The sequence below is a fragment of the Dromiciops gliroides genome, chromosome 6, assembly GCF_019393635.1.
Source record: "Dromiciops gliroides isolate mDroGli1 chromosome 6, mDroGli1.pri, whole genome shotgun sequence".
Taxonomy (NCBI): domain Eukaryota; kingdom Metazoa; phylum Chordata; class Mammalia; order Microbiotheria; family Microbiotheriidae; genus Dromiciops; species Dromiciops gliroides.
The window spans coordinates 98,360,366-98,432,454 of record NC_057866.1 but is presented as its reverse complement, the minus strand read 5'-3'; positions in this window follow the sequence as shown (position 1 = coordinate 98,432,454).

Sequence of the window (72,089 nt, the reverse complement as noted above, 5' to 3'; positions counted from 1 at the left end):
CCTTTACATTATAAAAATTATTGATGACCCCCCTTCCCCACCAAAGAACTTTTATTTATGTGGGTTATATTTATTAATATTACAATTTAGAAATTCATCTTAGCATTATTATGAAAATAATTTTGGCATTGAAGACCTCCCAAAAGGGTCTTAGGGATTCCCAGAACACCCTTTGGGAATCACTGCTCAGAAATCCCACCTGCCTGTTCTTTCAGTACTCTGGGATGTAGAGTATTCAGGAAGTTCTTGCCATTTTTTCCAGTTTCTGAAGGATAAAATGATACTTATGTCAAGTCAAGAACTTATCAGGTATTCTGAATTTAATAGAAAGGGGTCTGGCAGGTGTCTAGATAGAATACTGAGCCTGGAGTAAGGAAGACCTGACACAAAACTCAGCCTTAGACACTTACTGTGTGACCTTAGGCAAGTCACTTAACCTTTCAGTTTCCTGGATTGTAAAATGAGGATAATAATAACTTCTATCTCAGGGTTGTTTTGAGGATCAAATGAAATAATATTTGTAAAAACATTTAGCACAGTGTCTGGCACATAATAGGTGCTTAATAAGTGCTTGTTTCCTTCACCTCTTAGATAGTTAAATTAACGCATAACTACTCTGCCATGTATTTGTACCAGATATGCCATTTATTTTCCCAAACTCTAAATATGTAACTCCTACCCAAGTCATCTGTATCATACTCCCATGACAATATCATTTCCCTTTTGATTTCTGTTGATCCTCATTCAAATGATGTCAGATTCCTGGATTTACTTACATGGGTCTATCTTAACATATGATGGATTTCCCACCCCCTTTTTCTTTTTAAAATCTCTACCTTTTGACTAGGCAGCTAGGTGGTGGAGTGCATAGAGTGCCAGGCCTGGAATTAGAAAGACCTGAGTTCAAACCCAACCTCAGACACTTCCTAGCTGTGTGACCCTGGGCAAGTCACCTAACCCTGTTTGCCCCAGCTTCCTCATCTATAAAATGAGCTGGGGAAGGACATTTCAATGGAAAACAATTCCAGTATCTTTGCCAAGAAAACCCTAATTGGAACCACAAAGAGACAGACATGATTAAACAACAACAAACAACCTTTTAATCAGGTCATACCCTTCCAGAGGTGTAGTTTGGTTATGAGTCCCATACTACCATGTCTCAGTGATACCTGTGAACACAGATTTGACTCATTGCATGCTCTATTTCTTATCTGCTCTTTGTCCATTCATATATTGACTTGAGAGGTCATGGGTTGTCTTCCCGACTCTTTTTTTGCATACTTACTGTCTGTCCTGAGTCACTGATCTTCCCTTTCATTATTTTTCCTATGTCCTATCTGCCACTGTACAGAATCTATTTTCAATTTAAAGTCTCTTGCTCACATTAGGAAGACTCTTATGTTTGTATCTATATATTATACTTTTACTGGTGCTCATTAAGTGCTCTCCACCCCTAGCCAAGAACTGGACCATTAAGCTTTGGTCCAGAAATCCAAATCCCATTCTTGAACACTAGTCTTCTTAGTCAACTGTTTACTTATTAAATCCACTTTTCTAGACATGCTACCTTCAAGTTGCATTAATGATTAAAACACTATCCTTATAACTTCCCAGGTTTTCTTTGTTATGACTTTATTTTTTTTTAAACTTCTTCTTCTTCTTCTTTGGTGAGGCAATTGGGGTTAAGTGACTTGCTCAGGGTCACACAGCTAGTAAGTGTTAAGTGTCTGAGGCCAGATTTGAACTCAGGTCCTCCTGACTCCAGGGCCGGTACTCTATCCACTGCACCACCTACCTGCCCCTTTGTCATGACTTTGTAAATCATAGCAAATTTTCCAAGTTTCCCTTGGTGGTATTGTCAGGAATCCGGGATTCTGAAATGCATCAAGGGAAGAGTGGATATAGCTATGCCTCAGAGGATAGGAAGGAGAACCTGGTGCCTGTAAGAGTTCTGGTCATCTATTTGTTTTATGTATGAATTTAAACAAGTCCTTTGCCACCTTTGAGCCTCAGTTTAATCAGGGAGGGAATTGGAACAGATCTCCCAGATCCCCGCAAATTATAAATCCCATGATTAGTTAATGTCGTCAGGGGATGGGCAATTAACTTTTTTCTACTTGGCTCCATGGGACAGAATTTGATCCAATATAGGTAGATTCTTCAAGATTGATGCTTCAGATGTGTGTTGGACCAGATGACCTCTTCAAATTTCAAGATTCTTTAACTCCACATTCCTTTCAGTTACAGAGAAATGGATTTCGTCTCCATATGGAGAAAGTAATTTTTTAAGAATCAGAACTATTGTATAATGGTATGGGATACCTTAGGAGGCAGTGAGTTCTCCATCAATGGAGGTATTGAAATATAGGTTGAACTTGTTGAAAACATTGTAGAATATATTCTCCTATAAGGTGGATAGTTGGGTTATATCGGGAGGCAGTATGATGTCAGGCACGGGCCAATGGCCTTGGAGCCAGAAGGCTCTTTTGTTGTATGACCTTGGGCAAGTCATAGGTTTATAGATTTAGATCTGAAAGGTGTCTTAGAGTCATCAAGTCTAGTCCTCTTATTTCACAGAGGGAGAAACTGAGCACCAGAAAAGTTGGCTGATTTGTTCAAACTCACCCAGGCAATAAGTGGCAGAGCTTGGCTTAGAACTCAGGTCCTCTGACTCCATGTTCAGGATTCTTTATGTTATATTATACTCCCTCCCTATGCCTGGAATACTGTCCCTTCTCGTCTCCACCTCTGACTTTCCTGAAATCCTTCAAACCCCAGCTAAAATTCTACCTTCAATAGAAACCTTTCCCAGTTCTCCTTAATACTGGTGTTTTCCCTCTGATAATTATTTTACTTGTCCATAGTTGTTTGCCTATTGTCTCTTAGACTGTGTTAATTACACTGTGAGCTCCTCAAGGGCAGGGACTATCTTTTCCCTTTTTTGTATGTCCAATGCTTAGGACAATGCCTGGCACAGATTCCTCTTGGCTAGTGCTGCAGAAAGTTACATAGTAATAGCTCTGATGACCTATTTCAGACTAAAATGTGAATGGCTGATAATGGAAGAGAGCATTTCTAGGCACATCAAATGACTGTAGGTAGCTGGGGGGGGGGCAGTACTATGGTATAGAATAAAGTGACCATACAATAGATTCTGGTGAATTTTGTGTCTATAGCCAAGGCAAACGGAAAAAGGGGCTTTTGAGCAATCCTGGTTTTATGTTAGAGCTCACCAGTTCAGGAAAGATGAGTTGTGTGGCAATGGGCAGCACTGTAGCAGAGGGATTTAGGTCGGTGAGGCAGACCCCAGGGCCAAAACTGCCTCCCAAAGGCAAAACAGAGACCAATGTAAGGGCATGAAGTTGTGAGTCTGTCTCCCAGTAAATGGTCAGGGAAAGAGGGAAAATGGAGGGGGCTGTTTGTGGGGTGGTCTGTTGGTGGTAGGGAAGTAAATAGTGCTTGGGGGTGGAGCGCAGTTACTTAAGAACAATGGCCAGATTTAGAACTAGAAGGGACCTTGGAAAATGATTAATCTCCCCTCCTCAGTTTACAGATGTGGAATCAGGACTGGAGTGGGAAAGGGTTGCCTTATTTTACACAACAGGTTTTTTGGGACTAGAATCCAGGCCTCCAGAGGGCCAGGAACACCCCTAGAGATCTCTGTCTGGAAAGAACTGCCGTTATCTACCACCTAAATCCAGCACAATCGGCTTGTTTTACAGAAGAGGAAACAGGTTGGGATTGTTAGGAACATACAGTGATGCAGGAACAGAACTAGAATTTGAACTCAGGTCTTCTGACTTTACATTAGCGACAATTCCAGGGTTCTGCCTCTAAAGAGGTGGTATAGTGGATAGAGTACAGATTTAAAATGCTTCATATCCCTTTACTGACATTTACCTGTACTGTGTGGTCCAGGGCAAGTCATTTAACCTCTCTGAGGCTGTTTCCTCATCTGCAAAACAGGGATCACAGTGGTAGTCCCTACCTCACACTGGTGTGTTGTGAAGCTCAAATGAGTATGCAAATGATTTATAAATTTTAAGCTTTATGTGTCAGAATTATTATTTCCTCTATACCAAGCGGGGCCCGTGGCTGGTCCTGGAGTGGATACTGTGATCTTGTCTACTCACTTCCTCCTGGGTCTCTTTTCTATCTTGCAGTGCTCACCGACTCCATGTAACTGATGCCTGCCTCCCAACTGGGTTAGGGAACTATAGACGGGGCTGGAGGCGGAATACACCCTCTGGCAGACTCCCTCTGGCAGACGCCCTCTGGCAGCCTAGACTAGGGGCTGTTGTCTGTCCCACCTCTTCACCTCTCCGCTTATCCCAGGTTCGTGTCTTCGAGTCTGTGTATCTGTCTCCCTGCGTATGCATCTCGGTCCGGGGCCAGGAAGGGGGAGGTGGGGAGCGAGAGAGTGGAAGAAGGCCCCAGAGAGAGATGTAATTCCACTGTCAGAAATTATAACTTCCTCACGCTTCAAGTGCCAGGCGCTGCGGTAAAGGTTGTCAGAAGCGCTCAGCAGAAGACGCCAACAAGAGGAAGGAGCTAATGGGATTAGAGAGATATCATTTAATACTGTCAGCGGCCCAAGCCTGCGGGGGCTTCCCGGGATGGGGACATCGCCTCCCTCCAGACAGTCGTAGGGCCCTTGACTCCCAACCTCACAGACCCCTGTTCCCCGTCCTCCTCCTCCTCCCTGGCCCTACAGCTCCCTTCTCTTCTTCCACGGCCTTACGGGGCCCTCTCCCACTATTAGCCCCCAGCTCCCTGACAAGTCCCAAGGCTCCGCAGCCCCTACCTCGCGGTCCGCATTGTTCAAAACTCCCGCACTACTAATGAAGCCCCAAGTGCCACTGAACCTTTCTACGGCCAGGTCCGCGGTCCGACAGATCCCATCTCCCTAATAATACTAATGTCGGTTACAGAGCGGTTGGTGGTTCCAAAGCGTCCTACCTTCATAGCAAGCCCCTCTCCCTAGTTCTCCAATCCCCTACAGCATACCTGTTCCATCCTCCCGCAGTGCAGTATCCGTCCTACAGGCTGGGCTAGAACGCAGCCTTTTCCTGGCCCCCAGATAGTCTCCTCAAACCTGTCCCATCTCTGGTTTCTATCCAGGGCAGGCAAACGGGGGCAGGGGACGGGGAAAGAGGAAAGGGGAGAGAAGGCATGGGGCAGGAGGGAAGTGGGATGGAGCTCCGACTCCTAAAAGGCCCTGGAGTCTGGACCATCTTAGGAGCGGGCCAAGGAGAGTTTGAGAGAGATTGGCAGGGAATTGAGGGAACTTGGGAAGCTCTGGTGATAGGCTTGAGGCAGGAGACTGGGAGAGGGCTGAGGGAGGTGTGTGGGGATAACCAGGCAGTAAAGGGGGGAGGGATGCACACCAAAGGCCATTGCGTAGTATGTTGGAAGAAGCTGTATCCGCTGGTGGGCACCACGGAGAGGTTCGAGGTCCCATCAAAAGTGCCTGGGGCCAGGCGGCTCCTGAGACTGGGGTAAGGACCGAGGGCTCCTGGCTGGTGCCACCTAGTTTTTGTACAGTTTTGGGTTCTGAGGGGAGGGCCTGGACCTTGACCTGGACCTGGCATGATACAAAGTAGGGTTATGGTGAAGAGGAGAGGTGGTATGGTGAAGAGGAGAGAGGACAACCAGACCCTCTGTGGCCACACAGTCTGAAAGTGGGCAGAAGAATGGACAAAGATGAGAAGGCAGGTGGCGATCCCCCTCTCTTGCCCCAACATCGAGGCCGTAGTCACTGTCAGGAAAACGAGGAAAAAGGGACGGAAGAGTGGATTAAGAAGAAAAGACGCAGGGGAAGAAATAGATACACAGAGAGAAAGTGAAAAGAAGAAAAAGAAGGCGGAGGAAAGAAAAGAAAGATTTGTTGAAGATAAAGAATAAAGAGGAAAAATGAGGAGAAAGAGTACACAATGAAGAAAAAGGTTCACGAAGAAAAGAAGGGAGGAATGACAAAAGGAAGGAGGGAAGAAAGGAGGGAAGAAAGAAATGAGGAAGAAATGAAAGAAGGAAGGAAAGCAGAGAGGGAGGAAGGAAGAGGCATCACGGTTTCCTTAAAGTTTATTGATTGGTTTAAAGTGTTCAGCAAAGTGCTTGTTGGAACGTTTTGGACCCACACGCGTCCACTTCTCCCCCCTCCCCCAATCCCTTATACGTTAATTTATAAATTTAAAACTTTTTTGTAACAATTGGAAATATACATAATAAATGATTGATGTCTTTTAAAAAACAAACCCGCCGCCACAGCGGCTTCCCTCCCTCTCCTCCAATTGTGCACTCGGTTTCCCGGCCCTTTTTGTTTTCCCTGGGCCCGGTACTTCTCTGCTTAAAAAACGTCCCTGGTTTGAGCACATTCTTCCCCACAGCCCGAATTTTGGAGAGCGACTAGAGCCGGGCAGCCCAGTCAAGGGCGCGCCAGAGGCCCTGCCAGGCCGTGTGGGAGCTGTGGCTGCAAATGGGGAGCAGCCCGGCTTTACCCTGAGTTAAATGGGCATATCATTGTCCAAGTTCCGGACAAGCGGTCTCTGGGGCTGGGCCCTGGGAGAGGATTCGCAGCAGCACAGCCGGGCAATCGAAGGCAGATGCACCCCATAGGCTCTTCTGACTCCCTATGTTACCCTGTCCCAACCTCCCCACTAGGGACTCGGGGACGCTGCCCTGTCTTGACCCTGCCAGGAAGGACGCATCGATACTGTTCTGACCCCTCCAGGAGGGGCGTGTGGACACTCACCTTTCCTGACTCCGTCAGGATAGGCGTGAGGACACTGCTCTGTCCTGACTCCTCCTGGAGGAGCTCGAAGACACCGTCTTGTTCTGACCCCGCTAGGTGGGGCACTTGGGGACACTGTCCTGTCCTGACCCCGCTAGGTGGGGCGCGGACACAACCAAGTCCCTGCTGAACCAAGAATGCACACAGTCCTGCTTCCCGCACGCAGCCAGAAGGGGCGCTCTGACGCCGCCGTGTTAGGTCCTGGGAAAGAGTGTGTGTGTGTGTGTGTGTGTGTGTGTGTGTGTGTGTGTGTGTGTGTGTGTGTGTGTGTGTGCTGGGGTCCGGGAAATGTTTAGAGTGCCTTCCTGGGTTGCGTGTGACTCCAGCCTAGGGAGGACCCGGAGAGATGAGAGCCCCTCAGTTCTATTCCTGTGCCGCCCTCAAGCAGGCTCCCCTGCTCTCCGCTGGAGAGGAAAGCAGAGCACGAAAGCGGCCTTCGTGAACACCTGGCGAGGTTATCACATCTCTGCCAATTGTGCAATTGGAGTTTTGCATCTTCGTTACTGGGACTCTGATTCCAGCGGCACTAAGCCTTTCTTGGGCTCCTCCGCTCTCTTCTCACCTCTACCTGAGGCTGTTCTCGAGTGGAGCGCGGGTGGGGGTGGGACGGGACTCAGACAGCCCTTTCTCCCCTTTCTCCTCTCCTTGGTTGGGCACATCCTCCAGGTGGGAGAAGAATGCGGAGCCTCCTTTCAGGGGCAGGCGGGGGTTGTGGGCTGAGGGAGCTCCGACAAAAGGGACAGGTGTGCTTGGGCCCCACACCTGAGCCTCCAGTGCTGTCGGGTCAGCGAAAGTCTGTGTGTGACAAAGGGTTATGAATGGGGAAGGGGGGCAGAGCGTAAGGGGTCGAGGGTCGGGGGGCCATGAGGCGGCTGCGGCCCAGCTGCCCTGGCCTGAGTGCAGGAGGAGGCGGCAGCGGCGGCCTGAGGCAGAATTCATAGGTGCGGGGTGTAGAAGGCGGGCGCCCCATAGGTCTGTGAGCCCAGCACAAAGGGCGAGAGGACCGCGGGGCTGGGCAAGAAGGGCAACTGTGCTGCGCACACGAGCCCTCCGGGGCCATGGCCCGGGTAAGCCGTGGGACCGTGCATGGCTAGGGGAGTGCCCATGGGTGGGGATGGGCTGAGCGGGCTTAGTCCTCCGGCCAGGCCCGCCCCTGGCCCGCCCAAGCCGGGCCCGGGCCCCGCCCCGCCCCCCGTGGGGGCACTCGTGTCAGCGCCCGGGTTCTGTTTTTTCCACTTGGTCCGGCGGTTCTGGAACCAGATCTTCACCTGCGTCTCAGTGAGGCTGAGCGACAGCGCCAGGTTGAGGCGCTCGCACACTGACAGGTAGCGCGTAGACTTGAACTTGTTCTCCAGCGCCACGAGCTGCTCGTAGGTGAAGGCTGTGCGCGCCCTGCGCGGCTTCCCCGACTTGGAATCGGAGCCGGTGCGTTTGCGTTTGGGTTTGGCAGCCGTGGCTGCGGACGCTGCCGCCTGCGGCCCAGACTGAGTGCCAGACGTAGGCTGCGCGGCCGGTGGCGCAGGCGGGCCAGGTGTGGCCCCAGGAGGCCCAGGCTCGGCATCCTCTTCCTCCTCTTCCTCCGCGTGCCTGGAAGCGCCTACCTCGGCTTCTGTGCCTCCGCTCGTACACCCTCCTCCGATGCCACCACCGCCGCCGCCGCCGCTGCTGCTGCTGCTAAGGGTCTCCTCGCCTCCCAGCAACTCATCGGGCAACTCCTCGCTGCCTGGGCTGGGGCTGGGACTGGGACTGGGACTAGGGCTGGGTCGCCCGCTGCTGCTGTAGCTGTTCACTTCACTCCCCTCCGTCTTGTAGACGTCCGCGTCTGCAGGGTGCAAGGTGGAGACCGAGAGACACACAGATAGGGAGAGAGAGGAAACAGAAATGTGGAAGCAGGGCCACGGAGAAGCGAGGGGTGCAGAAAAGGGAGGAAAGGAAATAAAGAGGGAAACAGAGGCACACGCCCAAAGGGAGACAAGAGAACAACAGAGAAAGAGACAGGGACCGAGGAAGAGACAGAGGGTTGGGGACAAACGCGCAGAGAATTGGAGGGGGGAATAGAAGAGTAAAGGATGGTGGTGAAAACAGATACAGAGAAAGAGGGAAAGCGAAACAAGGAGGGAAGGAGACATAGGAGGAGACGGGAACAGAGGACGGTCCAGAGGCAGAGGATTTGAAGCGGGGGTGGGAGGGTGGAGGAGTGGGGACGAGAAACAAAGAGAAGAGGACAGTTAGATTTCAAGTGCATCCTTCCGGCGGCACTGCTCTCCTAGTCAACATTTTCCTCTTATCCTCAAACTTCCCTCCAGGGCATTCAGAAAGATGTCCCTGACCCCGGCTACGCTGAAACCCTTAACAAGGAAAGGATTTAAAAAGTTTCTCAAGTTAGGGTAAAGGAACAAGTCTCCATTTTGAAGGAGCTTCCACAGAGGAAATTATTCGTCTGAAGGTCTCCCTTCTTCCTCGCTGTGTCCTCAGGTTGATAGCTGAGAAGATGTGTAGGCTGTGTGTGTGAAGGGTAGGGGATAAGGGGAGGGGGGCGCGGCACCATACATTTGTCTAGGACTTTGTCTAGAACATTTGTCTAGAACTCGTGCGGCCTTCCCATTCCTAGAACTCTGGCTAGTCTTCTGCTTCCCGAAGAGGTGGAGGGGTGGGGGTGGGGGTTGGAGAGGTCTAAGCCGAGAGGGGAGAGAGGACTGGCGCCGCATCCTGCCCCCAAACACCCGCCCCTCAATCCCAGCAGAGACCAGACTCGTGGGAAATTTCCTGAGGCTCTCAGCTCTAACTTTGGAGACCCTAGGTGATCTCTGACCTGGCGGGCCCAGCTTGGGGGCCCAGCGAAATATATTGCCCCACGCTCCTAGGGACCACATTTAGTTTAGCAGCTTCTTGGACCCCACTTTGCACATCCTTCCCCCGCAAGTGAACTCTCCCAGTGACCCCGAGGTCTTGGGAAAATCCCAATTCAATTCAACAATTTTATTAAGCATTTACTATATTCAAAGACACCACAACCGCACTAAGTGCTGGGGATGCAAGGCTTAAAAATGATAAGGTACCTGCTTTAAAGAACTAACGTTTTGCCGGGTCGGGGCGGAGGTGGGGTGTGAGAGCCACCTTCGGAACTGCACCTGCTCCCCTTTGGTTGGCAAATTGTCGGGGCAAAGCGGCATTAGACAGTTACATTGAATGATACAGTTTCATCCCAAGCATCCTACAAAAGCAATGCAATGGCTAATGTCCCCCACTGTCCCACATATAAACCTTCCTTCCTTCCCCTATTTCTTCCTCCTGTGTTTTTTCTTCTTTCTCTTCCTTTTCTTCCATTTTACTTATTTTCTTTTCTTCTCTCACTCTATATTCATTGCTTCTGTTCTCATCTTCCTTCCTTCCTCTCCTTTCCTTTCTCCTTCCTTCTGCCCATTCTCCCTGCTTTTTTCTTTTCTCCCCTTTTCTTCCCCTCTCTTTATCCTTCTCCCCTCTTTCTTCCTTTTTTCTTCTTTTCCACTTTCTTCTTCCCTTCTCTTCTCCCTTTACTATTTCTTCTCTTGTCCTCCCCTTCACTCTTCTTCCTTCCTTTCCCCCTTCCCCTCTCTCCCTTTTCCTTCATTTCTCCCTCCTCTTCCTCCTTTCTTCCCATCTTTCCTTCCTATTCCCTCTTTTTTCCTTCCTCCTTCCCTTTCCCCTTCCTCCTTCCCTTCTTTCCTTGCCCCTTCCTTCCCTCTCTTCCTCCCTAGTTTTCTTCCTTCCTTCCACCTTCTCTCCCTACCTTCCTCCTTTCCCTCCCTCCCTCCCTCCCTCCCTCCTTCCTTCCTTCCTTCCTTCCTTCCTTCCTTCCTTCCTTCCTTCCTTCCTTCCTTCCTTCCTTCCTTCCTTCTCTCCTCCCTCCCTCTCTTCGTCGATGGGGTTATTATTTTACGTATGTAGGAACCCTCTCTTCGGAGCTCCTTCCTCCACTAAAGGAAATAGTCAAGAGAGGCTGGCTGTTTCTATTTTAAATGAAAGTCAAGTACAAAAGAGGAGGGAAACTAAAAGTCCTGGGTTCCCTGTAAAGACGAAGACTGGCCATAATTTCATTGGAACCAGGAGTGGCAAAGCGGGGATCAGTAAAGTTATCTTCTCTTTGGAAGCCCCTGTACTTGCCTTATACCCCTCGTTGTCAACCTCCCCACCCCCTTTTCATTTCCATCTTATTTGTTTTCTGCTTCCAACTGAGAAGTATTACATTGGAGTAAATACTCGTATTGATTAGCAGGGCAGATACAAACTTAATTAAACTCATTTTGTGTAATGTACAAACTAGTTAACGGTCATTTAATTTATTTCGGCTTATATTATACTCCAATTAACGGGGCTCGGGTACCGAACAAGGCAATTATCCGATACTTAGAAGCGAGCTGCCTTTCCCAGCTCAGCCTGGGCAGGCGCGTCCGGGCCTGTCGGCAAAGCTCGGGCGCTGCTCCTGGATCCCACAATCCCACTGTAGCCTGGCGGGGCTGGGGCAGCTCTCCATCACTTGCAGCTCAGTGGGGGCAAACAAACATTCGCAGATCAACGACTGACTCCCTCACTAGTCCTTTTCTTCTCTTTTTGCATTCCTTTCTCTTCTTGGGGCCATTCCCCCGGGACTCCAAGGTCCTTGGTTCTGATGACGTTCAGGGTTCCATCTCCTAGTCCTTCCTTAGACCTCCCGTAGCGTGGACAGGGTTTGCATACCCGATGTATTGGCCGCTTTGGCCATCTTGCGACACGGGTTCCTCAGCCTTAGGAAAGCGACTGGGACGCATAGAGAAGGTCGCAGATTCCAACTCATTCAGCGGTTCCACCAGTTGTCTCTCCCCGCTGGGAAGGCTTTTTGGAAAGGGAGAACTGGGGGAAGTTGGCTTCGGGGCAGGCGGCCAAATCACGGCTTTGAACTCTTAGGGTAGAACTCTTCCAAGCCCGTGGCACAGCTACTGTGGAGGCGAGACAGTTTAGATCTCAGACTCCCAGACTAGGAGGTCCCCTATTTTATGTTCTCTCCAAGTGCAAAGGTCCTCACTGAAGCCTGCCGGGCTCTGGTACCACCCAGGCTTTACTTGGGGACATGCGGCTTTCTCGCCTTGGTGCAAGTCTATCTAGCGGTGGCCCTACCGTGACCCTTCATGTTTTATAGCACAACAGTGGGGAGGCCAGCTTCCAGGACAGAGGTCTGTATCCTCAAGGAATTAACTTAATTACAGAGTGTCCTGGCTGGACTACACCTTAGAGACCTTTTAAACCGACCTCTTCTTTTTTTGCAGAGGGGAAACCAAGGCCGAGAAAGGGAAGAGACTTGCCCAAGGTCACAATGTGTGAGAGGCAAAGCCGGGACTAGACCCTCTCGGCTTTGATTTTACTCAAGGATTTAAAAACTCGAATTGGGTTGCCCCAACTACCCTGCCTCTCCTGCAGAGTAGTTAGACACCGGCCGGTGTCCTAGACCAAAGTCCGAACAAATCCCCCTGGGGGCGTGGGTTAACAAATACGCTCTGATTTTATTTGGGGAAGAGGGGAATGGATAAAAAGGATTCAGCCAAGTGCATTCGTTCTCCCTCACCTCCATTTCCCACCTCCTCACTCCACTACTCTTCTAACCGAGTAAAGGTTGGAGAGGGAGTGAACAAGGAGTCTTTCGAACCCTGATTAACTTGGTCTTTGGGTCAGACTGCAGCAGCTTCTGAAAATTTGTTTCCGACTAGACACTACGAACTTGGTTTTCATTAGGTCTGGGTCCTGGATTCCTTCAGAGATTCACGATTGTGAGGAAGGGTGTAGGCTTCGGCCCCCTCTGGATTGCCCAGAACGCCTCTTGGACAGCTGGTCCCGGGCAGGTTAAGCACTGGGCCAAGTGCTTCTAGGAGGCGGTGCGTGGTCTTCATATCCCGAGGGGGAAAGCGTGCCAACTTGCTCTGGAAAGCCTCACCTTAGGTAGCGCGTTTGTCTCCCTCCTCACCATTGACCAAAAGTATTCACCTCGGTCCTGCTGCCCAGCCGAATTTGCCGCCACAACCAAAAGTCCTGTCCTGTGCGGGCAGTGGCACCGAGAGAGCTTGCCCTAGGCTCTCGGTCCCAACCGCAGTGCCTTGGAGGTGACTCTCCGAACTCTCCGACTTGCTCTTCCACCCTCACGGAACCTGCGCAAGCCCTGCCTCCAACACTTTTCATTCCCAGAAGTCTTTGGTTCTCCACCCCAAGTGGACTGAGCTTTGGAACCGGTGCGGACCCTGAGGATCCACTGATCCTGGAAATGACTCTCAGATCCAAAGAGGTGGTGATGATGAGGGCACCCACCCAAACCTCAAACCAGCGGCACCAACAGGAGCACTCTTCATCACGGGCCCCGCAGCCTAGATCCCTCTGTGTGGCCAGCCGAGCTCTGGACGCTCCCCACCGACTTGCTCTTCCTTCCTATCCTACCGAGCTCTCTTCCACGGAAACTGTCGTCCTCCCTCACTCGCCCATTCCCCTAACTTCCTCCCTGAGCCTGTAACCACCGGCTTCATCTATCTCTGCAGTATGGGGTGGTGGAAAAAAATAACAACACACACAAACACACACACACGCACAACAACAAACTATGGATCTGTGGTCGGTGGGCTTGGACTTGAGTCTTGGTTCCCACATTTTCTAGCTCTTTCGGCTTTGGGCATTTCAGTCTCAATTTTCCGATCTGTAAAAAGGGGACAACGAAGCTTTGCACTACCTCCCTCATCAGGTTGTTGTGGGGAAAGCGCTTTACCATTAAAGCGCTATAGAAACCAGAGGTTTTCATGGTTTTGTTTTTTTTTTAAATAATTTTTTCTCCTACATTTGACATAGGCCCAACCCAAGTTCCCCTGACCGTTCTCCCCCGTGGGGCTCGGGTGGAGCTGGCATATTTTGGACTCGGGGGGGAAAGGGGGCAAAACGAAAAAGAAAAAAAAAAGCAATCTGGCGCTCGGGTCGAATGCAATTCCCGATCAATAGAGGCCCCTAATAAGTGTAATAGGTTTTAATCGAGTAATTATCCGAATTTTGACCCTATAATTTAGATGTTAGCAGAGAGTTTGCAAGGTGTTTGAAAGAGATATGCACGATTCGATAATGGGATATCGACCGGCCCAGCCGGGCCGGCGCTCCGGGCGCTCCCCCATTATCCGGCCTCTTTACGCTGCTAAGCACATTTTACCTTAAATGTAATCGAAGGAATTTAATTGTTTTTCCAGAGATAACCAGCATTTTGTGACAATTAGTCTGATTTGCCCTTAAAAAAGAGAGAGGGGGTGGGGAGAAGGGGACAGGAAAGAGAGGAGAGAGAATTCGAGGGGAACGAGAAAATGGAATATGTCCGGGGAGGGTTCAGGGTACGGATCCCAGACCAGGATCTGGAGCAGAGATATTATTATTATTATTATTATTACTATGATAACAACAATAATTTACTACTAATAACGACTCTAGGGAAAATTCGATCCGGACATTGGACTAGGAAAAGAGAAGGGGAAGCGGGGACTAGGAATAAGGCGGGCCAGGGGCTCAGACCTCACCAGCCCCCTGCTTCGGCCCTGGGCAGGCCTCTCAGCGCCCCAGGCTCCCCCTCAGCCTCCAGCCACACGGAGTGTGAGCCTGTCCCGCGTTTCTCTGGCGAGGGCAGAGGTTGCAACGAGAGCTAGTCCCGGCCGTGACTCCTACCGAAACGATCCTTGCCCTCTTCCTCGACCTCCATCTTGACCCCCACCGGTTCAAATTTTGTCCCAGATACCATGGAGTGTCAGGATCCGCCCGGACAGGGGCGGTTAGGGCATCCTTGGGTAGGTGGGAAAGGGGAGAGGAGGGAGGAAGACCCAAAGTAGCCCCCAAACTGAGGAGCGCGAGGCTCCTTGCGGAAAGAGCATCACCTTCCTACTCCCTCCAGCCCCGCTCTGTCCCGGAGGAACTCCCTTGGGCTACCAACTTGGCTAGAGTTTTCAAGGCCTTTGCTGGGGAGGAAAGAACAGGGAAGGGGCATCGAACGGACCGGGGTTTAGGAGGAGCTGGGCCGCTATTGGGGGTTGGACGGCTGGGGCTGAGCTGGGAAGCAGGCGCTGGCTGGGGAGAGTACTTACGGGTCAGATCTGAGGGCTTGGGGCCGCAGGGCTCCAGGGCTTCAGCCAGAGTCTTGGCGTCGGGGCCCAAGTCCGGGCCCGGGTCGCGGACTTTCTCTTGGCCAGTCAGTCCGTAGTCTGCTCCAGCTGCTGTTCCGGCTCCGGCTCCAGCTCCGGCCCCTGGTCCGCCTCCGGATCCGGGGCCCAGGCTCGCAGGAGCTGCTTGGGCAGCTGGGTAGAGCAAAGCGCAGCGGCGCCTTCGGCTGTTGAATTTGTTAGGGTCCAAGATGTCGAGGACAGAGAAGGAAGTGGGGCGGGGAGCGGCTGGCACCGCTGCCCCAGCTGCCTCGGGCCCCGCGGGAGTGTTGCTGGACGCTTGCTCCGGGGCCCCTGGGCGCTCGCGCCCTCCGGGGCACGGGTACAGCGGCAGCTCCCCGTGGCTGTCCATGCTGTCCCGGGACCGGCCGCAGGCGCCCGGAACCCCAGGCGGGCCCGCCGCTGCAGCCGCCGCCGTTGCCACAGCCACAGCCGCGGGAATGGAGATGTCAACCAGCGCAGCCTTGGTGTTCACATTCATGACTCTGGGGAGACCCCCTCCCCCCTCCCCTCCCCTCCCCTCGACCCCTAGCGCCTAGCGTTTTCCTCTTCTTTTTTCTCCTCTGCTCTCCTCTCTCTTTCCCTCCCTTCCCCTCCTCTTCCTCTTCTCGGCCCCCCCTTCTTTCCTTTTCCTTTCCTCTTCCCTACACCCTTCCTTCGCCTTGCTTCTTCACTCCTTTCCCCAGGGGAGTCCTCTCCTGTCCTCCCCTTTTCTCCCCTCTCCTCTTCCACACTCCCCTCCCTCTCTTCTCCCTTGTCTCCCCTCTTCCCCTCCCCTCTCCGCCTTCGTTCTCTCTTCTCTTTTTCCTTCTATTTCCTCTTCTCTTCCCTTCCCTTATGCTCTGTTCTTTTTTTATCCTTTCCTCTGCTTTTCTCTCCTCACTTTTCCGATTCCCCTCTCTCCTCTCCCTCCCCTCCTCTTACCTCTCCCTTCTCTTTTCCTTTCCTGTCCTCTCCTGTCCTTTTCCCTTCCCTTCTTTCCTCCTCTCCTCTCTGAACTTCAGCTTTGGGCCCAACAGCAGAAAAAGACGCGGGAACTAGGAGCTCTTTAGTCAGAGTTCCGTTAAAATGGTCTTCAGAAAAAAGTAAAACGGACAAACAAAACCCTAGGTCCTGGTTGATGTGGGATCCCTTCGGGCACCGCCAGTGAGACTGATGTGGCAACTCCCAGACTCCGGCTGAGGCTTCTTCCTCAGGCGTTAGGGCTCCCCCCGCATTGATGGGTAGTCAGGCTGGCAGATAGGCACACGGAGCTCACAGGCTGACACACTCACTGACACACTCACACTCATGCGGGGGCGCTTGCAGATGGAGGCCCTTAGGGATACATATTTAGCACTGGTTCATAATTGGCTACAAATTAATCCCCTGCCTATAATAGTCTGTGATCTCCAGGAGAGACACAGTAAGAAAAAAGACAGTCACAGAAGACAGAAATTCTGAGAAGCAGAGACAGCAAGAGATAACAAGAAAAGGAGAGAGAGAGAAAGAGAGAGAGAGAGAGAGAGAGAGAGAGAGAGAGAGAGAGAGAGAGAGAGAGAGAGAGAGAGAGAGAGAGGAGTTCGAGGGTGTGAGGCTGGCAAGGAGGGAGCCAAGCGGTGAGCGATGGGGTGCGGGTGATATACTTGGCTGTCGGCTCTGTTTCAGTACACCTCCACTCATCTGGAAAACATCGAAATGACCTTATTTGGAGAAGTGGGAGGAGATAGGACTTTCTTTTAAATAATTGTAGGATCAATAGAGGGGAGATATTATGCCCACACACAACGCGGCAACTTAAGCCCTGGCTCATTCTAATAGTTGGTTACGGGATCAAAAGATTAAGAAAGGCATTTATTTGTGTTCAAAATGAAAAAAAAAAAGCCAAGCTGGGCGCCGGGCCCCCTACCTCCTCTTTTCTTTTCTATGTCCCTTTCCTCTCTTCTTTTTTCTGTCCCTTTCTTTTTCTGCTTCCCCCCACCCCCCCTTCTCTCTGCTTCTCTTAATTAAAAAAAATCACTGGCACTCTGCTTCAGTCTTTCTTTCCTCTTATTCGGTTTTTCTTTTCATCTGTTTGTGCTTTTGACTATCTTTCTATTTTTTTCTTTCTGTCTGTCTTCCCTCTCTTCCCCTCCACACTCCCCAGATATTTTAGGTCGTTAGAATAGGAGAGCTGGAAGTAGACATCATTCCGTAAGAAATTAAATCATAATCTCTGAGAACTCTCCGCCCCCCCCCCAACCCCCACACAAACAGAGCGGGCAGGAGCAGGCAGTGGAAATGGGCGGACACATTTCCCCAGCTAAACCCTGGAGAGGGTACCCACTCTGACCCAGGACTGATCTTTGTCTCCCCGAGAAATAACCCAGCCAACTGAAGCCGGGCTCAGCTCTTGCTTCTGGGAAGAGCAGAGTGCCCTTTGTCCGAAGAGTATCTACCGGGTTTGGGGAAGACGCGGGAGATCAGGGCCCAGAGGGATGGGCCGCCCTGGCTCTGGGCTGCCTGAGCCCCGGCCCTTTGCTAGAGCTCAGTGTTGGGTCTGGCGCCAGCCAGTCCGTCATTCCGTCTGTCCCGAGGGAGCCACTGCGCGGGGACGAACTGGTCCTGCGTCCTTTGGCGCTTGGGAAAAAGTGTTTGGAAAATAGAATACAGGAGACTGCGTCCGTGTTCGTGTGAGAGTGAACCCATTTGTGTATTGCAAGCGACAGATTCTCTGTATATACTTGTCTATGTGTGCATGTGTGTCTTTTCTGTCCAGTGTGCATGTGTTCCTGTGCCTGTGTATACTCGAGTGCATGTGCGGCCCTCTGTGTGCACCAGTGTGTGTTTGGGAGCCCGTGACGCCGACAAGGACAGGTCCCTGACAATTACCGCGGGCAATGATCCTTTGGAAAGCAGAAATTAAAAGTTGGGGAAAATAATGGGTAAAACAATCAGCAGTAATTTGGGCCCGGGGCTCGGACATGCTGAGCCACCAGGAGGCTGGGACTCAGGGGAGATTCGATGTTTCCCTCGCCTCGGTCTTCCCCCACCCCTTCCCAGCCCCTGCGTCCTGGTCTCCCCACCTCTAACTCAGCCATTGCAGGGAAGCCGTCACAACCTTGCACGCGCTGTCTACCGGCGTTCTCCCCTCCCTCCCTTCGCCCTCCGACTCCATTAGACTAGGTCCATCCCCCAACCTCTGATAGTACAAGAGCAATTATCTACCGTGACCCGTCCCCTCCCCCCAGACTTTCCCCAGGTCAGCGAGCCTCACACCCTCAGCCAGAGGCGAGAAGTTGGGCAGGCAGTGTAGTGGAAAGAACACGGATTCAAAGAGAAGTCCTGGGTGCAAGTCCTGCTTCGGCTCTGTCAACAGTAGGCACACACAAACGTTTGTTTTATTTTGCCTTGGGCAATTCATATTCTTTTCGTCTTTGGGCCTCAGATTCCCTCACCTCACCTATAAAATTGGCGGATTGAACGAGTTATCTGGGGTCCCTGACGGATTCGTTGGAAGTTGTATGTCTGCACCATAGTCTCGTTCTTCTACCCACCCCCACCCCCCACCCCAGGCTCCTTCCCGATCCTCAATACCCATACCCCGACACTTGCTTATGTTCTTGGAAGCTTCCTGAGTTTTCACTGCGGCCGAACTGGTGGTTCTGAGACGCACCCGGATTCACGTGGGTGTGCTCTTCAACATACTGCCACAGTCTCCATCCTCCACTCTGAGCTTGGGCTAACGGGGAAATTGAAGGGTTCTTGAAATCTGTCTTTAGTACCTCTCCCCTAAGGCCCGCCCCGCAGCTAGAGGTGGAGTTGGGGCAGGGGAGGGTGGAGGGAGAAAGGTATGGAAGAGAAGGCTCAGGTTATGTGGGGGGGGGGGGGGAGAGGAGAGAAAGTGTTGTGTCACGACCAGGCAGCTCTTCCCTGAAGAGGACAGGATGGAGGGAAGGCAAGGCACCTGGAATCGGAGAGCCCAGCCCGAGTTAGCCACCAGACCAGGTCAGACTGGGGCTGAGGCTGGGATCCATGTAGCAGTAGGGTAGAGCTAGTACTCCAAGGCAAATGTAGTTGGATGGAATGTATTCCTATATTAGACTATGTGGCCTAATAATCTAGCCCGAGGTGGATATCTGTATCTGTAACACAGGTAGTGTAGCCATAATATATGAAGAGTCTACAGATAATGGGGGTGGGGGGCTGGAAACTGGGATGAACCTGTGATTTCACTGGTGGGGAGCTTCACACAAGGCTCTCTGCTACTTATTGTCTCAGGAGCACTGGGTGGTTTAAGCAACTTCTCCGGGGTCATCTAGCCAGTAGATATCATAGTTGGGACTTGAACCCATACCTTTCCAGCTCCAAGACCAGCTCTCTATCAGCCATGCCACTCTGTCTCCGACAAATCTCTGCTGATAAACTGCATTTTCTGCTGTATACACAGAGAATCCACAGGGGGAAAGCACTCTGTGTTGTTGGAGAGTCAATTTGACAGAATTCAATTAGCATTTCTGAAGACTTGCTTCCTGTGAGGCCCTGTACTAGGCACTGGAAGGAAATACAGAAGATGGACAAAATGAATGTAGTCCCTGTCCACAAAGAACTTACAAGGTTATAAGCGGATAGAACGTTCAGATAATGTGTGTCAATTGAGTGTTTGGGTTTCCTGGAGGAAACTACCCACATGGTAGATATGGATGGAATGCTTCCATATCTCCTATGCCTACCCAATATTCAGATAGTAAGAATAGATGCACTAGTTATGGATAGTGTATTGATTTACACACAGCTAGTAATTAACTCAATGAAAATTTTCCAAATATCTTTTTGGGAGTATGGTGTTTCAGGGATCCTACAGAATAAGGAGACCTCCATCTTTAACAGGTTTTTTTTTTTTAAGGGAGGCAATTGGGGTTAAGTGACTTGCCCAGGGTCACACAGCTAGTAAGTGTTAAGTGTCTGAGGCTGGATTTGAACTCAGGTCCTCCTGAATCCAGGGCCGGTGCTCTATCCACTGAACCACCTAGCTGCCCCCCCATCCTTAACAGGTTTAATGTATTATATACATACATATACCTATTCTCACACACAGAGTACACAACTAACACATCTGGATTGCATGGATCTATTTATTCTATACCTGTTTACATTTATCAGATGACTCCACTAAGAATTGTAATGCAAGGTATTTGACATCCTGCCCTATACATGTGCCATCCTCAATATTCACTTAAATAGGGTATAACTATATAAATATTAACACTGGGACAAAGACACAAACATGGAGTCACATACATTTGGCCTCCTTAAATTGTTGTCTTAGATGAATAAGAGACTGAAAGCACCAAGATAAAGGAAGGGTAGGAGTGGGATATTTGAAAGAGTTCCAAGAGCTTTCCCATACTCCCTCTGCCCCCGCCCTCCACCATCCCTCAATCTTAGACCCAAGCCTGGGTTGGTTGGAGATGAGGTAGGTTTTTCAACGTATGGGGTGGTGGTGGTAATGGAGAGACAGGAGGCAGAGGACATGAGAAAACAGAGTGATAGGGGAGGGATGGTGCCGGGATGGGCATGGGAGTGGGCTTCATGATCTGCCAAAGTCTGCTTTCTCAGGAGTAAAATATAGGGAGGAGAGAAAGTTTTAGAGCTGGGAGGGGTCTTAGTGATCGTCTAGTTCACCCCCCAAATTGTACAGAAGAGGAAATTGAGGCTTAGAGAGGTCAAGTGGGAGAGAAGAGTGGTAAGTTGAGGTGAAGGAATAGCTAGGAGAAAGAAAAGATGGAAGGAAGAAAGGAGGGAAGAAAAATGAATGAGGAGAGAGGGGAAAGAGAAGAGAAGAGGCTAACCATTAAGGGACAGAAATCCTCTCCTCTGCTCCCACTCTTTAGCTCCAGTCTTCCAGGTCCTAAGGGACACTCTGTTCCCACCTCCAGCCCCTCCCTCAGCCCCAAGTCTCTGCCTGGCGCTGTCCAGGCTATAAAGACGTCCCCTCGCTCCTAATCACAATTGATTGTCAATTAGGGCCTCATTTGGCCAATCCCCGTCCATCTGCCATCTCTGGTTATCTGCTTGCCGCCAGCGCTAGCTTCATCTGGGCCGGCCCAAAGCCCAGAGGATGCTGACAGGTATTCTGAGCATCTGAGCTTTGGGCGTGTGTGTGTGTGTGTGTGTGTGTGTGTGTGTGTGTGTGTGTGAGAGAGAGAGAGAGAGACAGAGAGAAAGAGACAGAGACAGAGAGACAGAGACACAGAGAGAGAAAGAGACAGAGAGAAAGAGACAGAGACACAGAGAGAGAGAGAGAGAGAGAGACACCCCATGTTTGTGATAGTTTGGGCCTTCTCCAGCCCATCCAGTAAGAGTCTGGAGTTGGGAGGAAGAGGTCCTGAGCTGTGTTTGGCTGAGAGCTTAGGAAGCAGGAAAAGTTCAGAGGCCCAGTTAAGTGGAAGGAAAGCAGGAGGGGAAAGGTTCAAGGAGAAAGTCAAAAGGGAAGGAAAGAAATAGGGGGTCAAGCTAGTGAAGGGGGAATAAAGTTGGTGCCTCCACTCCCCATCTCCCTCATCTCCTTCCTTCTCTTCCTTTCTCATCCCCACTCTCCCCTGGCCACCAGGAACCCAGAAGCACTTAGGTCTTCACTGGAATTCTGGCTGGGATCCTTCCTAGCAATGTGACCAAGGACACAACTGAGAATTGAGGAGGCTCTTCCTTGCACTTCCTGCCTCACAGGACATAGCAGGGAAAGTACTTTGTCAACCTTTAACGTACTATAAACACGAGAGGGAAGACTATGTTTCAAGTGCACTTTGCAAGCTCTCTAAATCTTGTGCATTGTCTTACCCCCTCAGGGTTCCTTCTCTTTCCCTTGCATTCTGTATGTGTCTCAGCATCTCATTGCAGGACTGCACATAGTAGTGGCTTAATAAACCTGATCTCACTGAGGTGTAGAATACTAAATATTGCCTTCCTTATTTAGTAGAGGAGACAGGGGCTCAGAAATAGGAACAGAAAGACATCTTCATCACAGACCATGAAGCCAGACATCTATGAAGGAGTGGTAGCTCTGGTATGGGAAGGTTAGGCCTCGAAATTTAAAACAAACATAACAAACCTGAAAGGAATGTTTCCAGTGAATCTCCGTGGATACTCTATGGTAGATTTATGGAAATTCATGAACAAGATTACACAAATGAGAAGATACGAAGGGAGAGGTATTCACACCAACAGAAGAAATATTCACACCAGGGACCTTTTGAAGGATTTACAAAGGAGACTGAGGTTTACGAGTAAATTCCTGAAGGTATTGCAGCTATTGTGTCTGAGAGGAAGCTCAGATACATGTCTTTTGTGTTCTTTCTACTTTTGGAAGTGTGAATCTTGTTGGAGGGCCTTGATTTCCTGCAAACTCTGCCCAGTGGCCTCTTAAAGATGTTCTCTGGTGGTGGAGTCCAGCCCTACTACCAAATGTAGAACCAGCTTACAAATTGGAATTGAAAAATTTTGGAGGATTAAAATGAAGAGTTGGGCTCACTGGCTCTTCTGTATTACTAAGAGACTTCTAGGATCTCACAGGGGCAGGTAGGTGGCACTGTGGATAGAGTGCTGGTCCTGGAATCAGGAAGACCTGAGGTCGGATTCAGCCTAAGACACTAGCTGTGTGACTTTGGGCAAGTCACTTAACTCTGTTTGTCTCAGTTTCCTTATCTGTAAAATAATATGGAGAAAGAAATGCCAAATTATTCCAGTATCTTTGCCGAGAAAAACCCAGGTGGGGTCAAGAAGAGCCAGACACAACTGAATAAAAAAACAACAGCAATGTTGGTCTCTCACACCCTATAGATTCAGTTTGAGGACTAGAGAGGACTTTAGAGATCAACTAGTCCAACCCCTTGTTTTTTTATAGATGAAACAGAGAAGAGACTTGCCAAAGATCACAAATGAATTAGTGGCACAGACTTGAATCCAGCCTCCTGACTCCAAATCTTTTTTCACTACTCCTCTGTTCCTCTCCCAGAGACTTTCATTTTGCTTTATTCCTTGAGCCCTCTCCTGGGAATTTCAGTTAAAATGCAGTTGACATCTCCATTCTTATTACTGTTGTCAGAAATCCTTATCTCTCAGTCTATCAGGTTACCCAATCTGCAGGGAGGACTGGTTATGGTTCCTCTCTGTCCAGACCCTTAACCTCGTAGGCTTAAAAGGAATTCAGCACTGTGGACAGCTCTTTGCTCCTTCATAAACTCTTAGGAGAATAGCTTTAGATTTATAAGGGGCCTCAGAGGCCATGGAGTCCAAGCCTCTCATTTTTTTTGCATTAAGTTTTATTTTCCCAAATTACATGTAAATACAAATTTTGACATCAATTAAAAAAAACACCTTTGTGTTCCAAATTCTTTCTCCCTCCCTCTCCCCCTCAAGAACTCAAACAATTCAATATAAACTATACATGAGCAATCATGCCTAAGAAATGAGGCATAGAGACCTTAAGTGACTTGCCCAGGGTCATTCAGTTAGTAAATATTTAAGGCAGGATTTTTTCTTTCAGTGGGCCACCCTGATCTCTAGCTATTGAGTCATGGGACATTATAGCTGGAAGGGATCAAAGCCTCTCTAGTAAACCTGAACCTGACCAAAATCCCTCCTCCAACATTTCCTGACAAGTGATCATTTAGCCTGTGCTTGTGGACCTCTAAGGATGGAGAACTCAGCACCTTTCCACCTTTCAACAATTCTGATTGTTAGGAAGTTTTTCCTTACATGGAAACCTATATCTACCCCTTTTTTGCATCTTCCTCTCACTGCTCCAAGTTATGCACTATAAGGCCAAGCAGAACAAATTCCATCTTTCTTCCATATAACAGTCCTTAATAACAGTGTTCTTGTTCTGCATGCTTCTTTTCTTTTCCAGGCTAAGTATTCTGAGGTCCTTCAGTAGATCCTACTCAGAATGTCTCCAGCTTGTCAATGTACTGCAGGGTTCTCAGAGCTAAACACAATAATTCCAATGGGCTCTGATCAGGCCGAAGGATAGGGCAATGATCATCTTCTTTATTCTGGACACCACGTTTTTTATTAGTGCATCTGACACAAATCCTTGCCCTAATGTTCCATGTGCACCTATCTTTATCTCCTTCCTCCCTGGAATGAGACTGAAGCAGTCTAGAATTAAAGCAAAATGGTATATTAGAAAGCAATTGCCTGGGCTTGGAGTCTGGAAACTTAGGTTCTAACCATCAACTCTGACACTGAAAATTTTGTGACCTTGAACTAGTCACTTCTCTCTGAGCTCTTGTTTACCTATATGTAGCAGTACACAACAGTATACCTGTTGTGAATCTCAAATGAGAGAAAGAATGTAGTTTTTGTCTCTATAAAAGCTTTACATATGGGATTATTATTGTGAAAGGGAGGAAGGATTGATTCAATCAATTATCCAACAGTTATTGAGTCCTCCTGATATACAAATGTGTTATTGTGTATTGTGGGATTGTGGTCACCCAATGTACTGGGCCTATTTGCATATAAGCAGACTGTACCCATGGATTTAAAGGTGAAAAAGGAGGGGTAAAAAGGAAGGAGAGAAAGTATTCAGGCCAGGGGCATAATGCAGACATCCAGAGGAGTACATACAGATGGGAAAAGAAGAAATGGCTGTCCTGTGTGCCCTTGTTAAATGGAAGGTCTGGGAGAAGCTCTCCAACCTCCATTCAGAAGGAAGGCTTACATGAGAAGAGGGCATGAGGAACTGTGTGTTCCAAGGTTGAATTGATGCTGTAGGATTGAAGAGGCCACCTTCCTACTCTGGACTCAGTTTCCTCATCCATAAAATGGAGGTAAGAATGACCACAGTATTTATTTCCTAGGACTAGTTTGAGGATACAGTGAGATAGTGTCTAGAAAGGGTTTGGCAATTGTAAACTGATATAGATAAATGCCTGTAAAATTCACTTGATGGTATATACTTAAATACTACTTGTATTATTACTTGGTATTATTATTTCTCTCTACTGAGGTCTTCCTTTGGTGCTCAAGCATGATGTTTCTGGAAGTCTGTTATCAGGGAGACAAAAAGAATTCAGCAGGTATTACCAAACCAGAAAGGTTTGAAGTATGGTTCACATATAAGTCTTTCCAGGTTTTTCTGAAATTTGCCTAATCGTCATTTCTTACAGCACAATAGTATTCTATTACATTCATAGACCACAACTTGTTCAGCCATTCTTCAGTTGATGGGCATCCCCTCAATTTCCAATTCCTTGCCACCAGAAAAAGGGCAGCTATAAATATTTTTGTACATGTAGGTCCTTTTCCCTTTTTTGTTATCTGTTTTGGATATAGACCTATTAGTGGTATTGCTTGGTTGAAGGGTATGCACAGCTTTATAGACTTTTGAGCATAGTTCCAAATTGATTTACAGAATGGTTGAATCAGTTCACAACTCCACCAACAGTGCCTTAGTGTTCCAATTTTCCCACATCTTCTAACACTTACCATTTTCAGTTTTTGTCATATTAGCCAGGTGGTACTTCAGAGTAGTTTTAATGTGCATTTCTTTAATCAATAGTGATTGAGAATATTTTTTCATATGCCTATAGATAGCTTTAACTTCTTCATCTTAAAACTATCTATTCATGTCCTTTGACTATTTCTCAATTGGGGAATGACCTGCGTTCTTATAAATTTGATTCAGTTCTCTATATATTTGAGAAATGAAGACTTTACCACAAACACTGACTGTTGTGGTAAAAATTATTGGAGTTTAGCTGACTCATTTGGGAGGGGCCACACCTGCCCCACCTGAAGTTACATATGCTACTGAGGTCAGAAGGAGAAATCTCTCCATAGGCAATTTTTGAAAGACCTCCCCTTTTGGGGGAGGAAGATTGAATGCTCCCTGAGGGGAGTCTGAGTCGTTTCTGGAACGCTGGCTTGTCTCTTCTCCTCTGCCCTTTCTGGTGGCGAGAGCAACTAGCAGATGTCCCAGGTGTGGTGAGTGAACACAAAAGCCCTACGTTCCTTTGAATTAGCTTAATTGGAAAGGAGCCGGGGATTGTATAGACTTAGGTTAGAGAAAGACGAATTTATCTGTATTTCTTTTTCCCTATTTCCTTTGATTTTTATTAATTTCACCTTTGTTGTTTAATTAATTCTCAAGTAATAAAATCTGATCCTTTTGTGGAAAAGAAGCTGTAAGGCTCCTTTCTTATTGGCCTTGGAGAAATATCTAAAAAGGCAGTTCAGAGGGGAGGGAGCTTTGAACCTAGAGGTCCTCCATTATTTCCGGGACCCCAATATTTCAGCGAGTCACCCAATTATCTCTCCATATACTAAATTTGGCCCCCACACTGTAAAAATAATTTCCCAGCTTTATGCTTTACTTCTAATCTTGGTTGCATTGGTTTTATTTGTGCAAAAACTTCTTAATTTAATGTAATCCAAATGGTACATTTTGTATTTTATAATGTTCTCTATCTCATGTTTGGTCATAAATTCTTCCCCTTTCCATAGATGTGACAGATAAATTATTCCTTCCTCTTCTAATTTGCCTATGGTATCACTCTTTATGTCTAGATCATAAATCCTACTCATTTTGACTTTACTTTGTTGTATGGTGTAAGATGTTAGTCTATGCCTAGTTTCTGCCATGACAATTCTTAATAAAAGCTGACATTTTTATAGAACCATAAAAGTGGCAAAGCATTTTTACATGCATATCACTGAGGCACCACATACACACACACACACACACACACACACACACACACCCCTATAAAGAAGGTATTCAGGATAGAGGCTTGATAGGGGCAGGGGCTGTAATTTTATTAATATAATCAACTTCCCAGTGAGGAAACTCCCTCTACCAATACAGATCAGCATCTTCTCTGCTGCTTGGACTCTTACAGAACTGCCTAGAGCAGATGTATTAAAGGAGTGGCTGGGACCCAAACCAGATTAAAATGTAATTGGGAAATATTTAGCAAAATAAATAGAACATGGAATAGGACATAAATAATGTTAATGTGTGGTTTTCTAAGTTAATATGTGGCTGCAGGCATCCTTTATTTTCTCCATCCTCCAGTTTTTATGTGAGTTTGACACCATTGGCTTAGAGCACTTGATAGTTAAGTGACCTGCCCAGGTTCACACAGCCAACATGTGTCCCAGAGGCCCAGTTTCAGGTAGGTATTTTTATTCTCATTTTCCAAGTGAAGAAACTAAGGCTCACAGAGATTAAGCAATTTACTCAGGCATACAGCTAATACGTATAAAAGGTGGGATTTGAATTCATATATTCTTGACTCAAAGTCCAGCACTCTACCCACTATATTTTGTTACTATTAGCTCATTGGCTCATTAGCTCAGTTTCTTCATTTGTAAGGTAGAGATACTATACCTCTAGTATCTGCCTTAGAGAGCAGTATGAATTAAATGAGATAACATTTCAAACATTCTGCTGAACATATATAAATGCCAACTGTTGTAATTATTACTTCATATTGCCTAAGTTTACAAATGTAAAGATCCACAGGTAATGCCATGTCCAGTTTTCCAAGGGATTTTGGAGGTCATTTGGAATTCTAGACCAACTCTGCCATTGAACAAAAGAAGAAACTGAAGGTCAGGAGGGGAAGTGCCATGGCCAGAGTCACATGAGGAGTAAGTAGTAGGACTGATTTGACTCCAAATTTCATCATGTTTTGCCTACTCTGACCACTGTGGCTGGGCCTGGAGAACAGGTATGCCTTCCTGAGGAGAAAGTGGAATAGTGAATGGATCAGGAGGGAGAGAGGATATAGGGGTCAGAATGAAGTAGGGGAATGGGTAGGGGTTAAGTAGTGTGGGAAGATAAGGTGCCACTTAGCCCCCTAGGCAAATTTCCATTGGACAAAGGTACTGCTAAACTGGCATAGGGATTGATTTCTGGCTCTGGGTCAGAATAGAAGGGAAACCAAGCCCTCCCTCCCCTCTCCCCCACATCAGAAAGCCTGAATGAGGTGGCAATAATAACAGTTTCATGGAAACAGAGCTGGGAAAGAGAGACTCTGAGCCTGTGCCTGGAGGAAGCCCCCACTAGCTGGGGGATGCTTCAGTTCTTTCCTGTCCAGGCCATTCCATTTCTGCATTACTTCGTCTGTCTTTCCATATCTTCATTTATCTATCCTGTGTCTTTCCATCTGTTTGTCTGCCCATCTCTCCACCCATCAGCCCACCTATCCATCTGTTTGTCTCTTCAGCTATCCACATGCACGTCAGCCCACCTCTCCATTTATCTATCTCTCTAATTGTCTATCTGTTCATCCATCCATCTGTCTATCCATCTATCCATCTATCATTTATCCTTCTATCTAATCTATCAAACTTTTTATCTGCCTCCTCTCCTCCCTCTTTCATCTACCTGAAGAACAGGAATCTTTTCCCTTGATTTTTTCTAAGGTCTCTCTGACTTTTGCCCATTCCTTGGGCAAGGGGCTAGTGGGAGGGAGGAATAAAAAGGGAAAGGAGCAATAAACCCAGGTTTTTATTTTTATTTTTAAAAGTTTTTGACTGTGTAAGGCTGGAATTAAAGGAGCACGAATTAAACCTGCCCAGGAAAAGGGAGGCAAGAGGCAGGAGGCAGGAGAGAGGAGGCCAAAGGGCAGGGAGGATGCACTTTCCCTGGAGTCGGGGTTGAGCAGCCCTGGCCCCCAGAGTCCCCCTCCCTCCGCCCCAGCACCACAGCCTCCCTCCTTAATGAGCTTAATTGAGGTTAATGCTTCCTGCACAGCTCCTTGATTATTAAATTAATATTATCACACCCATGAATCATAATTAGAAGTTTAAATAAGGCTGCGGGGGAATCCTCCCAGGATCCATTAAAGCTGCGGTTCCCCTGCTGCCCACTTTCCCCCGAACATTGCCCCCTCCAGGGGCTCAGCCTTGCCTCCAATTAAGTTGGAACTGGGGGATCGGCAGGGAGGAGGCAGGTCATTTTCAGGTGTGCAGGAGGGAAAGAACAAACCCCTCTGTGTCTGAAGGTTTGCAAGTGACCAAAGTTGTGTGTAAATGTGTGCAAGAATGTGCACATGGGTGCTCAAGGTTGTGTCTGGGAGTGGAGCGTGAGCGTGTGAACCAGATATGCTTGTGTGTGTGTGTGTGTGTGAGCAAAAATGTGCAGGGTATACTGGAATGTGTATACCTGTGAGCAAAAATATATGTGAGCATATTTGAGTGTGTCTGAGTGTACATGCATGTGTGTGCAAATGAGCTAATATACATCACAGTGTGTCTGGATGTGTGCTCCCCATAAGGATGTGTGTACCTCCTCTCCTTCTCCTCCTCCTCTTTCCTCTCAGATCAGAAGCTGCTGGCTTTGGTGTGACGTGTGAAGTCCTGAGTGCCCAGTGCTCAGAGCCTTTCAGGCCATGGGAGTGTGCTTGGATCTATCTGTCCTGCCTGAGGTCTGAGGAGTGTGTGTGGGGGAGTGGGGAGTGGGGAGGAAGACAAGAGCTTCACCTCCATTCTTTCCCTTCTTTCCTCCTTCTATTGGGGGAGTCTTCCTTGCCACCTTTCCCAGTCCTTTTTCCATCCCAGACTGCCATGGAGGGTGGGGTTACTCCTAAAGTGAGACAACTGGAAATCATTGCCTGATACCTTTTTCAGAAGTCACAGGAGGGTCAGATTAGGAAACAAGCATCAGAGTATGTCTGATTGCATGCGTATCTCAATGTATGTCTATCTGAGGATGTGTGCATCACTCTATGTCTGTCTGTAGAAGTGTGTGGGTCTCTGAATATGGGGAGAGATTCAGAAAGGGAAGAAAAAGACAGCCTAAAAGCATGCTCTCCCTCCCTCAGTAGCTGAGGGCTGAACCAGCAGAAGCTCCTAGCCCAAGTCAGAGGCCCGAAGCCCAGGAAGCAGAGGATGCAAAGGACCTGGAAACACAAAATAACAATAGCAACTATTGGTCATTGGCACTGCCCTCTGATCTCTCCCCTTCCTTGTGGTACCCTGGGCTCTGGATTCCAGCCTGAAAGACATCCTAAGAGCCTCAGTTCCAGCATGGATAGATCTCTTGCTAAAAACATGGAGACCCACATAGACTAGACAGCCCCCCCCCACACACACATCCATAGAGAAAACACAGAGACCACACACAGACACAGAGAAACCATATGCCCTGGAAGGAGCTCTATCCTTTGAGTCCAGAAACCTGTGTTCTAGTTCTGGCTCCAGTTTTGACCTCGGGCAAGTCACTCCCCATCCTTAGGGCTCAGTTTCCCCATCTGGAAAATGAAGAGACTGAAACAGATGAACTCTAATGTCTCTGCTAGCTCTGACATTCTATATTCTAAGGCCCCCTTCAGTTTTTATATTCTGCAATACAGAGACAAAGGGGAATAGGAAAGTCTCCAGAACCCAAAAGTCCCCTCTTCGTGCTCTGGAGTAAAGACCGGATAAATAAAAATCTCACTTAGGCCATTTGCATCATTCTCCATTCTCTCTCTCTCTCTCTCTCTCTCTCTCTCTCTCTCTCTCTCTCTCTCTCTCTCTCTCTCTCTCTCATTCTCTCTCTCTCCTGTTATCCTTTGTTCTCTCTCTTATTTAATCTCTGTTTCTCCATCTCCTTTCTTTTATCTTTATCTATTTCTCTTCTCTTACTTTACTCTATCTTTGCTCTTGTCTAATTATTTATGTCCTAGTTTCTCTTACTTTACTATGTTCTTTTTCTATTTCCCCTTCTTCTATTCTCTCTCTCCCTCCCCCTCTCTTCTTTCTCTTTCCTTTTTTTCTCTGACTCTCCCTTCTATTTATTTTTTCCTCTGTTGCTGAAACATATTGAAGGGGGAGAAAAAGGAAACATTAAGATCAGCTGTGAGTGGTGCGGGCGGTTTAACGATTTCAAATGAGCTCTGACTCTGGTTAGAATCTGACAATTACCCATCAGGATGGCAGATGATGGTTAAAATTACCCGAAATCAATATTCTCACCGGGTGTCCCTGCCTGATAAGGGCAACCAAGACAATGTTGACTATTAAAGTCGACAGCTTGAGATATTACACTATTAGTTATGCTATTTTTAATAATCTATAATATTTGGGCTATAATTAATTAATTATACGGGTCAGATAATATCTGGGGCTGGAATGAGGTCTGAAGGGCCTATTACGGTTGGTAATGAGAAAGGAGAAATCTAATCTAAGGACGAGAAGCCATGAAGGCACAAATATACAACAGGCTTCAGACAGGGAGAAGACTCGTGAACAGACCAGGACACACACCTTCACTCCTGCCACCATCATCACCCCATTTTTGTTTGTTTGTTTGTTTCCCTCCTCTGAGAAAAGGGTTCTTTTTGGAATGACATATAAAGGGCTCCTCTTATCTAATAGGCACGTCTGGATTTCCCCGACAAGATGTCAATTCCCTAGGGCTGGGCTTGATGCTACACATAGCTACTATTTAGGGGAAAGAGCACTGGATTTAAAATTAGGACACTTGTTAGCTGTGTGACTTAGGGCAAACTACTTCTCTCAGAATCTCAGTTTTCTTCATATTGAATGGGGATTGTATTGCATGTACTACCTTCTTTGGAAGGGAAGTACTTTGCAAACAAAATAAAACACATTTTTAAAGGCCATAGATAAGGCAGCTATTTTTGTCTCAAGGTCCCTTAAATCCATGATCCTATGAATTTTGTATCCTCCAAGTTTTAAATTTTTGATTAATTGGCTCTTTATTGTCAGTTATCTTAAATATTACATAAGATCCACCAATCAGCAACCCCATTTATCATGAAAAATTGGCATCAATGATCAAACTTTGATTTAAGGGAGTACCTCAAGAACTTTCATTTCTAGAGGACATTGGTATCTTCCAGGTGTGGTGGAAGTGCCTTTTTTTTGGAGATGCAATAACAAGCTGGCAACATCTGTGTTTCTTAAAAATCTTAGAATCCCAGTGCTAAAATGACCTTGAAGGTGATATATTTCAACCCTGTTCTTTTACAAGTAAGGAAATTAGAGCCTAGAGAAGGGAAAGTACTTAGCATTAGTAGGTAAGCTTCTTGAAGGCAGGACATTTTTGATTTTGTCTTTGTATCCCCAGACCTAACACAATGCCTATCCCACAGTACATGCTTACTAAACACTTGGTCCCTTTCTCAATCCTCATCCTTCTGAGCCTCTTTGCAGCCTCTGACACTGTCAATCAACCTCTTCTCCTTGACGTTCTCCTCTCCCTAGGTTTCGGTGACACCACTTTCTCCAGATTCTCCTCCTGTTTGTCAGACCACACCTTCAAGTCTCCTTTGTTGTATCATCATCCAGGTCACACTAGCCAACTGTGGGTATCCTGGAAAGCTTTATGCTGGGGCCCCTTCTCTTTCCCCTTCATATTACTTTTCTTGGTGACATTATCAGTTACCATGGATTCAACGATCATCTACATGCTGATGATTCTCAGATTTACTTATTCAACCCTGACCTCACATCTCCAGCTGCCTATTAGACATCTCAAAGTGGATGTCCTGTAGACATTTTACTTTCAAGATCTCCAAAAACTGAGCTCATTTTCTTTTCTCCCAAATCTACTCCTTTTCTGAACTTTCCAATGACTGTCCAGGACACCACCATCCTCCCAAATTCACAACCTAGGTGTAGTCATTGATCTGATGCTGCTGGATTTGAACTCAGTTCCTCCTGACTCCAGGGATAGTGCTCTATCCACTGCACCACCTAGCTGCCCTAGTTTTGAAAGTTCTTAACAATCTGCCTTCACTTCACTGTGCCCTTGGACAGTTGTGGTAGTCCCCATTTAGTCTCTCTGTCTCAAGTCTTTCCCATCTTTATACATACGTACATACATATACACACATACATACATATATATGTATACACACATACATACATGTGTATACATTGATTCTTCCATTCAGTTGCCAAAGTGATTTTCCTAAATCGAGGCTCTGACCATGTCATTCTCTTACTCAATGAACTCTCATCAGGACCTCTCTTCCAGCATTTGTGTGTTTCCTTGTTTTTTACTGATCATTCTTTGGGGGAGAATGGAGGGCACAAGGGAATATGGAGATATCAAAGATGTAATGTTAGGAACTTTGCCCCTGAAGATCAATGAAAAATGGAAAGGCAGCTCTAAAATGATAGTGAAGAAATGATATGATTTATAGACATCCTATTCATCAAACATTTCAAAGATGCACAAATACCTATAAATGCAAATATGCCTACATCAAGTTGGCTCTCTTTTATCACTGGAGAATGAGAGGCATCCTGTGCCTCCATCTCCCTTTAGAAAATGATGCAATGATAATGGTTCGGGGAGTGAGGGGGACTGGGTTTGAGTCTCAGATCTACCACTACCATGGGATGTTGTGAAAAGCACTTAGCTTATCCAAGCCTCAGTCTCTGCATCTGTAAAATGGGGATAATAATACTTGCATGATCTTCCCAAGTTTCCAAGTCTGTTGATTTGACCACAACAATAGTGTTTGCTATTGTCTTCTTTCTTCCCACTCACACGGATATCACCCTAGTTCACATGCTCATCATACTTTGCTTGGACTATTGTCAGTAAGCTCCTAATTGGTCTCCTTGCTTCTGGTCTCACCTGCTGCACCTCAATACATGCTCCACCTAGCTACCAAAATAATATTCCTAAGGCCATACTACTCACCTGCTCAGGAAGCTTCAGGGGCTCCCCATTGCCTCAAGGTTACAATACATACAAGCTGGCATGTGAGGCCCTATAACGATCTGGCTTTAGTCTGCCTTTCCAGTATTATTTCCTATTAATCCCCATTACATTCTTGAGCCAGACTACATTACAGTATGTTATCCAAACTTGAAATTCTCCTCCAATTTCTAAGCCTAAGGTATCCCCCAATACTTTAAATGCACATCTTCCTAATCTCTGCCTTTCGGAATTGTTATCTTCCTTCAAGGATCAGTTCTGGGATCACTTCTTCATGAAACCTTCCTTGATGATCCCAAAAGATTGTTAATGTTGTCTTCTTCCCCAAATAACACTTGCAGTATATTAAAAGTGAACATACTGTATTCTGCACCCAGTAGAATGTAAGTTCCTAGAGAGCAGACTGCTTTGACTTTTTCTTTGTATATCAAGTGACTAGCACAATGCCTCCTGAGGAGTGGGAGCGAAATCAGTGTTTGTTGAATTGAAAATTAAAGGAGAAAATGATCACCTTGTAAACTGCTAAGCACCATAGCCATGTGAATGATTATTGTCATGGGGAGGGGAACCCTCAGTAAAACTGCGAAGTTGGTGAAAATTGATCTAAAGTCACAGGATTTTCAAGTTGGATCTTCAAGATCTAGAGTAAGCAAAGTGGTAGAGTAGAGATAATTTAGTCTCACCCTCTCATTTTAAAATTCAGTGAGGTCAAATAATTTGTCCAAAATCATATGGAAGAACCAGCATTTGAATCTTCATTTCTCAACCACAAATCTGGTGCTCTTTCTGTTACATGCATTGACTTCATTGTCTTCCTGATATGGAACTAAGGTAGGTTGGCTGGAGCTTTGCCTTACAGTAACAAATGTGAGAGGGAAATGAGAGCATTTGCAGCCTTTCAGCAGAAACAGAAACAAATGAGCTTAGCACCTAATCAGCAATAATAATTATTTAAAATAGGAGGCTACCAGATGGTAGTTTCCTCCTCCCCCTTGTCTGTACCCAGGGGAGCTCCTAACCAGTCCTGCTTTGCTCTCCCTTTATCCACATCTCACTGTGTCCTACAGTCTCCCTATGTCCAACTGAATTTGTATCAAAAAGTTTCATTCTGCTTTTCCCAGTTGCAAAAATGGCTAGTTATGGTTCTTATTGCACCTATGCTTCCTTCTTGGTACATCATTCCTTTAAGGAAAATTATTTTCAGACTTGCAAGAACAGACAAAATAGTTCATAGAATGTTCAAACCTAAGTTATTGTGATAGATTATGAAAAAATGTCTTGCTGAAATCTCATTTCCCATTGCTTTTATCTACCAGCTTAGTAACTTTATTTTAAAAAGTGTAATGCATTTAGTCTGGCATGACCTGTTCTTGATGAACCCATGTTAGCTTTTAGTGATCATTATTTCCCTTTGTACATGCTCAGAAACCACTCCTTTAATAATAAGTTGTGCATTTATTAACAAAAAATAAGGCCTAAAATATCAAGGATATTGATTTTTGGATGTGCACATATAATATGTGCCTTAATTCCCAATATCTTGTTACAATTTGACAAATACAAATATCCATTTATTTGATAGGGGAAAAGCTTTAGAATTTCTCAAGGAACAAAAAAAATTTTGTTATCATTCCTTTTTTGAAGAGTGGAATAAAGTCTGCCCGTCTTCATTACTGTTCCTTTTGGTTTTTCCAAGTTCATAGACAGTGGCTCAGCAAGGACCTTGTAGTTCTTTCAGGAGTCTGGAATTGAGTTGGTCAGGGGATTTTGGGGGCAGTTGGTTGCTCTCTTAGCAGCTTGTTATTTATCTTAGGTTAAAAGTACCCCTAAACCATTTCTGAATATTATCTCCAAGTCTGAAGATAGTTTTATTTTGAAGAGAAAATGGAAATGAAACAAGATTTGAATTATTTTGTCTTCTCTCAATCAACCATTTTCACCATCCTGTTTACCTTATTAATGGTCCTGTCCCCTACCTAACTAAAAAGTCCTTTGCCCATTCTCAAATGTATTTGTAAATACATTTAATAAATTAAATAAATGTAAATGTATTTGTTTTTTATTTTCTTCAGTATTTTTGTGCCTTCTTTACTAACCTGTTGACTCTTTTTTCATGATTTTCTTGCATAACTCTCATTTTTCTTCCCAATTTTTCCTCTACCTCTCTTACTTGAGTTTGAAAATCCTTTCTGAGTTCTGCCATAGTCTGAAACCAATTCATGTTTTTCTTTGAGGCTTTGGATGTAGGAGTTTTGACTTTGTTGCCTTCTTCTGAGTGTGTGGTTTTGATCTTGTCATCACAGTGACTTTCTATTGTCAGAATTTTAAAATGTTTTTTACTCATTTTTCGAGCCAATTTTTTGGCTTTTCACATTTTGCTAAAGTGGAGCTTTGTTTCCAGAGTGGAAGGTGCATTGTCCCAAGCTTCAGGGGTTTTGTGCAGCTGTTTTCAGAGATATTTCTAGGCAACTGCAAGTTTTCAGTTCTTCCAAGATGGTATGATCTAAGGAAAGAGGTAAATTTATTTTAAAATAGGAGGTGGTTGGTGAGTGTCCTTTGCATCCACTTTGGTCTCCTTAGACATCTCCTTTTTTTATTCACTAGATTTTGATATCTGCTCTTTGGGTAGGCCCTCTTGAGCCTTGCCATCTGACTTGCTATTGTGTCTTTTAAAAATTTATTTTTATTTATTTTAATTTTTTTGCCATTATATCTTAAGGACTTTGAGGTCTTGCCATTTGCATTGCCTAAGACCATACATTTACCTCATAGCTGAACTGTCCTATGTCAGTTGTCAGTCCTAATTAGAACATGAATTCCTTGAGAGCACAGGCTGATTCATGCTTCTTTTTGTGTCTTCAGTACTTATCAAAATGTTTAGTATGTAGAGTTTAATAAATGTTTTATTTAATTTATTTTAATCTTTTTTTGTGTTGGCAGAATTTTTTGGGGGGTGGGGCAGGGCAATGAGGGTTAAGTGACTTGCCCAGGGTCACACAGCTAGTAAGTGTCAAGTGTCTGAGGCCGAATTTGAACTCAGGTCTTCCTCAATCTAGGGCCAGTGCTTTATCCACAGTGCTACCTATCTGCTCCCATGTTGGCAGAATTTTGTGTATGGGAGTATCCCATCCCTTTTTTTGTTTGTTTGTTGTTGTTGTTGTTGTTGTTGTTTTTTTGCAGGGCAATGGGGGTTAACTGACTTGCCCAGGGTCACACAGCTAGTAAGTGTCAAGTGTCTGAGGCCATATTTGAACTCAGGTACTCCTGAATCCAGGGCCGGTGCTTTATCCACTGTGCCACCTAGCCGCCCCCCTCCCATCCCTTTTAAATTGACTTTTCTTGAAGGATCTTGGACCACAGGATTCTACCACTCCTTTCTCTGAATACTTTAAAATCTACTGTCCCCAAATTGCCTAGCATTTATATAGCCCTTTAGGGTTTGCAAAGTCTGTATGTATGTTATTTCATTTGATCCTCACAACAACCCTGTAAGATAGGTGCTGTTATTATAACCACTTTACATATGAAGAAACTGAGGCTTGCCCAGGGTCAGGCAGCTGGCAAGTGTCTGTACCACATAGCTGCTTCAAGTATAGGATGCATTTCAGACTGTGCCTAGCTCTTTGTTTATCTATATCTCCTTTATGTAGTACAAACTCTAAGATGACATGGTCATTTCCTCCCCAACTTCCTAAAATGTCTACTTTAGTAAACATTTCTCCTTTTGTATTTCAGAACAAACTTTGCATTTTTGCACATATCTTAAAAGATGGAAATAATGGGTGCTTTGGCAAGGATTTAACCCACTAATGAGGATTGATAAAAATGTTTGTTTGGAGAGTAGTGAATCTTATCAAGAAGGCTTTACATTAAAAATAGAGGCAAGAGAGAAAACTGTATCCATATATCTGTCAAACCAAATACCTTAGAGAATAGCAGCTTCAGCACAGGGAGAATGGCAGAAGGGAGGACTGGTAAGACTTAGGAGACAATATCCAAGGAAAGAGGCAGTAATAAAACTCATGGCCTCAGATGTCAATACATAAAATCACAAAGTCTGGGTAATAAATAGACCCAATGAGAAATTCTAATCCAAGGAGGCAAATTACTAAAATTTTGTGGGATAGGATTGATGACTACAAGATACCTATGGAAGAATATACCCAATCCAAAGGGAACAGAATAGATGAAAGGGGAGGTTGATCTACACTCTATGTTAGATACATTGCCATGTGGAAATCTTTGGATTATGAACTGAAAGGGAGATGCCTGGGGGAGGGCATTTGAGCAAAGATCGAAGGAAGGAAAAACAAAAGCAATATGCTACTTGACTATACTAAAAACCATCTGGACACAAGGGGGAAAAAGATGAGACTAGGAAACAGATTACAAACATGTCGGGTGTAGGGGAAGGGGATGCCCTTCTTTTTGTTTAATTAATAAAGTATTTTATTTTTCCCATTACATGTTTGTTTATACAGGCTTTCCAATTTCAGATTTTTCTCCCTCCTCCCTCCCTTAGACAGCAGGTGATCTAATATAGGTTATACACACACACACACACACACACACACACACACATATACATATACATACATAATAACATTAATCCTATTTCTGCATCAGTCATGTTATGAGAGAAATATCAGAGCAATGATGAAAAAACCTCAAAATAGAAAAAACAACAGCACCAAAACCAAAAGAAATAGTATGGTTCATTCAGCATCTATACTCCACAGTTTTTTTTTCTTGGATTTGGAGATCCTCTTCCATCATGAGTTCCCTGAAACTTGGTGAGAAGAATATAGTCCATCACAGTAGATCAACACTCAATGTTGATGATACTGTGTACAATGTTCTGGTTCTGCTCATCTCACTCATCATCAGCCCACGCAAGACCCTCCAGGTTTCTCTGAACTCCTCCTGCTCGTCGTTTCTTACAGCACAATAGTATTCCATTGTATTCATATACCACAACTTGTCCAGCCATTCCCCAATTGATGGACAGGGGATGCCCTTCTAACCTCAGTTATTGTACTTACAGGAGGCCCCTGATATAATCACAACACAGTAATGAGGTATCAAACTAACTGTAAGAAATGTAACTCTGCCAGCTAATTGTTGGATGATTGTTAATGGGAAGCACACCAGTGGGGGATCCTGGTCTATAGTGTTAGGAGTGCAGCCCCATAGAGTTACTCCTAGAATCTGAAGCATCAGGTGCATTTTGGGGAACCAACTGGGCAGTGTTAGTGTGAATCTGAATTCAAATTTAGTCCAGAATGGGTGTTACATAAGAATACATAATAAGACAGTTATTTAGACATGTTAGAAATCTCTTTCTGTCAAAAGCTGAACAGAGGCTCAGAGATTAAGTGACTTGTCCTAAGTCACATAGCATGATCGTGGGTCTTTCTGTCTCTGAGTCTAGGTGTCGTTCACCAGGCCTGACTCATGTTAGTCTGATGGCACAGTACTGAGATTAGAATGAAATTAGATACCTGCCAACCACCTAAGACAACAAAGGTTTACTTAACTATAAGTAAGTTTACTTAGCTATAGCCTGGGAAGGATATTTATCAAAGTGAGACCATTAATTCAGTTAAGCACAGCTTCCTTGTTACTTGCCATGGTTAGTATTAAAAGAAGAGCTACTTGTCGAAGCATAAAAGTCAGAGCTAAGTTTTGAACTCGGGTCTCCTGACACCTCATCCAGCATTTTTGCATTTTACTTGTAGGGTATCAGAGTCTAAAATTCTGCTAGGAAAGTATGCTCAAGAGAGATTGAAAGCTCAATGCTGAAATTCTGAAAATTCAACCAGAAACAATTTTAATGAGGAAGGAAAAAAGAAAGTATATAAAGACACCAAAACATATGCATGAGGAACTTATCAACCAACTTGAGTTTTCATGTTTAGAAGATGGAAGTAAGAACAAGTAACTGCAGATTAATACACAAGAATATTATGGTCCTGTCAGAATAGAGCCAGGAAGCATTTCAACTCAGAATGAGCCGAGGTCGACTTTGAATTCTGAGGAAAACAAAAACCCTCCACAATGTGCATCAGGGAAGCCAATAGAGGACCAATGAGCCAAGAGTAGGAAGAAACAGTACAACCCAGCCAGCTCTTCCCAATGATTACTCCAACAAAGACCCAGAAAGAGTACCCAACCAAGATATGATTGGGAACTGCAGAGAGAAAAACCACAGTGAGTCAGTCATTTATCTAGCCCAAGTCCAGCTAGGGAGACAGACAGAGGTCTGTGCATATTGGGGACAGGGTATAGCCAATAAGGTATCTTGTGGAGACTCTAAGATCAAGGATTAGCTGGGCTCTGTGGCTATGTAGGGGAACAAGTTTTTAAAGTATTTGACATCTCATTTGAGATTTGGTGGTTTGAGCTTCACTATCCTGTGGTGTAGATTCAGTCATTTTTCAGCCATTTCCCACTCTTTGTGACCCCATTTGAATTTTTCTTGGGAAAGATACTAGAGTGGATTTCCATTTCCTTCTCCAGCTCATTTTACAGATGTGGAAACTGAGGCAAATAGGGTTAAGTGACTTGCCCAGGGCTACTGAGCTTTTAAGTATCTGAGGCTGGATTTGAACTGAGGAATATGAGTCTTCCTGACTCCAGGCTTGGTGCTCGACTCACTGTGCCACCTAGCTGCCCTATATTCATTTTACAAATGAGGAAATGGAGACTCATAGGCTCAGAGAGATTAAGTGACTTATTCTAAGTTGCACAGTATGATCCCAGGTCTTTCTTTCTCCAAGTCTAGCACATTTTCCCCAGACCTATGATTTCGACATAGAGAACTCTCTATCCCTTTTGTTCCTTCCCTCTGCCATTTAAACATGAGTATTTCCCCCCATTTCAAGCACCCCCATTCTTTTTTAGCCTTAGTTCTCCATGATATACTTAAGATCAGAGTGTTGGTCCTCTAGCTCTCTTGCATTCTCTCATAACCAGGAGGCTGATTTGTGTTTTGTGCACGTCTTGGCTCTGGAAGAAACCCAAACAGAGCACTCCCTGTACAGGTGATAGGAATGGTCCCCTTGCCCTCTGTGCTTGGTGAAACCCTCAGTTCTCTATCCCTCTTGCTTCTAACTCAATTCATTAACTTATGTGGAATGTGTCCATGCCACGGGGGTATTAGGTCCCCATGAGCTCCCAAGTGTGGCTGGCTTCCTGTATCTTTCTGGGCCTTTCCTGTCTTTTCTCCTTACATGTTATTACTTAGGTGATCACAGGAGCACAGGTCTAGAGCTGGAAGGCCCATCTAGTTCAATCTTCCCATTTTACAGAGGACTAAACTGAGGCCAGGGAGGTCAAATGATCTGTCTAAGGTCACACAGGAGGGATTGGATCTACAATGAGGGGATTCCTGCCAGATTAGCCCTGATAAGAACAGGAACTGCTTCTAAGAGGAAGGTTTTTAGAAATCCAATTTCTCTGACTACACTTCTCCTTTTCCTTTGGGTGTAACGAAAGCCTAAGTCTCTCACTTGTCCAGGGAAAGACGGAAGCCAGACTGAGGACCAGGACCAGGGGGAGCCATGTTTACAGGTAGTCCCTCTTGCCTGCCGTTCTGTGGTATGGTTAGCATGGTGGAAGTAGTGCACGATAGAGGATTGAGAGCCAGGAGATCTGGGTTTGAATCCTTACTGATACAGACTAATTGACCTTGGGGCAAGCACTTATTTTTCTCTGGGATCAGGATCTGTCAAAGGAGAGGATTCCATTGGTCCCTTCCATTTCCTAAATCTTATACTCCCATGACTGCCAGATTGTCTTTAAGCACTCTTCCTTTTGAGGGACCGATCACCTTTAAGTCATACAGCTCCCTATAAATTGGAACCTTATTTCTCTTCCAAAGGGCATGTGCAAGCCCATATATCTCAGGTCCTTTTTGAAGGATGTGCAATAGTCTGAAGGGATATTTACAAGGCACCCTGGTGTCAGCATTAATTCCGAGAGAAATCTCTTTGATTTTGTAGTTACAGAAGAGGACAATAAGTTAGGACAGGATATTGGGGGAAAAACACTGTAATTGATAGACAGATGGAAAGGAGTCAATTTGGATCCATCAATTACTGGCTGTAGGAGAATTTTAAGTACTTAAGTGGTTATTATTTATTGCTTCTGTAGCAGTGCGATGGCAGGGTATTGATGCCAAGGTCCCCAGGAGCTAACTGGCAAATGTCAGAAGCACTGGAATTGTGTGCCTGCACACAAAAATATACAGATGCATGCACATTCACATGTAGCATGCAGACACAATAATTCAGTAAGCATTTATTAATCACCCAATCAATCAAGGACCTACTATGTGCCAGACCAACTTCTGGAGCCTCCCTCTCTAAGACTGTCTTCCATCCACCCTCTATATCTTTTGGAATTATTTCGATGTTTTTTTGAGCGATCGTGTCATGAGTTCAAGAGCTCACTGCTTTTCCTCTCCACCCTCTATGTATCTTACAGATATCTATTCTTCATATGTTGTCTCCCCCTTTGGAATGAAAATTCCTTGAAGGTAGGACTTGTTTCTAACTTTCTTTGGACTCCCAGCAATGATAAGTGCCTAATAAATGCTTGTTGATTAATTGTGTTAGGCATTGAGGATACAGAACCAAAACAGTTCCTGTTCTCAATGAGCTTCTGTCCTAAGGGGGAGGGAAACATAGGATGATATATTTAGAACTTGAAGAGCCCTTGGAGACCTTCCAGTCAAACCTTCTCACCTTTGAGATGACAAAACTGAGACCCAGAAAACTTAAAGGACTTGCCCAAGATCACACAAGTAGTAAGTGACAGAAGCAGAATAGGAAGCCAGATCTACCACATTGCCTCTTATTCACAGGTAAGAAAATTCAGGACGTATACAGAATAAATACACATGAAGAAGAGGGAAGCACCAGCAAGTGGGAACATCAAGGAAGGCTTCCTGAAGGGGGTGGTCCTCGAACTGAGTGTTGAGGGGGACAAAAGGTTGAAAGAGTTGGGTGTGAGGAGGGAGGACATTTCAGGCCTGGAGGCTGAGCACAGTCTGTGTTAAGTAAGGCATAGAGATGGGAGGATGGGATGTTGCTTACAGAGAGTGGTAAGTTGGGCATTTGGACTGGAGGCTAGAGTGTGTGAGAGGGAGTTATGTGCAATGTGCATGCAAAGACAGGCTTGCACTGTGCTAGCAGCTGGGGATGCAAAACCCAGACATGTGTACACACAGCATATGTGTACACATGCATATATATCATAGCCACATATGTACACAAACACACATACGTACATCCCTTAAAAACAGGCACTGATATTTTCCCATGCATAGACACATGTGGGACTGAATTAAACACACTGAACTCTCATCTTCTGGGTTTGGAAGATACCAGTGGTTGTGCCTTCTCATAGCCTTCTTTGGGCAGATGAGCTGGACCCCAAGAACTTGAGACCAAATGAATGACATGTGCCAGATGCTGGAGATGCCACTGTTTGTAAAGAACATATTTTTTTGAGGCAGGTGGATTTTAAAGCCTTTTTGGGGATGTATCCTTATAAAATGTTTTACCCTAAATGCTCAATTTTCCTGCATGCTAGGATAGGCAGTTAGGTAGTGCAGTGGATAGAGTGCCAAGCCTGGAGTCAGAAAGATGGATTAGAATCCAGCTTCAGACACTTCTCAGCTCTGTGACCCTGGCCAAATGACTTTACCTCTTTCTGCCTCGGTTTCCTCAATTATAAAACAGAGGCAATGATAGTACTTACATCAGAGGGTGGTTGGGAGGAGCAAATAGGAGAGTTTTTTACTTAGCAAAGTGCTTGGCACATTGTTGTTGTTGTTTGGTTGTTTCAGTTATGTCTCTTTGTAACCCCATTTGGGGTTTTCTTGGTAAAGATATTGGAGTGGTTTGACATTTCCATCTTCAGCTCATTTTATAGATGAGGGAACTGAGGAAAACAAGGTTAAGTGACTTGCCTAAGGTCACATAGCTAATAACTGTTTGAAGCTGGATTTGAACTCTTTCTGATTCCAGGCCTGGTCCTCTATCCGCTTCCCTGAGGCACATTGTAGATGCATTATATTTGCTTGTTCCTCCTCTCTTCCCTTCTCCCCCCCCCCCAACCCCCCAAGCCCTGCATGGTTGGGTTCTGGGTTGTACTGGTCAACCAATCCAAAAGTCTGTTTAACAGGGATTGGATGGGTAACCAGTTTTCCAAGTGCTGGACATTTTAAGAGTTCAATTCAATTAGATTTAACTCAATTCAGTTCAAATCCCTTCAGGTCAGTTCAGCAAATGTTTATGAAGCTCCTACTGTGTGCAGAACTCTGTTTTGTTGACTGGAAAAGTGACTAGCTAGGTGAATTCATTTTCTGAGACAAGCCCTTGGATCATTATTCAGAGCCTCAGTTTAATTCATTTCAACAATAAATATTCATCAAGTACCTGCTATGTGGTGGGTATTGTTCCAAGGGATATGAAGACAAAAGACAAAATTTGTCTTTGTCCTCTGAGAGTTCACATCCTTGTAATGTTCAGCATTTCTTGTATGGGACTGAAGAAAAGGTGCTGGTGGATTCGCTTTAGGATCTATGTGAATTTGGGAGAAATTCCAAGTTGGGTTTTTTCTTGAGGTCCTGGCTCTTGTCCTGGCTCCAACTCAGTTGCTGATTCTGACCTTCCTGCTGGAAGTGGCTGTTTTCATAGTAGGACTCTAGCATGGTGGAAATTGGAGTCTGCCTACTTGGAGTGATCTTGCCCCTCCCCCCTCCACTGGATGATTGCTTCTTGTACTTGAACTCAGATTCAGTTCCTTTCCACTTCAGCATGTGTACAACTAAGATTTGCATCATGTCATCAATTCTATTAAATTTCACAAACATTTTTCAAATTTCTACTATCTATCAAAGCCTATAGAAGAGACAAAGATTAAGCAGAGTGTCTGCCCTCAGGAAGCACTCAATCTAGTAAGAGAGAGAATAGGACACATAATTATAATGGAGCTTAGTATTAGATGTGCACAAAAGAGAGCTTGTAAGAGCTAGCTCTGGAGATGCTAAGCACCTTGGGTATAAGGGCTCTCCCCTGATTCAGTTAGGGGAGCAGCAGGAGGCAACAGGGAGAAGTCATGCAGATTCCTGGTCAGGAGACTGAGTTTGGAATGATAGTTCTGCCTCTTACTAGCTGTGCTGACTAAGGTAGGTCATATCCCCCTTCTGAATCATTTTGTAAATTGGGAAAAATCAAAGCTGCAAAGACCTCAGAGGCTTCCTAGTCCAGGAATTATTATTTTTTTTAGTGAGGCAATTGAGGTTAAGTGACTTGCCCAGGGTCACACAGCTAGTAAGTGTCAAGTGTCTGAGGCTGGATTTGATCTCAGGTCTTCCTGACTCCAGGGTTGGTACTCTATCCACTGTACCACCTAGCTGCCCCCTAGTCCAGGGATTCTTAACCTTTTTTTGTATCATGGACCCCTTTGGCTGCCTGGTGAAGCCAATAGACTCTTTCTCAGCATCATATTTTTAAATGCATAAAACAGAATGCAAAGAATACCAAATATACCAAAATGCAGTTATCAAACTATTTTTTAAAAAATCAAGTTCACAGACTCCAGGTTCAGAACCCCTGCTCTAGCCTAACCCTTTTATCTTACACACAGGAAAACAGAAGCTTGTAGATTAGGAGGGAATGTGCAAGATATCACACAGTCCTTTGGAGGCAGAGCCAGGACTAGGATGCAGCTTCCTGAGTCTCAGGGCCAGAGCTCTTTCCACCATACAAACGACATCTTCTAATCAGGCGAGTGGGCCACAAATCTATAGAATTTAGAGCTGGACGGGAACTTGTAGGACATGGGGTCCACTTCCTTCCTCTCTCTTTTATATCTGAGAAAACTGAAGCTTGGTGATGGTAAGTTATTTGTTCAAGATCATAGATAGATAGGGCCAGCCAAGTTGGGACTAGAACCCGTAAAATCATTCTGTTGGACTGGGACATAGAAGATGTTATGGGTAGTAGTAAGAAATAAGGCTAGAAAGTCAGAGTGGCAACATATTGTGAAGAACTTTTTAATGTTTTAAAATAGATTTTTTGTTTTCCGGGGCAATGAGGATTAAGTGACTTGGCCAGGGTCACACAGCTAGTAAGTGTCAAGTGTCTGAAGCCGGTGTCAGGTCCTCCTGAATCCAGGGCCGGTGCTTTATCCATTGCGCCACCTAGCTGCCCCTAAAATAGATTTTTATTGGTATTTTTCATTCTTTTGGGAGGCAATCAGAGTTAAGTGACTTGCCCAGGGTCACACAACTAGTAAGTGACTGAGGCTGGATTTGAACTCAGGTCCTCCTGACTCCAGGGCCACTGCTCTATCTACCAAGTCACTTAGCTTCCTCATCTCTTTTTAAAAATTCACATTTTTCCTTGTATCTTTCTTTCCGCTCCCTCCCAGAGATCTCATCCTTTAAAATAAAGAAAAGAAGAAAAAACAGCAAAACTAACAACACATCTAACCCCCCCACCCCGACTAATGCATGCAATGTTCCACACATGTAAACTCTCAAAGGAGTTGGGGGATGAGTCTTTTTAATTCTTATTTGGAACTAAACTTAGTCATTATAATTTCAGAACATTCATGTCCTGTCATGTTTGGTCTTTCTCTTTAGATTGTGGTAATCACTGGTTATTTTTCCCAGTTCTTCTTGCTTCACTTTGTATCAGTTCATATAAATCTTTCCAGGTTTGTTGTTATTCATCTTTTCTTACAGAATAATAATGTCCCATTACATTCATGTATCACAATTTGTTTAGCCAGCCTCTAATCAATGGGAAAATACTTTGTTTCCAATTCTTTGCTGCCACAAAAAATTCTACTATAAATATTTTGGTGTATATGGAGTCTTTTATTTTTGTCAGTGACCTCCTTGGGGGTATATGCCTAGCAGTAGAATCTCTAGGTCAAAGGGTTGGCATTCCAGTCATTTTCTTGTCCTCATTCCAAATTGATTTCAAGAATGATGTGGAGGAGTTTGCAAGCCAGGCAGCATGGCATCATGGGAAGCCCAGTGGAGTTAGAAACAGGGGACCAGGATTTGAAACTTCATTCGGCACATTTATTAGGTCTGCTTTTACTGCAGTGATCTCACTAGATAATTTTGACTAGCCTATTTGCCATTTCTCCATCCTTATCTGTCAATTTCCCTTTTCATACCTGCCAAAAATGTCCATCTTCAAATATGCCTGGAGTTCTGAAGGTTCCGTCAGCTCAGTAGTGACTCTCAGATGCTGCTGCCATGACTTTATCTCATCCAATGTCCTGGGCTCTGGCCCCACAAAGCTCCTCTGAGTCCCCTCTGAGCTCTGGGTCTCTAAGCCTTCCCTCTTGCCAACCAGAGGATAAATTGTCACAAGCATCATTTTAATACCCAGACCGCTATTCTCATCGACTACAAACCCCTGAGAACAAGAGTTTAATAAAATGGGTTAGTTTCTTTCTCGTAAATAACATTCCTCAGCAATGCTAGTTCAAAAAGAGAGGAGCCATAAAGAGCGACTTTATTACTGTTGCAATATATAAAATAGGGCAGAGAGAGACTTGGCCACAGCTTTATCGGGGCAGTGAATTCACTTCTTTCATTGAAGTGTCTGTCACATTAGGGGAAAAATACAGACCCCTCTGAACCCCAATGCTGGTGACAGTTATTACTCAGAGGAATTTTTCCATTCTTTATCCCTCATTTTTCTCCCCCTTTTAGGATCTTCTCTTAAGGAAGTCTGAGGTGAACCTAGCTAGACCCAGCCCTCCTGAAGACCTTGTTCAGTTTTGCTAGTTAAAGTGGGGTGTGAAGGGAAGGACATTCCATGTGAAAGGAGAGGGTAAACAAAGGTATGTGAGGGAAGCTAGGTGGTACTGTGGATAGAATGATGGGTCTGGAGTCAGCAATATTATTTTTTGTGAGTTCAAATCTGCCTTCAGACACTTACTAGCTGTGTGACCCTGGGCAAGTCACTTAACCTTGTTTGCTTCAATTTCCTCATCTATAAAATAATCTGGAGGAGGAAATGGAAAGCCCCTCCAGTGTATCTGCCAAGAAAACTCCAAACTGGGTCATGAAGCATCAGGCATGACTAAAAATTGACTGAACAACAACAAAGATGAAAGAGCAGAAAAGCAACATAGGTGATTTCAGGCAAGTTTCTTCTTCTCTGGGACTCATTTTCCTTATTTGTAAAATGAGGGCTTTGGGGTAGCTGTCTTCTATGGTCACTTCCCACTCTCATTCTATGATCTATTAAAAAATCATTTATTTATTTATTCTTTGCAGGGCAATGAGGGCTATGTGACTTGCCCAGGGTCACACACCTAGTAAATGTCAAGTATCTGGGGTCAAATTTGAACTCAGGTTCTCTTGAATTCAGGGCCAGTGCTTTATCCACTATGTCACCTAGCTGCCCCCAATCTATTTCACCTTCTAATCTAATTATCACATTCTGTGAGTCTATGATTTAAAAGGGAGTAACTGGAACCCAAGGCATTCTTATTTAATAGTCCTCATTTGTAGCTACCTCTGCCTCTTGGAGTAAGAATTAATTGCAGGGCAGCTAGGTGGCTCAGTGGATAAAGCATTGGCGCTGGATTCAGGAGGACCTGAGTTCAAATCCAGCCTCATACACTTGACAATTTCTAGCTGTGTCACCCTGGGCAAGTCACTTAACCCTCATTGCTCCAGAAAAAATTAAAACAAAAAGAATTATAAGACCAAGACCTTCTGTGAAGGACCAATGTGTGGCTGACTTGATAATGCCAGGGGAACTGACCCACATCCCTTATTTTTGTTCTCTTCATTCACATATCCCTTTATTTTGATTTTCAACTCTAGAATTTGTTGTTGTTCATCCTTCGTTCTTGAAAAGGACAAATGACATCACGAGGATGATATCTTGACTTGCTCGTGAATTGAATATAAGTGAGGTAGAGCCTCATTATTTTCCTCTAGAGTCATTGAAATTCAGTGGCAAGACAAAGTTCAAGAAGACTGGTGATGGCCTAAGATTCAGTGGGTGACCTTGGCCTTTCTAAATTAATGCCTTTCCTGGTTTTCAGTCATTCAGGGATGAAGGACTAGGTAAGAGTTAAAAGGAGGGGGCAGCTAGATGGCACATTGGATAAAGCACTGGCCTTGGATTCAGGAGGACCTGAGTTCAAATCCAATCTCAGACACTTGACAATTACTAGCTGTGTGACCCTGGGCAAGTCATTTAACCTTCATTGCCCCGCAAAAACCAAACAAGCAAAACCCAACCCAAACAAATGAAGGTCTCTGGTTGCATGGATATTCTACAGAGGATATATGGAAAGACTTGGGCATAGGTGGTGGAGGATGAGAAGGTGAAGAGGGGTTGTGACTTGCACCAATGGAAGAATTACCCACAACAATAAATCCAGAGTATGGGGAACCCTCTTAGTTCTGGGGGATTAACTTTAATGCCCCATCTCTATGTTCTTCTTGCTATAAACACCAGTTCCTACACTCTTTTATATGGACTTCCTTCCATTATTTTGACAGACCAAAGCCAGAAATGGTTAAAATGTTTCCTTTGTTCTTTATTAAAAATAGTGAGACTTTTATTCTGAGACAATAGACACTTCTCAATAAATATTCAAACATAACTAATTACAAACTACATTCCCCTTATAAGAGATGGTTTATTAATTGGTTATCAGAAGATAACTTAGATAGCATGGTACCATTTAAACTTATTTATGTTGTAATTATTGTGTATATTATTCTTATGGTTCTGCTTTTTTCACTGTATCACTTCACACAAGTCTTCCTATTTTTCTCTGAATTCTTCACATTTGCTGTTCTTTTCAGTGCAGCAATATTACATTGCATTAAGATACTACAATTTGTTTAGTCACTTCTGTATGGTTGATTCATATTTTGTTTTCAGCATTTTCTTGTTATTGTTATATATCATTCTGCTATGAAATTTTTTTGACACATGGATCTTTTTCGTTGTCATTAATCTCTTTGGGATGTGTTTGCCATTTTTAATATCTTTGTTTGATAGATGTGAGGTGACATCTATTTTTGGCTTTGAATAGAATTTTATTTTCCAAAATATATGTAAAAACAAATTTTAACATCAATTTTTAAAAACTTTGTGTTCCAACTTCCACTCCCACCCCCCACCCACAAGAAATCAAGCAATTCAAAATAAGTTATACATGAGTAGTCATGGAAAAATTCCCATATTAGCTAGTTTTGAGAGAAAATAGTCACCCCCCCCCCTTCAGATTAAGGAATTGTCAAAGAGGAAAAGAAAAAAAAATTAAAATGTTTTTCCATCTGTTTTCAGATACTATCAGTTCTTTCTCTTCAGATGGGCTGCAATCTTCATAAGTCCTTCACGGTTATATTGGATCATTGCCTTGCTGAAAATAACCACATGCTTCCCAGCAGATCATCCCCCACTATTCCTGTTCCTTTGTATATAGTACATTTCACTCTGCTTCAGTTCATGTAGGTCTTTCCAGGTTTTTCTGATAGTATCTTGTTCATCATAACCTGTATATAGTACCTTAAGCTTGACAGAGAATTTTCTTCATAAAAGCCCAGCAAAGTAGGTACCATATGTTTTGCCATTATAATCAATCATCATAACTATTTCCCTCCATCCCACTCCTTTCCCATTACACTTACTCTCTTCTTTTTACCTCTTCCTCCTCAAAAGTGTTTTACTTCTAAGTATCCTCTCCCCTGCTCTGCACTCCCTTTTTTCACCCTTCCTTCTTTATTCTCCTCCCCTCCTACTTTCCTGCAGGGTTAAATAGATTACTCCTCCCAATTGGGTATGAATGCTATTCTCTCCACGAGCCTATTCTGACGAGATCAAGGTCCCTGAGCTAATTCTGTGTTCTAAATTTTTCTTCCTCCCTCCCTCCTCAACCCTCCCTATGAGATCAAGCAATTCAATATGTCATACTTGTGCTGTAAAGCAGAACATCTTCATCTTCCTTGAAAGTGTTTTGCTTTTTACTGCTCTCTCCCCCAGTCTGCCCTTCCCTCCTTCCTTTCTCCCCCCATCTCCCTCCCCTCCCTCAAGGCAAAATATATTACTATACCTATTTGAGTATATATGTTAGTCTTTCTTTGAACCAATTCTGATGATATTAAGGTTCACTCACTCCCCAACTCCTTCCCCCTCTTCTCCTCCCCTCCATAAGCTTTTTTCTTGTTTCCTTCATGTGAACTACCTCTCCCCAGACCATCTCTCCCCTTCTCCCTCCCCCAGTCTATTCCTCCTACACTTCAACCCTATTTTAATGATGTCATCATGGGTTAGTTAGGTGGCACAGTGGACAAACCACCAGCCCTGGACCCAGGAGGCCCCAAGCCCAAATCTGGCCCCAGACATAAGACACCCCACCCTGTCTGCCCCAAAAAGAACAAAACATAAATGCTTTACAGATATCATCCCTTCATATTCAGTTCAGACCTGTGTCTTCTGTGAATTACTTACTGAGATAGTTCTTATGAGTTTGAAGTATTATCTTCCCATGTAGGAATGTAAACAGTTTGATCTTTTAATATCCCTCAGGAAGTCTTTTTCCTGTTTACCTTTTTATGCTTCTCCAGGGTCTTGTATTTGAAAGTCAAATTTTCTATTCAGTTCAGGTCTTTTTATCACAAATGCCTGAAAGACCTCTTTCTCATTTAAATCCCATTTTTTCCTCTGAAAGATTATACTTAGTTTTTCTGGGTACGTGATTTTTGGCTGTAGTCCCAGTTCCTTTGCCCTCTGGAATATTATATTCCATGCCCTCCAGTCCTTTAATGTAGAAGCTGCTAGATCTTGCTTTATCCTTATTGGAGCTCCACAGTATTTGAATTCCCTTTTTCTAGCTGCTTGCAGTATTTTCTCCTTCACCTGGGAGTTCTATAATTTGGCTATAATATTCCTGGAGGTTTTCCTTTTGGTATCTCTTTCAGGAGGTGATCGGTGGATTTTTTCAATTTCTATTTTAGCTTCTGCTTCTAGAATATCAGGGCAATTTTCCCTCACAATCTCTTGGAAGATGGTGTCTAAGCTTTTGTTTTGGTCATGGTTTTCAGGTAGTCCAATGATTTTCAAATTATCTCTCCTAGATTTATTTCCCAGGTCAGCTGTTTTTACAAGGAGATATTTCACATTGCCCTCTATTTTTTCATTCAATTGGATTTGCTTTACTGTGTCTTGGTTTCTCATAAGGTCACTAGCTTCTATTTGTTCAATCCTAATTCTTAGGCAGTTATTTTCTTTTTTTTCTTTTTTTTTTAAGTGAGGAAATTGGGGCTAAGTGACTTGCCCAGGGTCACACAGCTAGTGAGTGTTGTGTCTGAGGCCGGATTTGAACTCAGGTACTCCTGACTCCAGGGCTGGTACTCCATCCACTGCACCATCTAGCTGCCCCATTTTTGTGTGTTTTTGGTTTGGTTTTTTTTTTTTTTTTAGTGAGGCAATTGGGGTTAAGTGACTTGCCCAGGGTCACACAGCTAGTAAGTGTGTGTTAAGTGTCAAGGCCGGATTTGAACTCAGGTACTCCTGACTCCAGGGCTGGTGCTCTATCCACTGCACCACCTAGCTGCCCCCGGCAGTTATTTTCATTAGACAGTTTTTTAATCTCATTTTCCATTTGGCTTTTCAAACTGTTGACCTTTTTTTCATGACTCTCCTGTATCGCTCTCATTTCTCTTTCCATTCTTTCCTCCCTTTCTCTACATCTTCTCTATTTCACCTACTTTCTCTTCAAAGTCCCTTTTGAGTGCTTCCATAGTCTGAGACCAGTTCAAATATTTTTTTTGAAGCTTTGGATGTTGGAGCTTTGACCCTGTTATTATCTTCTTCTTCTGAGGTTGTATTGTGGTCTACCTTACCCCCAAAGAAGTTTTTGATGGTCTTCTGCTTTCTCTGCCTACTCATCCTGGCTTACTATTTCTTGGTTTTTAAATCCTTCTTAAAGTGTGGTGCTGCTTCCAGGACACACTGTTTGAGCTACAGCGTGGCCTGGGGGATAATTGGGCTTCTTCTCAGCCTGCCTGGCCTTGCTTTTATTTGATTTTAAATTCTCCACTGGAGGGTTAGCGGGGGTGGGCGGGGCTGCTTCTCAGCTCTGCTCCTGTTCCCAGCTTCAGAAGGTCCCAGGTGTTTTGATTTGGGGGGGGGGGAAGGTTTTAATCTTACCTGGCCTGTTCTCTGGTCCAGAGATAACCTCAAGCCTACTTACTAAACAACCAACCAGCAAAGCTTTCTTTGGTGTGGTTTTTAGCTTCGATGAGCCTGCCTGCTCCCCTCCCCAACTTGGGGCTCCTGCTGCTCAAGATTTCTTCCTGTTTCCCCGTTGGGGTGGGACAGTTGAATCCTTCTCCCCAGTCCACTGGTACCACGCCCCCCCCCCCGCCCCCCCCCCCCCCCCCCCCCGCCAGCCGTTCAACCCTACTGCATGCTCGGTTCCAGAAGATGCCAGTGCTGTAGCTGATTCAGAGGCACTGGGGCAAATTCCTCTGGCAGTTGTCTAGTGTGTTGGCCCGATTGCAGGGTTAGGCTTTATTTGTGGCCCAGCACGGGCCCCTGAAATCTATCTATAGCTGGAGAAAACTCTCAGCCCATATTTTTTTTGTGTTTTTTTGCTTCAAGGGTTCTTTTCTTGCTATTTTTGGGGTGATTGTATCAGGAGCTTTGTGCATTTAGTGTCTTTCCTCTGCCATCTTGGCTCCACCCCCCATAAGGTAACATCTTAAAGTTATTTTAATTTGTTAGTGATTTAAAATTTTGTTCAGGTGATTATTGATAGATTGTATTTATTCTTTTGAAAACTATTAATATCTTCTGGATTTTGGAAAACTGTTAAAATCTATTAGAGAATGGCTCTTAATGTTATATATTTGTATCAATTCCCTACAGATTTTGGGTATTAGACTTCTCAATCTCTATTTTTTCTCTGATCTTAGCTGTATTGATTTTATTTGTGCAAAAGCTTCTACATTTAAATAATCAAGATTATCTTTTTATTTGTGCAAAAGCTTCCACATTTTATATAATCAAGATTATCTTTTTTTAAAAAAAGTATTTCTTCTATTTCTTGTGTGGTTTAAAATTTTTATATAGCCACCTTTTATTTCTCTCTAATTTTTTATATTGTAACTTTTTATATTTAAAGTTGAATTAAATTTCTTTTTCTCCCACCAGACCCTTTTCTAGTGTTACCAATAATTCTTGTTGAATTGAGTCCCTTACCCAATAGTTTGTATTTGGGAGGTTATACATCTCTAGGCTGTTTTACACAATTGTTTTTGGGACTTGCCTCATTTGTCTATTCTATGAATTGACTTTTCTAGTTTTTGTCCAGTACCATATACTTTTTTTTTTTTGGTGAGGCAATTGGGGTTAAGTGACTTGCCCAGGGTCACACAGCTAGTAAGTGTCAAGTGTCTGAGGCCGGATTTGAACTAAGGTACTCCTGACTCCAGAGCTGGTGTTCTATCCACTGCACCACCTAGCTGCCCCCAGTACCATATACTTTTTTGGGGGGGGGTGTGTGTGTGAAGCAATTGGGGTTAAGTGACTTGCCCAGGGTCACACAGCTAGTAAGTGTTAAGTGTCTGAGGCTGGATTTGAACTTAGGTACTCCTGAATCCAGGGCCAGTGCTCTATCTACTGTACCACCTAGGTACCCCAGTACCATATACTTTTTTGTTGTTTTTTTGTTTTGTTTTGTTTTGTTTTGTTTTGTTTTGCAGGGCAATAGGGGTTAAGTGACTTGCCCAGGGTCACACAGCTAGTGTCAAGTATCTGAGGCCGGATTTGAACTCAGGTACTCCTGAATCCAGGGCCAATGCTTTATCCACTGTGCCACCTAGCTGCCCCCATATACTTTTGATAATTAGGGCAACTAGGTGGTGTCATGGATAGGGCACCAGGCCTAGAGTAAGGAAGGCCTGAGTTCAAATCCAGCCTGAGACACTTACTAGCTGTGTGACTCTGAGCAAGTCACTTAACCCTGATTGCCTCAGTTTCCTAATCTGTGAAATGAGCTGGAGAATGAAATGACAACCCCCTTTAGTATTTTTGCCAAGAGAATAGGGTCATAAAGAACCTGAAAGAACAAGTGTAAAAATTTTCCTTGTTATATATAAATGCTTAGTAAATGCCTTTTGTAAAATCGAGGCCTGGTTGATCATCAATGGGAAGCATACTAGTAATGAGTTATAATACTACATGCCAAAACCCTCAAGAATACCTCAATCTTTGAGAAGTGAGGTAATCAATATAAGTAGGAGTGAGAGAAATAGCTCCAGATGAGATGCTACACTTGGAGTTTCATCTGGGATAATTTTGGGACCTTTGGCATTTGAAAGCATCTCTTGGATAGATTCTCCATCTGTGACACTCATTCTTGAATACTCTAGTTTTGCTTTCAGGGATTCAGTGGAGAAAAATAAACATTTTTTCCTCTCTTGTTTTATACTGTATTTGGACAGTCTAGTTTCTGCTTTTTCCTTAAAAGTCAGGCTGGTTATTGTGAGATAACTTTTGCTGATTTAAATGTTTATGTATTGATATCTGTTATATTATTATACCCAGTATGAGTGTTACAGCTAATATCAGCGGTAATTGATTTTCAGTCCTTAAAATATTGGTGCCTCATAGATTACCTAAAGCACCCTATGTTGTTTATAAATGTTTATAAATATTAATTTTTTCCTTATTCTTCTAAGTAGGCCTAACCTTATAGTGAGATCCTGAGAAACTGTAAGTTCATAGAAAAGGTTCTCCTATGGCTGGGAAAAATCCGGAGAAATTCCCCTAATGTGCCTAGTTCCATTATTATTTTTTTTTTTTTTGCGGGGCAATGGGGGTTAAGTGACTTGCCCAGGGTCACTCAGCTAGTAAGTGTCACATGTTGGAGGCCAGATTTGAACTCAGGTACTCCTGAATCCAGGGCCGGCGCTTTATCCACTGTGCCACCTAACTGCCCCTGCCTAGTTCCATTTTGCAAAACCTAGATTTCTGGTACTTTTCTGAATTTGTTTTCCAGTTAAAGTAACCCACTCATCCTAATGAAGGGTAACTTAGGCACTTCATTTGGATTGCCCTAATGGTAGAGATCCATTAGGGAAATTTTGGGGTTTCATATGGTACAGAGATCCAGAGGAATTTTTTCACTGGCTATCCAGTGGGACTGCATATGTTTGAAAAAGATCTTGGAGACATTTCAGTGTGCCCTATATGGAAAGGGACTTTTGGAGACACTTTGTCCAGCCCTTAGATTAGACCATCTGGGTGTGGTAGAGAGATTCATGAGAGTTTTTAGTCAGGACAATTTGGCTTCTTCCCTGAGGATGAAGGGAGGTTGGTGGGGAGGGTGACTTCCAATAAGCTGTAAAACCCTAATCCCTGTGTGGAGAGCCATGTGTTTTTTCAGAGTTTTGTTGGGGCCAGACTTTCTGAGAGGAGAAGCTTGAATTTTTTTTCTTCCTTTGGCTTTTTAAAAAAAGTTGCCCTTGGAACGGAGAAGACCTCTGAAGCATCAGGACAGGCAATAATGTATGGTAATTAAAAACAATATGTTTGTTAAGTTGTATCACTACATATTTGGAAATATGGAAAAAGGTCAATTTCCTGGTTGATTTTCAGCTGTGTCACATCGAATTTTCCTGCTATCATTATTATTTTTTTTTACCGTAATGATATGGTATAGGATATACTTTCAATAGTTCTCTAATTATTCAGGTCTTCTATTTCTTTTTTAACTTACAATTTTTCTTTCTTAGTGTGAATGTAATAGCCACCAGTAAACACAAATGTTTCAATATGCAAAGAAGAATGAAAAAGAGGATTGGAGAAGAAATTTTGAACTTCTGTTATGTACGCAAAAATGGCTTTGTAGATGAATTGGTTTAAGTTCTGTGTGTGTTTTGGTAGGTTAATTCCCAGACATTTAATGCATTTTGTTGTTATTTTAAATGGAATTTCTCTTCCTATCTCTTCTTCCTGGGTTTTGTTAGCAATATACAGAAAAGCTGATGCTTTTTGTGGATTTATTTTATATCCTGTTGCTTTACTGATGCTATTAATTATATCAATTTATTTTCCCATTGATTCTCTAGGGTTTTTAAAGTAAATGATATTTTCTGCAAATAGAGATAATTTTCTCTCCTCTTTGCCTATGTGTATTCCTTCCGTTTCTTTTTTTTGTCTTATTGTTATGTGTCATATTGTGAGCTTGTCCAATGATGGTAGGCATTCTTATTTTAACTTTTATCTTATTGGGAAAGTTCCTAGTATTTCTCCATTATGAACAGAGCTAGCTTTTGGTTTTAGGTAGCTACTTTTGATCACATTAAGTAAAGATGTTTTTATTCCTATGATTTTTAGTGTTTTTTTTTAAAGCATAAGTGAATGCTGTATTTGGTCAAATACTTTCTCTCCATTTGGTTGTATACTCATTTAATTTGCATTGCATTTGTTATTAATATTTTATTTATAGTTTTCCTAGTGTTAAACTACCCTTGGCTTCCTTGTATAAATCTGGCTTGGTCATAATGAATAATTTGTGAATAATTTTCTGTTGCCTCTTTACATTAATAATAATTTTGCATTAACTTTACTGATATTGCTCTGTAGTTTTTATTCTCTGCTTTATTTCTTCCTGCTTTTGGCATCAGTAAAGTATTTATCTTAGAGAAACAGTTTGGTAAAGCTATTTGAGAGTTGAATATATTTACAAAACTGTCTTACCCCCTGGATCTCCTGACAGACAGAATGAACTGCAAGGTCAAAATGCATATAAATGTAGAAACGTACATACATATACACTATATATATGTGTGTTTGTATGTATGTGTGTATACATAGCTAAAAGGAGTGTCCCAAAAGACTTAGTGCAGTTTTAAGCTTTAATAACTTTGGAAATATAAATGATACAAACTTACAAAATGCAATATTTGAAAGGTCAATTATTAAAAAATTTAAAATATTAGTGTTTCATATTAAAATTCAATATAACTAATATATTCAGCTATATATTGTCCTAGACATATTTTAACTTTATAAAAACTTTCATCAGCTGCTGCTTCATGATTGAAAAGATTGCATTTGTAATCTAAACCTTGAAAACATCCAACGAATAAGATTTTGATACACATATGACAATTTTGATGTGATCCCAGAATTATAAGTCTAATGGAGATAGATCATGTGACCTAGGTGGTCAAACAAGAGGACTTCCTTTACTTCCCATTACTCTGAAAAAGTGTCACTGAGAAACTGTTACACACAATATATACCAAGAGTATCCTGTCTTGCTAAAAATTAACTTTTATTATCCAAAATTAATAATCTTATATAAGTAGAAAATAAATTTAAATAACTAGGCTTTCAAATCATTTTGTATAAGTTTGTAGCATTTACACTTCTGATGCAGAGTTTAAAATAGTACTAAGACTTTTGGGACACCTTGCATATTTACAAAGCTGTCTTTTCCCCATGAGTCTCTTGACAAAGAAAAAGAGTGGATGGCTCTGCAATTTCAGTATCAGACAATGGTGTGACATTGCTGCTCAAAAAAGGGTAAAATGACCTTAGGAGGTATTGAGACATAGTTCCAGAACAAGAGAAGTGACAGTCCTTCTGAACTCTTGCCTCGGTTAGGTTACATTTGGAGTATGGTGCTGAGTCTCGCATGATCCATTTTAGAAAGGATACTGACCAATAGGAACATGCTCATAGAAGGGTGGGCAGCAGGGGAGGACCTGAAATTATCCCATGAAATAAGCTGAAGGAGTTGGGAATAATTAGTTTGGAGAAGCAAAGACTTAGGGGGATCTTGGTTCCTGTCCTCAAATATTTCAAAGGCTAACATACCAAAGAGAAATGAGATGTTTTATTTGGCCTCAGTGGGCAGGATGAGAAGCAATTGATAGAAGTTACTGGGAGGGAAGATTTGAGGTCATGTAATCATAATAATAGCAGCTAGCATTTATATAGCTCATTAAGTTTTGCAATGTATTTTATGCTTTTTTGTTTTGTTTTTGGTGAGGCAATTGGGATTAAGTGACTTGCCCAGGGTCACACAGCTAGTAAGTCTCAAATGTCTGAGGCCAGATTTGAATTTAGGTCCTCCTGACTCCAGGGCCAGTGCTCTATCCACTGTGCCATCTAGCTGACCCTGCAATGTATTTTATAAACATTATTTCATTTGATCCTCATAACAACCCTTGGGGGGGGTGCTATTATTATCCCTATTTAACAGATGAGGAAACTGAGTCAGACAGAGGTTAATTGAATTACCCAGCATCACAAAACTATTAATTGTCTGAGGTCAAAATTGAACTTAGGTCTTTCTTACTCCAGGTTCAGTGCTCTATGCACTAAATTACCTACTATTGTTGTTGTTTGTCTTTCCTTCCTGAAGAGGATCATGACATCAGGGGGATGTCATGTCTTGCAATTAAATTGGATTTAAGTGAGAGAGGACTGTTGTGAGGTCAGTAACCTCACTCTCTCCTCCAGAGCCATCTGGTCCAGTGGCAAGATATACATCAGGCTGACTAGAGATAGCCCCGGATGTTTAAGGCAATTGGGGTTAAGTGACTTGCCCAGGGTCACATAGTAAGTGTCTGAGGTGAGATTTGTACTCAGGTCCTCCCAACTTCAGGGCCAGTGTGCTATCCTAGGGAAGTAGTGAGTGCAGCATTCCAGGAGGTCTTGAAGCACATTGGATGAACATTTGTATGTTAAATGCTTCCAAAACCTTAAAGAACTCTATAAATGCTGGCTGCTGCTGCTAGTTATAATAATATTTGTGGTTAGGTGCAAGTTGGTCTGGAGACCCTTGATATTCTGGGATTCTATGATTTACAGACTTTCCAGGGTGGTATCGAAAGGAAGGAGAAGACATTTGTCACTGGGAGATCCCTGAGGGCACGGAGGCCTCTCATTAGTTCTCCAAATCCAAATGGTTTTAAATCTAGAGCATTTTCTCCTCAGCTCTTTGAGAAAGCTCTCTGGATCTAGGACCAACTTTTCATGTTCCTCTGGCAGCCAAGTCTTTAGTCCCCTTGTCTCTCACTTGGACCAATGGTTGTGCTCTGCAGACCCAGGTCTCCACTGACTCCCATAGCACTTTCCTAACTTTTTCCTTTGTCTCCTCTTGTAACTATCATTTTCCTTAGAACGTAAACTAGTGAATGTCAGAAGTAGGAGGGATCTTAGATCCAAGAACAAAGAAAGTGAGAACTAGACCTCAACTTCCAACATAGAATGCAGAATGTTGGGATTGGAAGGTTAGTGTAGATTTCATCTAGTCTAACCCTTTAATTTTACAAAGGAGCAAACCAAGGCCCAGAAGGAGCTGGGATGTGAGTACATGGTTCAGACTTGATGACTGGCCCCTTTGGAGAGCCCATTGGAAGCTGTCCCAAAGTAACCTTTTTAAGGCCATCTCAGTCCTGTGATTCTCTGCTCAGGTTGTAGGGCCATGTGAGTGGATGTTGAGTATGGGCTTTTAACCTCCCAGGCAGGCAGGCAGGCAAGCAGGAGATTTGCTGAGTGGCTCTGTGCTGCCCTGATTGATGGCTTCATTCCAGGGATGACCTTGTCCCCAAGTGGCTGTAATTGTTACACAGGAACATCAGGCTTTAATTATCTTTGGCCTTTCTTACATCTGCTGATGGGGCTAGATGGGACTGGATGCACTGTGGCCTTTATTCACTTTCTGGGGACGGGAGATGAGAAGAGGGGAGGCAGGCAAAGAAAGAGGTGAGAGAGGTTGGGAGGGGTTCCTTAGATCCTTAATCACACTCAGCCGTTCCTGTTATCAGCCCCTAAAGCCAAGCTTAGGCCAGATCATCCTTTGCCCCTGGGGGTGCATCCTAAATTTACAGTATCCACACCTACTCACTGGGAATGGGAGGGAGGACAAAGGGGATGGCTGTGATCCTGTTAACACAGAGCTAGGTCCTCTGATGCCTGCCACAGAAGCAAGATGTCTCTGGACCCAGACAACAGGGGTGATGGGATTATGGTGTGCTCCAGAGCATGCTGAGCACGCACACACCAGCCTGAAGAATTACTGGAAACTCTCATCTCATTAAACCATGATGTTGGGGGACTTTAGGGCTCCCCCCATGTGTTTGTTACACAAGAAAAAAGCTCACATATCCATGCTTGTGTGTATAAGAATATCTGTGTATGTACATGTATATGCCAGTGTGCTTGTGGCATGTATGGAATGTGCCTAGAAGCCTATGTGCACGTGTGGTCCTGTGTACACGGAATAATAGCTGACAAAATGCGTTTCATATGGAATTTCCTTTGACTCTCTCCACAATCCTGGGATGTAGGTGCTATTATTTATCCATATTTACCGTTGGTTTGCAGTTGGACCCTAGAAGGTCAGTGCTGCACTTTTCCTGTCTTCGGGCTCAGTGCTCTCTCTTTATTGAACTGCCTCGTTGTCTCAGCTCCACCTGCCGGACACTGTCTTTTCCTCTAAGGGCCAAATCAGGTGCCAACTCCTCCATGAAGCCTTCCTTAATGATCCCCTTAGCCAGGAATGCTACCTCTCCAACCTCTCATTCTTCTTCATCTGACTTCTTCCATACTCTGCCATTCTTCTTCCTTATGACATAGTTCTGTACTTTTCTCATTAGAATATTTTCCATTAGAATATTAACTTCTTGAGGGTAGAGATCATGTCTCATATCTACACATATATGTATGTGTGAATGCATGTATATGTATATATTATATATACATACACACACATTTCGTCCCTACTTCCTGACATGTCCTACATATGGGTGAGCCAGCCAGTGTGAATGCCTATGAACCCAGGTCTGAGATCCCAATACCATGCTTCAAATCCCATCCTATTATGCCTGGACAACTTCTTGCCATCTGATCCCTCTAGACAACTGGAACTTCAGAGAGGAGTCACTTGCTTGGGAACCATTTCCCTGGGGCCATGCCACTTTGAGTAGTGAGTCAGCCTATGCAAATTCTGGCAAATGCCAGCTAGCTCCAGCCCCCACAACTATGCTTCACATTACAGCTGACCTTTCATCTTGTCCATCTCACCATCCACCTTGGTAATGAGTACATGCCATACCCCACCCTAGTCAATAATTAAACTAAGACTATCCTTACTTCTGGAAAGCATGTGTCAATCAAGTCTCTTTAACCATCCATGGAACTTCTCAGACCCTCAAACACCTTTCTTTATCTACCATACTTTAGAAGCATTTTTTCACCTACTAGAATAAAAGCTCAGTGTTTGCAAGGACTGTTTTGCCCTTTGTATTTGTATTCTTAGTCCTTAGAACAGTGTTTGACACATAGATTAAACTTTTAAAAAACCCAAACCACTTTTCATTCATTAATTCACTCACTCACTCAAACAGTAGGTACTTTGTAACTGTTTGATGAATTGACTTAGGAAAGGCCTTAGGTGTAAAATCTGACCATTCTGTCATCCAATAGCTTCCATTTGAGAGGGCTTAGGCAATATTTCATAGAGGAGGGGGGCATTTGACCTCATTCATGGAATCTATAGCATCCTTGACAGGGAGTCATTCAGCCTCTGCTGGAGCATCTGTTCAGGAAAATTAAAAGGATTTAACAAAAAGATTGTTTGGGGAAAAGAGGAACACCAGACAAGTGCCAGTATATCTGCCAGGAGAGATGGGAGGGTGGTAACGGATGACATAGAGAAGGCTGCCCACCTCTCATTTTCTTTTTCTTTTTTTCTGCTAATGAGAATGATCTTTGGATTGTAAGGGATAGAACAAAAATGGTTGATGGGGAGAACAGCCAACTGCCACAGAGGTGCAGGGAACTAGAACTGTACCATTGTCAATGATCCTTGAGAGACTGGTGAACTGGAGAATCAAAGAAGGGCAAATGTCCCAATTTATTTTTTTGGTGGAGCAATGAGGGTTAAGTGACTTCTCCAGGATCACACAGCTAGTAAGTGTCAAGCGTCTGAGGCCATATTTGAACTCAGGTCCTCCTGAATCCAGGGTTGGTGTTTTATCCACTGTGCCACCTAGCTGCCCCTCCCCCATTTTTCTTAAAGGGAAAAAGAATATGAAGTCTACAAGTGCTCTTATCTTTGATTCCTGGAATAATTCTTGAATGCATTATTAAAGGCATGGTTAGTGACTCCCTAGAAAAGGAACTAGAGTCAGCATGACTTCATCAAGAACAGGTATTGTTGGATGAATCTCATTGATAGGGTTACTGGACTGGTTGATCTGGGGGAATGCTCTACCTAGGAATCCTAGGTCAAATGTTGTAGCCAGACTAGCACTAATGACCCGAGGAGTATGAGTTGAGGACACTAGGTCATCAGAAGTTGGGAGTGATGCTTTCTTTGGAGTTGAACTTGGGAGAATCAATGTTTGTAGGAACTGAACTAGGCTAAATTGAGAGCTTAACTTGTTCCCCTTCCCATGACTGAGGTGATTGTGTGTGTGTGTGTGTGTGTGTGTGTGTGTGTGTGTGGTGTATGTCCCTATTGTATTAGGGAGCAGGTTTGTATGTTGGTTCTTACTGTAGCTGTAAAGTAAATATCCCTTTGTAAAAGCCAATGAATGAACATTCAGTGGTAAAATGTAACTTATGTGCTAGTCATGAGCCTCATAAAAATGAGGGACACAGCTAGTGGGGGCTTGAGTTGATGTCAGAGAAAAGAGATACCCTGGCTACTGGAGAATCCAGAGGCAGGAGATGAAATAGGCCAGGCATAGAGAGAGGGGCAGGCAGAACTCACATATTATATGTTCAATTAGATGAAGAGTCATACAATAAGGAACATCCTAGGTTGTGCCACTAATTCACTGTATGACCTTGGGTACATCCATTCCCCTCTTGCAACTTCAGTTTCTTCTACTGTAAAATTAAGGTATTGGGTGGGATAGAATTTAAGATCTCTCCAAACTCCAGCTTTCTTCATATTAAGGTCTTTTTCATCTCTTACATACTACATTCTATGTTCTAAGGACCCTGCCAGTGCTTGGCATTTTATTCTATTCTTTCTTCTAATGGAAGCTCTTTCTGTACCATGGAGCATAGAGTGCCCAGGGAACCCCTCAACCTCCCCAAGCCAAGCAGTATAGATGAAATGCCTTGGGTTTCCAGATCACCCACACTGTCCTGTTAATTACAGCTTTCCTAGAGCATTGTGGGAAATTCCCTTCTACCTACAAAGTGAGAGACACTAAAAGGCTTCTGTTTTTGCAATCTGCTGTCTCTCCCATGGAGACATAGCCCCCTTCCCTGTGTGTGTGTGTGTGTGTGTCTCTCTCTCACACACACACACACACACACACACATTCACGCACCCCCTCACATGCACACACATAACTATTGTTAATTAAGACTGTCTCCATTATGGGGCTAATTAACAATTAGCATAAACATAATTAGCCCCCGTTGACATTTAACTCATTACATTGTTTAAATAATTTTCGGAAATTGCCCTGAGCGGCGTCCTGTCAGCCCGCAATAATGGCACCACTTTGTCATGGAAATTAAATGACATTTGTGTTGTTGCCTTCATAGCTCATGCAGGGAGGAGATTTTGAAGCTCCTGGCATAAGGGCATCTGAGGAAGATGTCTGCTCTTAAGCCCCTCTGCTCTAGTTGGACGTCCATTTTGGCAGGCTCCCAGGTTCTGATGGACTCTCAGAGTCAGCTTTTGCTCTGAATCCAATTCTTCTCCATGCCTGGAGGCCCCATCAGAAAGGAGATACTTCTTTATAATGAGAAGAACAGATGGGCACAGGGCTGTAAGGATGGCCCACAAGGCTCCCCACCTGAATGCGTCATGGCTTCCTAGAACTCTACAGCTCTTAAACTAGAGAAGATGGCAGGTCAGAGCTGGAAGCAAACATAGACTATAGAATAAAATGTTAGACCTAGAATGGGTCTTAGAGCCACAATATACCACGTCAGAGCTGGGAGGGAACTTGGAACCCAGAAGGTCAATGCTACATATGACCTTAAATCATAGGAGGTCAGAGGGAGAAGTACCTCAGAGATTTAGAGATGTGGGAAACTTAGAGACCATTGAGTCCAACCTCTTTATCTTATGGATGAAGACAGTGAGACTGAGTTTAAGTGACTTACCCAGGGTCACCCAGCAAGCGTCTGAGGCAGGATCTAAGCTTAGGTCTTCCTGACTCTAAGTCCAGTCCTCTATCCACTGTGTCACCTAGCTGCCTTTGACTTAGGCTGTAGGGTGTTTGAATTTGAAGAGACCTGAGAATGTAGAATGTTAGACTAGATGCTAAAAAAGAGCTGAAAGAGACCTAAGGCATCACCTAATCTGATATTTTAATTAAAAAATTGGGAAACCAAAGCACAGAGGGGAAGGGACTTGGCCCAGGTGAAGAGAATAGTCACCTAAGTGCCATAGTGGATAGAACACAAGGCTTGGATTCAGGAAGACATGAGTTCAAATCTTATATCAGATACTTACTAGCTGGGTGACCCTGGGAAAGTCACTTAACTTTCTTAGCCTCATCTTCCTTATTCATGCAATGGGGATAATAGCAGCATCTTCCTTACCAGGGTGTTGTGAAGATCAAATCAGATAATATGTGTACAGTGATTTGCAAACCCTAAAGTACTTTATTAATGCTAGTTACTATGATAATGATGTTATTGTTGGGTCAGAGGGTATGCAAAATTAAGTGACTTTTGGGTCATGGTTTCCAACTATATTCAATTTTTCCATCCTTTTCTCATATCACACCCCTTTATACTCAGAACCAGCTAAGTGAAGTGTTCTTCCCTACAATCTCTGTAATAAAACATCTCTGTGCCTTTGCTCATGCTGTGCCCTCTATTTTTCACCCTTCCTTCCCACTGAGTTTCTTTGTTATTAAGTTGTTTGTTGTGTCTGACTGTGACCTTGGCAAAGATAATGGAATGATTTGTCATTTCCTTCTCTAGCTCATTTTATAAATGAGGAAACTGAGGCAAACAAGGTAAAGTGACTTGCCCAGGGTCACACAGCTAGTAAGTGTCAAATGTTTGAGGCCGGATTTGAACTCAAGCTACCAGGGCTGGTGCTTTATCCACTGTGCCACCTAGCTGCCCCAGTTTTCAACATTTTTTTATAAGATTTTGAGTTCCAAATTTTTCTTCCTCCCTCCATTCTCTCCTCCCTCTTCAAGACAGAAAACAATCTGATATAGGTTTTATATATATATATACACACAATCACATTAAACACATTTCTGCATGTTATAAAAGAAGAATCAGAACAAAAGGCAAAAACCAAAAAAAGCAGAAACAATATGGTTCAATCTGCATTCAGATTCCACCATTCTGTGGAGAGCATTTTCCATCATGAGTCCTTTGGAATTGTCTTGGATCATTGTATTGCTGAGAAGAGCCAAATATATCACAGTTGATCATCACACAATGTTGCTGTTACTGTGGACAATGTTCTCCTGGTTCTGCTCACTTCACTAGGCATCAGTCCACTGAAGTCTTTCCAGGTTTTTCTGAAATCTGCCTGCTCATCATTTCTTATAGCAAAATAGTATTCTATTACATTCTTATACCATGACTTGTTCAGTCATTCCCCAATTGATGGGCATCCCCCAGATTTCCAATTCTTTGCCATCACAAAGAGAGCTGCTAGAAATATTTTTGTACATGTGCAACCCCTTTATTTTAGTTAAGGAGAATGGGCTTCAGGAAAGTGAAGTGACTTGTTCAAAGTCAAACAGGTGGTGTCAGGGTGGGATTTGAACTGAGGCCCACTGGCCCAAGCATGTGGTGTGTTTTACTGTTATGGGTGTTTATTCCTTATGTTTCTACCAAATCTGATAGTTTTTTCATGAAGGGCAGGACAGAGATGTTTAGTCAATGTTTATTGAACTGATTTTATTTCACTGGGGATCCTCTTCCCCTCCTATTTTCCTGCAGGGTTAAATAGATTGCTCCTCCCAATTGGGTATGAAAGCTATTCCCTCCATGAGCCCACTCCAAGGAGATCAGGGTCCCTGAGCTAATTCTGGGGATCCTCTTAAAAGGACTTCAAGACTGACTACATCTTAAGGAGCAAGGTGGATTGTCTTCTGAGATTGAAGTGACCCCCGGTTCACAGCCATATAGTATCATGCTAACATGAAAAAAGATGGGTTTTGTGGCAGGGAGTAGCTTGCCATTGTTAAACATGCTGTAGAGTTTCCCAAATGCAATCTAGACCCTTCTCTTGCTTCTGTTTAATTCTGGTCCTGACTCATTGTCTGTCTGTAATGCCTGGGCTTACAAGCCAATGGACTGCCCCTCCCACCCCAGGTCACAGCCTGGACACCAGACACTTCTTGACCATTTGGCTTTTCCTCTGTGGCTTGTTGTCTTCTTCTTTGGGACCACAGATTTCATTCAGGAGGCTCTGGAGTTTTCAGGGATTGAAGAAATTGGGTAAATGTCTTCCACCAAAAAGAGCCTCTAGATTACCTCACTTTATACAGGGATTTGTCCCTTCCTTTTTGGAATCTGTGCCCAAAAGCCACCATAACAGCCATAAACTCTTTGGGAGAGCAGCTATCTCCCAGTTCGATATCAAGAGGTTACTGAACAAAGTTATCTCAGTAGCTGTATCTATGATGCTATCTTAAATGATCTTAACATATACATTGGCGATGATTTATTGGAGGAGAGACATTAAGAATAATTTTTCATCTTTACTTGACTAAATTAATCTCTTGTGTTGGTGTTGATACAACCTCATATCTCCATTTAAGCTTTGGAGGCTGTGTGGCATCACAGACAGGGATCTTGGCTTTTTGTTCTGACTCCATTTCTTCAATTCATCCTTAATCTCCTAATCTATCAAATGGGTATCTTGCTACTTACCTTATTTACTTACAGAGAGGAATATTAAAAGTGATGGATAAACAGGGAAGCCATACATGACAAATCAGCATGTGTATCATACAATTGCTATGTGCGTGTTTCCATGTTCATCACAGTCAGAGATGAAGTGATAGGCCTTATACAAAAGTTAGAATGATAGAGGCTGGGGAAGAATCAGAGAGATGGCTTTCAGCTCTGAATTATTGGAGGATTCTAGGAGAAGTTACTCCCATGCTGGACCTTGAAGGAAGAGGACTCCAATGGGCAGAGATAAGGAGGGAGGATGTTTGAGGCAGGGGAATGGCCTTCATGAACACCACAGATCATAGAAAGTGGGAGGAGGTCAGAGAACCCTGACAAATCCAGTTTGGGGGGATGGTACAGTGCTTGAAAGGAAAGGTCTATGTAGTTCTAAAGAAATGGGTGGGTTTGGGGAAACGCTTTAAGAATTCATAAGGATCAGATGAGGTAATGGATGTGGAAGGATTTTGAAAAAAATGTGAAGTATTATATGGGCGAGATCATATTTCCTTAGAGATTCTCAAAGGGACCTCTGGCTTGGTCTATTGCAATAGTCTCCCCTAATTGATCTCCCTCTTCCAATCTATCCTCCACATAGCTGCCCAATTTAATCTTCCTAAGACACAGGTCTGATCACAGTCACACCCCTGCTCAAAAACCTTCAGTGGCTCCCTATTGTAGCTAGGATAAAAAAGCAGCTCCTTACATGGGCTTTTAAAGCCTCCCATGATTAGATACCATCCATGTTTTCAGGCTTATTTCATACTATTCATTACTCTGTCTACATTCCACTCAAACAGTTACCATTTCCAGAACTTGGCATTCCATCTCATCTCATGTTCCTGGAAGACATTGTCTCCCTCATCTTCTTCTATGACTTAACTCAGGTGCCCCTTCCCACACAAAGCCTTGTTTGTATTCTATTTCTTTCTCATCAGATTACCTTGCACTGACTTGTTAATGTTTTTGTTGTATCCTTGCAATATGATGTAATGTTTCTATCTCCCACCCTTGCCCATTGCATAGGCTGATGACACCATGCTTCAAATGTTCTCCATCCTCACCATTGGAACCCCCAGCTTACTTCAAGATTCAGTTCAAATGGTTCCTCCTACAAGGAAATTTTCTTGATTCCTCTTGGTCCCTGAAATTATTTCATATATATATATATATATATATATATATATATATATGTGTGTGTGTGTGTATACATATATCCATATATATAATACTCATAAACACATTTATGTTTATGTAAACATACTTTTATATATACCCTCATTTATAAGCACATATGCTTTCCACAATAGAACACAAGCTTTTTGTTGTTGTTTTTATTTTATATCTAACCATCTTCTTTTTAGGCAAACTGGGTTAAGTGACTTGCCCAAGGTCATACAGCTTTGTGTCAGACACACAGTAAGTGTCTGAGGCTGGATTTGAACTCAGGTCCTCCTGACTCCAGGGTTGGTGCTTTATCCACTGCACCACTTAGCTCCCCCTAACCATCTTTTTTTAATCCCTGGAGCCTAGTACAGAGGGTGTACTTAATGAATGTTTGTTTCATTGAATTAATTGGGCAGCCAGGTGTTGCAGTGGATAGAGTGCTAGGCCTGGTGTTAGGAGAAACTGAGTTAAAATCTGGCCTCACACACTTACTAGCTGTGTGACCCTGGGCAAGTCACCTCACCCTGTTAGCCTCAGTTTCCTCATCTATAAAATGAGCTGGAGAAGGAAATGGCAAAACACTCCAGCATCTTTGCCAAGAAAACCCCAAATGGGGTCATGAAGAGTCAGACAAAACTGAAAATGACAAAACTAATTGAATTAACCTTGCAATAATTTAAGGAAAGAATGACAGAAGTTAGGACTAAATATAATTTGCTGAGCACTTATTGAGCACCTGCATTGTACTCTGGAAAATAAATTCATATACAAAGGGAAGGGAGCAGATAAAGCTGCCTTGGGAGGGATCGTGCCTCAGGTGTTCCAGTGTGAGCCAAGCTTCCAGATAGCCAAGGCAGCACTCCACTCTCCTGGATGGGTTTTATAGGATGATAGACTCTAGAGAGGGGCAGCTAGTTGGTGCAGTAGATAGCGTGCCAGGCTGGGCGTCAGAAAGACTCATCTTCCTGAGTTCAAATTCAGCCTCAGACACTTACTAGCTGTGTGACCCTGGGTGAGTCACTTAACCCAGTTTGGCTCAGTTTCCTCATCTGTAAAATGAGCTGGAGAAGGAAACGACGAATCACTCCAGGATCTCTGCCAAGAAACCCCCAAATGCGATCACAAAGAGTTGGACACGACTGAAAAACAAGACTCTAGAGAGCTTGGGAAGCACAGTCACCTCATTTAACAAAGTGGTAAGCAGAGCGGAGGAGACTTGTCCAAGGTCACAAGGTAGCACAGAGAAGAGCTAGGATTCCAACCCATTCTGACTTGCAAGTTCAGTGTTCATTCCACTACACCATGCCCATGGACTAGAGGTTTCGAGGCTCCCACTGGCTTTCTCCTCCACATCTGCTGGCCTCCTCTTTTTTATTTCCTTGCTGCACTGGCCATGATAGACCAGACTCGAGGCCAGGAGAAATTACAATAAAAATCAGCAAATGAAGCCTCTAACTTCAGAAGCGAGTGAATGTCATCTTTCGCTTTCAAAGCCAAATGAAGTGGCGCCAAGCCTCTGAGGGCCAAATCCAATGTCCCAGAGAGTTGTTTAGGCCCGATTTTGGCTGTTAAGTGCTTGTCAAAGCCCACAGGCCCCACTCCCGACTCTATAAAATTCAAAAGAATTATTGGAGCTCCAGGGTCACATAATTCACTGCACAGTAGATTTAACCTGGCGGCCAGTAATTCATATTTGTGGCGATAATATTGTTTTCCACTTTCTGAGAGTTATCGCTGTGTCTCCCTTCCAGGTCACTATGGATATCAAAAATCAATTTGGAAAGATGGATACTGTCAGAGAGTAAAGCATGAAGCCAGTGATGCTTTCACTTTTCTCCTTCTCTCTAAATGGATCGGGTGACACAGAGAGACTCTGAGGCTGAACCTTGGCTGCCCGCTGATTGCTCTCGTGTGGACACTTGACACCCATAATCAAACCGAGTCTGTTCCCGTGTAAGGGTCAGTTTTTTACAAGTGAAGCCTCTTCCCCTCCCCCTCTTTTTCTCTCCCTCCCCTGCTCCAAATTCAGCCCCAGACAGATCTCTGTGTCTTAGGGCTTAACAAGATCTGTTCTGTTCTCCATCTGCAGGAGACAAGAGCACACAGTTCATGTCTCGTTCCACCCCCCTCCTCCTCTGCAAAATGCTTGACTTGCTGTTTATTTATTTTTTTAAAAAAACATCTTACTGATGCCTTTTGTGTATTTTTTTGTCATAGTCATTTCCAGATAGAACACTCTGTTGAGCATTCCCCTGTAACAAAGAAAAAGAAAACCAGTTAAGGGAAAGGACCCAATGAAGTAGCCTCTTCTGATCTCATGTTCAATACCCTATATCCATAGACTCTAATCTCTACAAAGAACAGAGGCAGGTGCATTCCCTTATCTATGCTGGGGCCAAGGTCCATAATTTAAACAATGGATTTCTCTATCTTGTTCTCTGTTCATTCTGCATGAGAGGTTGTCATGGAGTTCTTGGGGCAGCTATTTGTGATACCTTTAAGTCACATTGTCCAGTCGGTCAGTCAACTAACATTTATTAAGCACCTACTAGATGCCAGCCACTGTCCTGGTGGGGTGTATGGGTGTTCAGGGCAGACTACTACCTCCAGTCTGAGGGCAGCCCTGTTCAGGGCTGCTTTCAACCTTTGGTGTCCAATCAGGGCTGGTAACCCATTTCTCACCTGTGGCTCCAAGAAGCTCTAGCATGGGCATAAGTACTGTCCGAGGTGCTTAGGGATACAAAGAAAGGCAACAAAACAAAACGACTCCCCTCAAAAAAAGACTGCCCCGCAAAACCCCAGTCTCTGCCCTCAAAGAAGGTAGACTAATGAGGGAGAAAAGAGGCAAACTACTATGTACAAACAAGCTACAGACAGGATAAATTGTGGGTAGTCTCAGAGGATGAGGAAAGGGTTAGGGGGGCAGCTAGGTGGCACTGCAGTGGTTAGAGTATTGGACCTGGAGTCCAGGAGACTAATTTTCATGAGTTCAAATGTGGCTTGAGACACTTACTAGCTGTATGACCCTGGGTAAATCACTGAACTCTGTTTGCCTCAGTTTCCTCATCTGTAAAATGAGCTTTGCCAAGAAGACCCCAGATGGAGTCATAAAGAATAATAAATGACTAAACAACAACAGGAAAGTCTTGAGCTTTACTTTTAACAATCCACTATTAATAATACTAACACCAATCATCATACCATTTGTATAGTGTTTTAAGGTTTTCAAAGTGCTTTATAAATATTAGGTCATTTTGTCCTCATAATAACTCCTGGAGGTAGTTGTTATTATTATGCTCATTATGCAGAGGGAATGAGGATGCTGAGATGAAAAGATGGGGAAGCTGAGGCTTAGTGAATGCCTT